Source organism: Megalops cyprinoides, chromosome 8 (assembly GCF_013368585.1).
Source record: "Megalops cyprinoides isolate fMegCyp1 chromosome 8, fMegCyp1.pri, whole genome shotgun sequence".
NCBI classification, from domain to species: Eukaryota; Metazoa; Chordata; class Actinopteri; order Elopiformes; family Megalopidae; genus Megalops; species Megalops cyprinoides.
The window spans coordinates 21,922,192-21,994,280 of NC_050590.1; the positions used below are offsets into that span (position 1 = coordinate 21,922,192).

The window sequence follows — 72,089 nt, forward strand, 5'->3', positions numbered from 1 at the left end:
TTAGTAAGTTTGCTTACCTTTAGAATGGATGCCTTTCACTACAATGCCATGGAATGAATGCTTATATGAATAAGGTATTTTGTTACTATAATGAAATACACCAGGATGTCTTGTCCATCTCTGTCACCCCTCAAATGCCTTCCCAATGCATCTTTGTACCCCCTGAGCCACTGTCCTGAACCTTTCATTCTGGCTGATGTTGCACCAAATCAACCCCACCCCTGTCACCAGCACCACACAATCAACCCCCAAAAAGTACAGCCCAGGAATGCAGTGCTTTTGATCTGAAGCTCCTGACCCATTATAAGAACCACAACATTATCATTCACATTCATGAATTTAGTCTATTCATTTTTCATTTTAGTGTTCTCATTCCTCCTTTACCACACCCAATTCAATTTATATTGAAACCAAATAGCCTGGCACAAACTTTGCTAACAGCAAGCCCACAATGCCACCAAGTGTTCAAACTGGAAACTAAGCTTCAATGAAAGAGGATCTACAGTCTCTTTTTATTGATTCTGAGGACTTTCAGAATTCAACATTCTATTCAAATTCAGTCAACACACCACACCCATGAAACCAGTTTCCATTCTAAAATTATATGCCAAGAATATTATTCTATCAAATTTTCCAACCCCCACTGAGTTCTGGTGTGATGTCAGTAACAGTTTATTACTCCTTTATGTATCAACAACTCTCTTCTGTCTCCCGAATCTGAACAAATGACATTGATCAATGTTTAACTGTCAGTTTCTTCAAAACAGAGACCCTCTCACTGTGTGTGGGAGTGTCATCAGCCCAGTGGCATTCTGCATGAGATTTAAACAAGCTTATACTCAAAATACAAGACTTTAATTAAATGATTTTAGGCTTGTTACTTACCTAGCTTATCCCTATACCTAATGAAACAGCAGCCCTCCTTAGCAGGAGTTATCATGAAGTCTGTAGTTTGTCAAAGTAGATACAGTGCCCACTTTCTCCTTCTCCAGCAAGCTTAAAGCCTATCCTTATCGACAGCTATACTGCTGTCAGCTTGTTGTTAGTATGTAAGTGTTGAATGTTTTTTGCAGCCTTCATCTAAACGGTTGAACGCTGTCTTCAGCCTCTCCACCACCCACGTGTACCCTGTAGCATTTAGTTGCCTGGGCACTCAGTTGAGAATTGAGACTATCTCACCATCCTGTTCTCCGAGCACCAAACTGCCAAAAAATCAAAACAATACTGCCCAGTTGAGTCAACAGGAGCCTCTTGGCCCGCAAAGGCAAATGCTGCCCTTGGTTACGCTGCATCTCTTGTAAACCCCATACCACATACTAGCCTGCATCCCTGACCCAACAACAACAATCAAAGTGCTACCCTGTGTGCTGCTCCTCTTCAACTGCAATAAAAAAAAAATTAATACAATAAAATAATGGAATAACTCAATTTCTTCTAGCCAACTCATCTCATGAGTGTGGGATGTTGACCTCATCCATACAACGAGTCTTGCTGTTGAGATGTGATTACTTTTTAATCAAGGTAATTCTGTTAAAGTCCTTTGTGGCATTTTTAAGTGTTCTGCTTTGCCGGACCTCATAACTATTTAAGGTTTTTTAGAAACTACTAAAACCCTTAAGGTATGGTCACTTTCACAGCAAAAATTCACATTCATTGCTTGATTATATATATTTACTTTAGTTTTATTTTCTAAAAATATGTCTGCTATAATTTAAAACACCTTTCAAAACACTGGCTAAAATGTATTAATAAACAGTAAATAAAACACAAGAAACAGATATCGATCCCTCTTTGAGACCCCGGGTGACTTGAAGTCAAGCTATGCCAAAACTCTAGCCAGTCTGACAAACACAGACTCAAAGACAGAGACAATCAACAATGTAGGGAGTTGTTACAATGGTTTCAAGGATACAGTGTGATATCACAGATATAGAGACAGACTGCCATGGGGGAGCAAAGTAACTCATACCTCCCCCCAACTTTCTCCCCAACCCCCATGCACCCAGACCTTCATTCAATGACTAGGCAATTACTGCACAGGGTTCAATATCAGGTCAAAGTGGTTTAAGGAAGTTAGAGACATGGTGGAAAGGTTGGTAGTAACTGGGTCCAACAGCAGTTAAGGACATTATAATAATCAGACTGGTGGTGATGTTAATATGATAAACGTGTCCAGGGCCTTTAATGTATTTACTGTGTATTTATTATTATTTATATACTTGATGTATTTATACTTTTTAATATTTAATTACTTTGAAACATATTTAATTCCCTACAGTGTCAGCGTATAGGTAACTCAGTTCTAGCTGGGTTGTCCTGGGAGGCCATCACAAAATCCTGGGTGCCGACCTGTCGTTGGAGACAGCCCTGCGAAGCCGTACCCCTCTCCGGATAGTCAATAGCATGTCCTCTTCCCCTGTGGTCGGGGGGTTGTACTTGGGCACTGGGTTCAGTTGGGGGTCGTTTGGCAGTGACGTCAAGGGTATATGTCCCTCTCCCATGGCATGGGCACCGGCCACCAGTTCTCCAATCTGCTCCACGAGGCTGTGGCGGTTAGCAGCCAGAAGCTGATCTTCCTCTGCAGTGATCCTTGGGGCTGCAGGTTGGTAAGCATACATGCTCATGTCCAGACCCATGCCTGGCTCCCATGCTGAGTTGGGTAGGCTCAGCCGCTTGGGGGAGGCCTTAGCACAGCCCACCATGTTGGGCAAGCTGTCATCTGCATACAAAATGCTTTCCTCAATGCCCGCCCGCCCAGGTGAGCCAGGCACCATAGGAGTCTTCACTGGCACCACAGGTGGGCGAATGGGGATGGGACCTGCACTGGACAGACTGCGTCTCACTCCAGTCTTAGTGGAGGGGGTGCGGCGGATTGTTGCCACGCCCCCTCCTCCACCACCACTCTCTCCGCCACCACTAGGCAGCCCAGCCTGTACTCCCATCCCACTAGGAAGCCCCGCAGTACTGGCTGGCCTCTTGCCATCAACCATGCGCCGGTAACTCTGGGCAATGTTGCTCTGGCGTGGGATGGTGGAGGACTTGTCAAAGTCTGTCTGAGCCTCACCTTCTGCATCACCGTTCACAGAGTAGCAGTCATAATCTGATGCTGAGGGACAGAGAAAGGGAATAGGTAGTTACTTATCAAGTGGACTGGATCAGGTGGTACAGGTGCTGAAGTGCAAGTGCTGTGAGATACCTTGCGAGGGAATGGTGTCTTTAGAGCAGGATGGTGTGGTGGGCTGGGTGCTATAGCCACTAGAGCTCTGCAGGGAGTCTCGGCTGTTCCTCTGCTGCTCCATGCTGAGTCTGTGGGTCAGGACCTTGGCCAGGTCACTGGTGGCTGGAGACACTTCCTCATCAGACTAGATCAACGAAAGAGGAAGAAGGAGAGAGAGAAATGCCTCAAAGCCAGATAAGACCACACAAGTAAAAACACTGTCAGTCAGTGAATATGATTTTCTTTACATGCACCACTATATTTAAAAGAGGTAGTGTTAAGCTACTGCAGAGCATGAAATTAAATGTTTTGGGCCCTCCATTTTCAAAAAAGCAATAGGAGACACATTTGGCCTTTTTAAACAGAGTATTTCAAAAGCACTTTTAAATATTTTGCACAGCCAAATCATTTATTGCAAGGCAACTAAGGCAATGTTCAACAAAAAAAAAACAAATAAAGAGGGAGCAAAAATGCACATCTGTTGACATTTACACTATGCACAAATTAATTAACCATAACTCCTGTGTTCTGTGCATAACCTTCTCAACACTGATAGAGCTACTGTGTTGTTTTAAAACTTAATATGATTTTTCAAAATAGCTAATGTCTTTATGAATATCAGATAGGGTGGCTGGGCAGTCATGTGAGCTGGTACTCACTAAAAATCACAGGAGAAAGCTTCCCTATTGTACAGGTCATCAATTACTGTTTAATCAGAATAATATCTGCATTTATTACTCAAAGTGCATCCCTTTGGGTGGTGTGAAGAATTGTAGTGCTATCTATGTAAAATACGTAAATAAATTGTAATCATTCAAATGGTTATTCCATTGCTTTGGTGTCACCAACAGTTTGCTGCAAAACAATTATAATGTGAGGTAAAATGCAGTATGTAAGTACAGCATAAGTACACATTGAGTGGTCACATTGTTCATAGGTTATTTTATTATGTAAGTATAGCTAGACAGCGACTCATCTAGCTGGGCTACTAAAAACCAGTAGCCATGTTTTATTGGCTATGCTATCCATAAACAGCAGCACTGTGCACATGCAGAAAGCATGCATCTTATCTATAAACTAGCTATTTCTCACCTATTGACAGTGTGCTAAATGTTAGCTTGGTTTGTGAATAGATGGGATCAAACAGAATGATAATTTTCAGCAATTATGTAACAGTTAATTTACATTTATGAACTGGGATTTGTTTGGACACAAGAGTGCAAGTCAAATTAACTTCACATGCATGCTACTTCCAGCTGTCAGGGAATTCTCTCATTGCCAACATTACTTCTGAATGGGTTTTAATGCTTAATGAAATCAAACTTTTAATGAGCTCTAATTTGTTAATAAGCATCTGTCGATCGCCCAATTGCTATTGTTTCTTTAATGGACTGTGTTTACTGTGATAAATGCCCCTCTTCATTTAACAGTACTGCAATGTTTTGGGAGCATTTCTATGGTCTAAAAATTTATTTTATTTGATTTTATAATCTCTGTTTTGAATTAAAGAACTTTAAAAAAATGGTATTAAACAATAAACAATTTAAACAGTAAAAAGAGTATACATACTGTTTGAAAAAGTTAATAAGTATTGTTACTCTATAAGTACATCACTGTGCCCCTTCTGCAACTAGGATTAAGAGCTGTAATTTCGCCTCAATTGTAATGTTTCTAAAAGGAATGTGCTGTGGTCATTACCTTGGCAGTGACGGTGGCTGGGATCATCCTGAGCCTCTGAAAATCCTCTGTGTGTATCCCAGCATACCCTTGGAGACAGAGAGGCACCTCTTGTTCTTTCAGTCTCTCTGATGGCTCCTTCCTCCTCTGTGGTGTGCTGACCAGTGACTGATCATTGGGACCTGGTTTGAGCCAGTCCTACAGAGGCAGACAGAGGTACTGCAAGGTAGCAAAATTATGCATCCTAACAAACCAGTGGACTCCTCTACAGTTCTGCAGTTTGAGACATTTTATGTAAACGATGATATACACTGCATTCTTCAGAGGACTCATCATATAAGTATTGCATATTTAAGGTCAGCCAGCTACCTTGCATTGGTCAAATATTTGGTGTGGTAACTACACTAGTTACATCTACAGCCTGCTAAGGTCTTTTTTGGAGATTTAAAAAGTGATGAGGCTGAAAATGAAAAACTATTGCCACATACACAAGTGATTGAGATATTCAGGGGAAAGGTACATTGAACAAATCACAAACAAGACAAAACAAAAAATCAAAACTAAAACTAAATGTGAAAATAAAGAGTGTAAAGAAAACAAATCTTCCAGAATAGAACCTTTGATGTGAAAGAGGCTGTGTTGTCTAGGGGATTAGTTACAGTGTGGGGTCACAAGGAGACTAAAAAGGACTAATGGATCCAATATAAGAGAGACCAGAGAAGAAGAAGTGGTGAAGAATGAACCAAACTGAAAAATGGAGAGACAATGACCACTGGAGGACAGAGAAGGATTCATATAACAGACACACAACATAAGTGACCAGAGGAGGTCAGAGATACTATAGCCCTTTGAATCCATGAATGAGGGTTGGAACTGCAGTAGACACTGTACAGCTGTGAAAGGGAGGTGGTCTTAGCTACATATATGTGCATGTATGTGATGAAACACATTAACAAAAGAAACAGGCTTTTCCAAAAAAAACCCTTCAAGAGGGAATACAAGTGAACTCAAGGGGCTGCCTCTGCCTTACTTATGAAAATATTTGCAAAAGAAAATGAAATGTGTGTGACCCTTAATCCTAACAATATCTAACAGTTAAAATGGTTATACTTGTGAATGTCACCAAACTGTTAGAATACTAGGAAAGGCTGTGTTATTTTGTTGCCTAGTGGAGATGCTACATTACATTACATTACATGACTATACTGTAATTAAGTTCTTATCCAGAGCAACTTACATAGATTACAATTGTTACCTGTTTTCCATTTATACAGCTGGATATTTACAAAGGCAATTCTTGGTTAGACATTGTTCAAGGGTACAGCAGTAGTGCCTCAACTGGGACTCGAACGAGTAACCTTTGGGTTATGAGTCCTCCACCTTACCACAATGCTACAATACTGCCCCTAGGTGGCAATACGGTGGACCTGCAGCCTATGTGTGGTATGTACTTTTGGGTCTATAAATTCTCCAGCAGAGCCCATTTTGCTCAAGCTGGAAGGTGAGCTAGCTACGTTTTACCCAGTGCAGAATTGAACATATTTTGTTCTAATTAATCTGTTTTATATTGAAATAATGATGCATTATAACCTTCCACAACATTGGCACACATTGTGATACAATTTGCCATCACAAGTTTTAAGCAATATTAATAACTTCATGAGAAATAGTTTTGCTATGATCATCTTTGCAATGCTGCCACATTGCGTGATAACACGAACATGCTGTTTTGTGCAAGCTATGCATTGGAGTTATCCTTTTAGGAAAGATATGAATTTTTATTCCATATTGCTCAGCTTAGTGACATTTTTAGAACATCAGTAACTTAATTCTGAGAAAAAAATTTAAATCTATACAATCACACAATAAGTTATATATTTTTGTACCCATAATAGTTAGTCTACAAAATTACATTATCTTGGGATACAAATATAGTAATACATATGTTTGACTCTACATTACATTACATATATTATGCTCTCGTCCAGATTGACTCCCAGAACAAGTGAACAGTCTTTCAATCCAAGTTATGTAAACAACAGTGACAGACCAGGTTAACAACACTCAAGTACAGACCAGCAAGTAAATGCAAAACAACATTCAAGCATCACCATCAGTTAACTTGTGTTAATCTGAAACTAGACAGACTAGGAAACTATAGTAAATTGTTGAGTGTATACACTACCATATAGCACAATGTTACTAAATCACAATATCGACAGATAAGATATTGATAGATAAGACTTTATAGTATCATATTATTATAACAAAAAAAAAAATATATATATATATATATATATATATAGCCATTTTGCTCATGCTAATTCATGAAGATTTGTGTACTGACAGGCACTTGGTTTAAAAATTTAACAAGATATACTGAGCTGTATGTCTTTGTTAGCCTTAGTTTCAGAATAAAAACAGACAGAAAGCAGCCCTTTGTTCTTTGATTCAATTCATCACACCTGCCCATCCTCTGATGTACCCTGTAACTTGTCCATCCCCTGAAGTAAAATACACAGTTTATCTTAAAGGCAAATAACCCACTCCATCCATCCTGTGACCTACCTTCCTAGCATTCAGGGAGAGTAAAATCAATATTGCCAATGAGGACATGCATCCCTGAAAATAACTGAGAGCGAGTGTTACGAGTGTAAGGTGAGTGTGTGTAAATGTGTAGGTAGACACAAAACTAACCGTGCTGGGAGAGTTGCACTCACTAATGGACTGACAGGTTTCTGATGCCTCAGAGGAAGCCGAACTTGATGACTTCTATGTGGGGGTCAGCAGGATGTGAAGAAAAAGATATGTGGATGAAAAGAAGAAGGAGATTAGTGCAACAGAGTGCTAAAACATACCTACAAAACCACGCAATGCACAACTCATTTGTACTTTACAAGTGATCATTTGATATTAATTACCATTATGAATGGATCTGTGTGTAATCTCCACCACTGTGAGCACACTGTATGTACAATGACGTTCCTCTTAATTCTTTCTAAAGCACATGAATTTTGGATATTTGAATGGGTCTCAGTGGTGACGCATACCTGGCTAGTGATGTCAGAGGGCATAGGCGAAGCAGGTTTGGGGAGGAAATTTGCATCCTGTGAGCCTGAATCATGGGAGGAGACCATGGTGAAGCGCTGAGCGCCCCCTGGTGGTGGCTGAGGCAGACTACAGTAGCAACAGGATGAACAAGGTGAGTCAGTCTAAGAGCCACTGGATGACCAAAAGGTATTGCTGTTGGTACTGTTTACACTGCTACAGGGGACAAGGGAAGGAATGAGAGAGAAAGGGTTCAGAGGAGGTGTTGGAAATTTGAAGGGATGGGGATGACAGCAGGGGTAGGGATGGGGTGAAAAGAGGTCAGGGAATGTGAAAGCAAGGAGGAGGGATGAGAAATTTGTAGGGATAGGAGACAGGAGAGTGACTTGGGAATCCCATGAATCAAACAATGAGTGCATGTGAAAGATAGGAACAAGTAAGCGGGGTGGACAGGTGGAGAGTCAGAATGGGATGGAGGTTGGTTAAGATGGATGATGGAGAGAAGAGAAACAAAAAGGAGTGATTACAGTAGCAGGAAGTAGAGGAACATTTCTGGATGGACAGAATACAGAAATTGTTGAAATGTTAAGCCACAATAAAGCATTGGAGGTCTGGAGAGGAAAGTATACTGAACACCTGCCTATTCCTATTCACCTGGGCCATTTTCATCAAACAAAATTATAGCACATATCAACACAGACTGGCGCAAATCTTCATCTGGGAAATGGGAAAACTTGCATATTTCCTGTTCCTTACAGATGGGTTGTTGCAGTTGGTTGTAATACACTTGTCCGGGGCATGATGTATTTTACTATTTCCAATGCAACTGTAACTGTAGATGCATGAAGCAGGTGGCTATCATAGGGAGCAAATGTTTGTGTAGATCCTTCCTGTTTTTCCCAGCGAATTCTCTATTCATATCTACCTCTCTCACCACCTCTCACCTGCACATGCTGCTTTTCCTGGAGCCAGACCCACTGGGGGAGGAAGGGGGGGTCTGGTAGGACCAGCTGTAATCTGAGCCCTTCAGGTCCGTGATTACCTGAGTAACCCATCAGACAGTCTTTACTATTAGCCACTTTTACTCAAACGTGCTGCAGTAGTCATCAAATCACTCCAAATGTCAGGACAGAATTTACATTTACTGACTTCATAATTTGCTTTATTGAAACTTGTCAGAAGACATACAAAATCTAGCCTGGCTCACTGCTGGCACAGCTGAGAAAAGATACCACTGAAAATCTATTATAATATCAAAATCTGGTTTACCTTTTCCCTTCTTATAGTGCATACCACATTTTTCCTCTACTGTTAAGAGGGGTGGTTTTTTTGGAGGTATGGTTGGGCATACCTGCTCACTGGCAGGGGGAAGTTTGTGAGGGTCAGCGGTCAGCACTGTCAGGTCATCAATAATAGCTTGAAGATGTGTGATCTCCCCCAACATAGCAATCTCTCCCTTCTGGAAAAAAAATGTGGCAGGAAGAGTCTTGGAGAAATCCAGCACTTCCACACTTCAACAGAGGCAGTTACTATGCCAGCATAGGCGTGGATTTAGGTATGGATGGTAGGGACGTGTCCCTACCAGAGGTAGAAAACCCCGGCTTGAGAAAGTAAAAGTCCTGCCACGTATTTGTTCCACCCATGCACTACACCAGCTGAATTTAATTAGCACAACTCTTCAGCCAGGTAGAGGAGCTAATTAGTGAAATCACCTTGTTTAATGAATGGCTAGAACAAATACATGGTAGGACTTTTACTTTCTGAAGCCCGGGTTTTCCACCTCTGGTAGGGACATGTCCCTACCATCCCTACCTAAATCTACACCTATATATGCCAGCAATACAGTGTCCACCCATATGTCACCTGGTATATTCATATTGTACTAACACCACCACCGTGGACATTCATGTTTCCTCTTCAGTCCAGCATTTCCATAAAACCAATGCTTTTCCATCAAGTAACTCTCTTCATCATTTCCCAGTCTCCACACTGCTTCATCAGCCACTCCCGTCCCTGCCCACACCATCATTTCCCTTTTGTCAATACCCACCCTCTGGTTTGTCTCCACCTTCTAGTATGTCTCTACCCTTTCTATCATCTTTTCCTTTCTTCCTGCACTGATTATCTTTCTGCCTCACTTTTCTCTGGGCAGTTCTCAATAAGCCCTCTTGCTCTTCTTTCATCTGTTTCCATCTTTCCTATATCACAAATGTTCCCTTTTTAAGCCTCCCATAATCAGCTCTCCTTTCCCCTCCATGGGTGTTCCCATGTCTCATTCTACGTGCTCTTCACATTACAAGAACCCTTTTCTGGTGTGATTCTTTCCATCTTCTTCTGACTCTTTCTCCCACTTAGTCAAACTCCCTATCTGTACTCCCTCTCCTCTCTTACCACAACAGGCTGCAAGAAGCTGATGAAGGTGCAGAAGCGCCCCCTCTCCTCCACCAAAGCCCTGCGAACTGCCTGCTTCTCTGTCTCCTCCATCAGCAAGCACATGTCGGTCACATCCTGCATGGCACTGTCCAGCTGCGGCTGCAAGTCCCCTCTGCCTGCAGGGGAGCCCGGACAGGGTGAAGTGGGGGCAGGGGGGGATAGGGTAGAAGGGTGGGACAACAAAGAGAGCAGCAATTTGGGAAGCCAGTAGGTGTACGAAGGCAGAAGAGAGTCAGGGGCAGGGTGAGTGGAGTAGAGACGTGTGAGGAGGGAGGGGAAAGGAGGAAAAAGAGCCACAAGCATACGTGAGGACACAAGAAAAGGGAGAGATAGTTATACCTTAGTGGTGAAAATGGGCCTGGAAGGACCCCCTTCTTGTTAGTCACCAGTGAGCACCACAAATTTAGAAGTCTGCATTGTTTAGCTCCAACAAAAGAATATAAACAAGGCTATAAACGGTTGACTACAGTGCAGACATACTACTAGAGGTGATTTAAATCCATGAAAAGAGAAAAAAAGGAAGTTCTAAATGAAGTCCATCACTTTTGCAAGCATAATACCAAGGCAACATGAGCAGGAAACAAAGAACCAGGGCATGGTGGGAAACTAAAGGTCAAAAAGGTAAAACAGATGGACTAAGATTAAAGGGCTACTGGACAACAGCAAACACATCTATGCAACTTCATACAGATTGAAAGAAATTCACATAATGGAATTTCTTATTATAAACTATTATTGCTCATATAATGATCCCGTAATTTGCATTTCTCTTCACTTATTTAACATTTATTTTCATTCACTCTGTTAATAAATGACATTGTAATTATCACTTTTATCACAATATACATAGGACTACACTGTATCTATATCCATTGCATAAAAACACTAAGATGCAGATTCTTATTTTACATTCTATACCATACTTACCCAGGAGCTCTGAGAAGCATGAATAGGCCAGAGAGAAAAATTGCATGAGAGAGATATAGAGAGAGTGAAAGAAAAAAAAGTGTTTCCAGCAAGAGGGAGTGAGGAAGGGGTAATGATGAAGGAGAAAACACAAGGAGGAACATAATGTTAGAATTACTATGAAGAAACAATTCCATTTCCTGGTACTAATTCTAACATTAAGAAACACTTCTCGACAGCTAATTTCTTAGTGAAAATGCTTCAAAACCACTTGCAAATCAGCCCTTCAGAATGCAATATGATGTTGCTGGAGGAGTATATTAAAGAATTATATCTTTACTCACTCTACAAATAGAGTTTGAAAGTAATAAACAAAAAGCCAGTAGAATATTATCACTGACACATCCTCAAGACACATAATCTGCTAAATTTAGAAAATTTAGAAAAGCCATGCATGGCTTCTAAATCTCTGAATGGATTAGCACCTCTTTCCCTGAAGGAATTAGTAAAGCTCAGTTCAGAAGGAAGCTGTGAGTCATCAGACCAACTGAAAGACTCTATTATTGGCAGCAACAGCTTCTTCAACCAGGGGTACAATGTTCTGGAATTCCTTACCAGGGAATGGTAAAAGAGCAAAAAACAGCTTTTTTCTGTGAAGTAAATTTTCTGTAAGGTGACTAAAACAAACAAATCTACAACAATTAACAGTTTTTGCAGCAATGACTTTTCATTTAGGTATTTGTTTAGGTAAGCAATTTTCATATTATCTATTTTCATTTGTTTTGTTCAAAATGATATAATGTATATTATTACAAACTATACAACAATGTGTATTACATGCTGTTTCATGAGCAGTTAAGAATAGTGGTCATTAATTTAATTATGAATCTAGGTATGTATTAAGCAAATCTATTTCAGTATTGAATATATTCCATAACCCAGGTTATGAATTTGATTTACTCTTTCTCTTTCTTTCTTTTTACTTTTAAATATCATTCTGTAATGTTGTGGTCCTGTATAATGATGAATAAAATCCACTGAAAGCTGATGCTAGAAATGTTTTAACTAAACACTGTCCATGATAAATTAAACAAACAGTCGTATAGTGAAGAAATACTCATCAAAAGCAGCATTCATTGATCACAACCAAATGTACATGGCAGTATGGTTTTGACCTCATAACCTTTACAGTTTTAACTATATATACAGAATATCCAGTTACCCGAGGGGAACTAGTCAAGAGAAGCATGATTTGGTTGATTACACCTAACTCAAAATCTTACTCCTGAGTGCCAAAAAGAGGTTTGGGGAATATGCATCACAGATGGAGAAAATTGTTTCAGTAATATTACATGACAGCAGCTCTGTTGATCTCACAGCTCTTGAAAAAAACATTTATTGTGCCATGATTCCATTATTCTAATCAAGTCATTCTATTGTTTACCAACAGGAATATGTCAGCAAAAACAGTGAAAACCAATGGCAATAGAATGAATAGTATTCCTCTGTGTTCGCAGATAATTAGCCAGAAGTGATGTAAAGTGATGTAAAGACAGGAATGGACTTACCTTTCCTGGCTTTTTTCTGCAGCTTCAGGGTGTCAGTTGACTTCTTCTTGATTTCGTGCCGAGATCGTTTGTACTCTAGAGAGAGGACAGAGCAGTTTGTCGAGGACAGGGGAGCTCTCAGACATTAAGTTAAGGTTATGGCTTATGTGGGCATGTACCGTCTCTTACCTTTGGCATGGTCCTTGTCAAGCTGGTTGGCCGTCTTCTTCCAGTCCTCAATGCGGTCCTGCAGTGGAGTTACCAAGCTCTCCATTAGAGCACTAGAGACACGAGATAGAGAGAGAGAGAGAAAGAGGGGGGGGGGGGGGTGTATGTTAAGGAACATTTCTACAACCCAGGCTTCCATCAGTAAAACCTGAACATTTAATACAACGGTTCCATAACTGAACTTTCATGTTTCAAAAATTGCAAACTGTATACCCAGCCAAAGATTACATAAGCATTGCCAAAGGTGACAGCCAATCCAAAAAACCACCATCAGATTTAAATGAGAAGACAGTAAAGCACCAGTGTTGAGTATTACAATTCAGGTGAACACATGGTTTACATATGTGCAAAACTACAATAAGTTATCATCCGGGAGCATGGGGCGGGAGAGGGTTCAAATTCTGTTTATTCTGCCTACATCATCAGATGTAGTGAACAACAGTGTTGCTAGATCTCATATGTGTGTGTGAATGTGAGTGTGATTTAATGTTTCTCAAAACTATAATACATTAACTTGGATGAATATTGACTAGTACCCCTATAGGGTGGTGAATGTAATTTACCAGATGGAGCTGAATTTTCACATCTAAATTCCAGATCTCTTATCTCCAATGGGATAAGCAAGCCGCAGTGTCCCTTGAGGTCACTGTTCACACATTGTAATATCCATTCCACAAAAGCAATTAAAGTCAACAACACCCTCCCTACGACCACCACCACCCCAGACTGTTATGCTGGAGATGTGATGTAGATGGAACAACACAGGCCTACAGGATATTAATGAGTGTTCATGTGGCCAGCTTTCCAGTGGAGGTGTAGTGGAGGTATAGGTTAGTGGTTTATAAAGTGTAACAACATTGTTTGGGCTGTGAATTTGGAGAGACTTACTTGGTGAAGTGGCGCAATTTGGTCTCAATGCTCCGGTGTCGCATGCACATTCTAGTCAGTGCTGATCCAATGTCCCTGGTGGCACCTATAAAGACATAGTAGGGAAATGAAATTATTATACTGCAATGTAATTGAGCATGGAGAGCAAGCATAAAACAACACCCACGACCATACTTCCAAGTCTCCAAAGAGTCTTTAAAATATTTGCAAGCAGTTTTGACTTAACACTGTTTCCTGTCCTCACAAACACTCTCTATTGGGGTTTCGTGTAGACATGGCCTTATTATTTAGCGTATTATTTTCAAATATGATAAATAAGCTATTTTCGGTGACTGCTTGTAAAATCTTTTTTAAATCATTTTTAAAAGCCATCACTTAATGGGGAAAAGAAGGGTCATGTCGTCACCGTCATTCACCATCACAAGATTCACCAGAGTTTTGAATCTTCTTCTGCAAATTACACAAACCTTACTCCCTGAAGGGATATCTCTGCCTTTCCTGTCAGTGCCATGTTTTCTAAACACTACTGGGAAATGACTGACAGGTCCAAACTTGCCAAACAGACAATGCCAAGAAAATGCAGTGTGTTCAGTATGCCTGCTGGATGATTTTGGACCAGATCTGTCTGTCTGTCTACCTGTCTGTTTGTCACTGAGGTGTAATCTCAGCTATAATATACACCATATCCAGTAATGCTGTCATATCTCTACCAATACAGAATAATGCATCACCTTGATTCTGCCCAACAAAAGCCTTTCTACTGGCTGGGTGCAACCTGCTGCTCAACAGTCAAGTGACTGTATCTGCTCATAATCTCACATTTCTAAGCAATCACAATCAGGTCTGTCATTCAGTAAGATGGTCATTTTGCCAGTGAATAGTAGGGTTGTCATCAGTCCTCCCCTTCACAACCATGCTGTAAACCACACTTCAATCTGTATCCTCTGTCAAAGCTAATGGTCAATAAAGCCACAGTGTTTACCAAAGAGGAAAATAAGCAGTCTCTCAAAGCTTTCCCTGAGGTCCTGTTGCATAAAGCTTTACCTGTACCTGTATACTGTTATATATGAGAGGGAAAGTGGCATAAGCAATACAGGCATGATCTTTTGCAAATCAGCCATATATACACTGTAGCTAAACCAACAGTGTGGCAGTCCTCCATCTCATGAATGCAGGGAGAGAGACTTCTCCAGCTCATTTAGAATAGCGAGAGTGGGGCTGAAGTCATGTCTGTGTGAACTCTCTGAGTGAACACTGCTGTGAGCTAGAGGAGCAGTCTGAATAGTGGCGGCTGCTGTGTATTCCCAGAGGGTTAACTGAGAAAGGGAATGGCTACACCATCCAGCCAGATTCCCCCTCTCTCTCTGTCGGAGCTTTGTGGCTGCTCAAGCACTCAAAATCAATAATCAACCATCAAATGAGCAGGCGAGCTAGTTACCATGACAACACTGACCCTTGTCCTGCTAGCTGCCATTCTGCAAGGATTCAGACACACAACTTTTTACACCACCAGAAAACCACATTTCTACTGGAAATGTCTTTTTTTTTTTTTAAATATTCTTACACATTCCGGGTAGCAGTCTCAGAAAATGCAAGTCCAGTGAACACACTCTGGTCTCTGAGGAAGGGGAAGTTTGAGAGGTTGATGAAAAGACGGGGATAAAATTAGGTTGGTGATGAAGCTTCACTGAAACTTGGAGAGTCCTGCTCGGTATTCCTGCTGTGAATCAGCCTGAAACAGCCATACATAAATACACACACGCATGGAGGAACACGTGCATATACATGCACACCAGTGGCGTTACCAATTACCAATTTCGTGCTGTAGCTTTCGCAATAGGACACAAATTTCAGACAATCTGCAGTGGTTCGCGAGCATAATCATTTATTCTAATCACGCGATTGGTGTTGATTATTCTGTGAATTATTTGTTTTATTGCTAGTCAAGGAGGATAAAGGGGAACAGGTTGAAAATAATGATAGATTTAAAGGTACTGTTCAGGCTTGCCCCTGTTTCAAGCTCATCCACCACCACTGATGCACACACACATGCATGCTCTCACTTGAAAAATGGCTGACAATGAAAATACTATGCTTTCCAGTATTAAGTAAAACATCTTTGTTCACAATACCCCTTAGTCTCAGACTAGACAGTTTTCTACTAATTTAAGCAGTAATGACCTCTCCTATTTTCTCTGTAGAAATTTAGTATTTACCCCAAGCTGAAAAATGTTGGTTATTTAAGCAAGTCTAATTTTTGTTGACTAAACAAAGGCCCCAGGACAGGAACAGCTCACTGCATGCTATCCCATGAATTTTTGGGGACTTCTCATCATGAACTAGTGACTCCAGACACAAACAAACTGAACCTAAAGTATTTCTGCTCCTAAACATTCCTACACACTCCACAAAGAAGGGCAACAGAATACAAGAAATATTCAAACATACCTTTTTTCAATCCATACTCTCCTGTAGCGTGCTGTTACTTTCCCTCTCAGCCATACTTGTCCATGACTTACCCTTGCCCAAATTTTACATCTTCCAAACGTTCTGTTACCCATCATCAAACTGGGTTCTACCAGAGCAATAGACATGAAGAACCTTGCTCAGGGGTACAACCACAGTGTACCGCCTGGGGTTTGTCATTCCTTCAAACAGTTAGCATGGAAGCAAACCTGGAGATTTGCTCTTATTGTACTCCCAGCAGAACAGTCCATCCACCCAGAGCTAAACACTACACAAAGTGAAATGATGGAGTTCACTAAAGCCCGCTGGGGCTGAGCAGTCCTGACATTCTCTGGACTGAATCAGTATGCCATAGTTACTCTCTCCTAAGGGGGCGGAGGTGCACAACTGTACAGAAGTAGGAAAAGCACAGTGCTGTTTCTAAAAATATGCAACATTACAGACAAAAGTTACAGATAAATAAGAAAGAAAATCCATACCCTCTTTGTTGTTCCCCTCTCCCTGTTCATCTTTCACTTTTAACAGTATAATGGTATGCTCTGCTCTGGCTCTGAAACACTCACAGAACACCTACGTCAAACGCCACTGTGCTCTCAGATATATTGTATCAGAAGCTCTATAAAAAAAATCACCATACTTACAAATAAAGACAAAGACGATTCCCAAGTAATTTTGGCCATATTAAAATTATAGATTAGCAATTCTTTCTGGCAATGAAATATGGTTAATCTGTCCTTCAGAGATGCTTAAGCAAGATATTTATGGAAAGATACCGTATAACCTCCTGAATCTCACTACAACCCACCTCAGCCTAGGGAAGTCATCCCATCATCCCTGCTTGCTGATAGCAGAGTACAAAAGAATCATATGTACCAAGAACAGAGTTTCATTTTTGCTTTCATCATAAGGTGAGAGATTAGTAAATACAACTGTCCTCTATAGAACATAACTAAAGTACATGGGTGCTGAGGCTTTTTTGTGAAGTAACACACAATGTTTCTTGTACTATTGCAAAGTAGAGTCTCTTGCACTATCATCAACAGATAAAGTCTGCATCAACATGTCTGCCCTGCCTCACAGTAAACCTCAGAGTCTGTTAAACCAAACTGCCACACCAAGGAAGTTACACTATCACTAACACAGCGATGGTCAAATGTGCAAAAGGATAAATAATGCTCTGGCTTTACTAAATTGGCAATCATTCCAATTAGTACAGACAGACTGGTAAACAGTAAAATCAGTAGACAGAATGGCAGTGTATACAGACAGGGTGAGTTGTGCCTCTAGAAGTGCTGCGTCAGACATTCCTGAGATCAGCAGGATCCCATTGTGGTCAAGTGCAGCACGTCGGCCTAAGAGGACAGTAACCATAACAGAGCCCCAATGACTAGGACAGTGTCAGCACTTTGACCTCATCTCCTAATTCACCACTCAATTCTGTCATCTCAACTCCCCATTCACCAGTCAGCTGTGTCCACTGTTCCACCATATCTGTCTGTCTTCTCATGAAACTGTTTGAGACAGGGAAGTCTAAAACAAAACCAGGGATATTCACACCTGGACTTAGAAGGCCTCAATCCAGCAGTTTTTCCAGGGATCCATAAACAACAGACAAGTTTATACCTGGGGGCGGTTAAAGTGGTTTAATCAATTGGATAATTTGTTGAATCACACAGCTAACTGTATAACAGCAGTGAAAGCCTTCAGCCCTCCAGGACCAGGGATGAATACCTCCACACTGCACCATCTCTCCCTCTCTCCATCTACAACCCTCCACACCACACCCTCTGTCCTCATCTACACCCCTCCACACCACACCCTCTATCTTCATAGGCACCACTCTACACTGCACTCTCTCTTTCCCCATCTACACAATACACACACTGCTGGTATCAATATGCCACCCCTAAAACACTCTCTCTGGATAAATGTGCACTTAAATTGCATGTGACAACAGACACATACACACAAACTGACAAAAACCACTGCAACTCCTCTGACATGTCTGAGAAATCACATGACTAATCCGGGTAAACTAACTGCATGCATGTATAATTCAGTTCAGAACAGAGGATCTCTATGTCTGGTCAGTAAACATACACAAAAATCTGTGCAGCAGTCATAGTGGAAAGGCAATTAAGTCCTTGCAGCACTACAGAACCTTTTAAATTATCTGTGCAGCATCCAGGCAATTGTCATTTTGAGAGTACCTGATCTGCTTACCTCAGTCAAAGCCCACCAGTACCTTCACTGTGGACTTTCAGGAGGTCACAACACATTCTGGGAAACGCTGCTGCAAAGAGCAGCCATTTCAGCTGGGCCTAGCTCCTTTCTCATGGCTGTGGGAAAGCTCCTTATCCACAGTGCAGTAATTGTTTCATCAGACCTGCAAAGATCCTTCTACCCTTTCATGTTCAGCACTTAAAATGCAGCAGGCCAATAGCATTGCACCAGCATTGAAAGGGCCTTTCAGTGCTCTCCACACTTAGAGCTGCTCGGGAAACGAAATTTGTACCCTACTCCACTCCCCCAGCACCACAAAGACTCCTCTGCAGGCAGGAATGGGGTAGGAAGTGGGGGAAGAAGGGATTGCCAATACAGCCTGCTCCTCCACAATAGTCCCTGTCTCTCTCTGTACAGCCATCACAAATCACACAGATCCTGCAATTAACCATGCATACTCTGGCAAGAATGATTTCCATTAAGCTCAGCTGTGACTTCATCCCTAGAACTAGAGAGACCATGACAGCGTGCCTCAAAAAGTCTTAACACAAATGAATGGTGAGTTAGTGTGAAAAGGGGAGTCAAGAATAAAAATGTAGGCATTATGAAAAACAGAAGAAGAGAGAAAAATGAAACGCAAAAGAGGAAAAAGGTGTGAGAGAAGGAGTAAGAGGGTGGCAATGCCAGATAGGTGTGGCTGGGCAGAGATCACACTCCCCTGCACACCCAAGAGTAGAAATGCCATCACAGAGTTAATGAAATGTGTGAAATAAAAACTCCAGCAGTGCCAGCAGCAGAAGCAGCAGGGTGATGAAGGGAGAAAGCACGGCTGATTGCCTGTGCTAAATACCAGGGATTACCTTCCTTTGATCTGGGCTGTCTAATTGCTGGACTGTTCGACTCCTGCCCAGCCAGAACAAGTCCAGGCCCTCGTACTGCAATGAGGGCAAGTCAGTCAGAAGTAACGTTAATATTGCAGACAGGGAGCTGGGCTGGGTAGGGGGACAGACAGAGAGAGGCCTGGTGACAGGGGGCACAGGATTTGGAGACCAGGGGACATGATGATGCTATCATATTTGCATAGATCTAGAAGGCATTTCCTCTGTGTCAGTACAAACCCATGGTCACCCCAACCTACATGTGAGTCCGTTATCACTGTGCTACCTCATCAGCTCTGACAGTTTCTGCCATAAGTGATGTGCCATCCTGTCTAACAGGAGGGGTTGAGGCCACAGTCCCAGTCCCATTTACAGTCCTATACTTGCAGATGACAGACTCTGGGGTGCATCCACTGTTGGAACAAGCCAGGTTTTACCCCAGCATTTCCCCTTCCTCAGAGTCAGACCTAGGCCATGAGAATTCCAAGATCCATGGCCACACAAACAGGACTCCTTTCTGTCCCATCACCTCCCTCTAGATTTTCCCAATCTGGCTCTCTTTTCTCTCACTCTGTCCAACTTTTTTAAAGAATTCTTTCTGAACTTTTGTTTGGGGAATAAATGATAAAAAAGCATTATTTTCTTGAATTAAGCAGCAATCATAATTGTGTGCTAGACTGACCCAAGCCCCCTCCCCCCCCCTCCCCCCATAGTGTTTGGCATGCCTCACTGTAGACACTTCCCAGTATCAGTACTCTTTTTGCACCCTGGCCTGCCAGCACAAGGGTCCCACTATATATTTGGGAAACAAAACAAACTGGTCTTTGCCTCTAGGCCAAGTTCCTTGTTAATGAGCTGAAAGATTGCTACAAGCCAACCAATCAGGATAAGCTCATTCCCTCCAAGCAACTCCACATTTCATGGAAATGCTTCAATGAGGACACATGGAGGCGACGGAGCCAGTGGCAGCCCCAAGAAGGGGTACAGCAGGAGTACTCAGGGCAAGACTGTCTGCAGGTTTTAAATGCCACTAAGCACTCAATCCTTGCTTTAAAAGTCTGAAGTTTAGGTGGGATGTGGTACTTACAGTACTTTTGGTAAAAAGTCTTCATGGTTAGCATATTTAATGGTTTAGAGCTTCTCTCATTTGGTATATATGGCTACTACAATACTACAGAAATTTGTTATTTGTAACTGCTTTGAGACTAATGTGGAATTGAACTTAATGATTTCCTTAACTACACAAGTGTAACAATTCAATCACCGCTACATGGTACTAACCATTGTGTAAATACATGAATGCAGTAACACTGTGTAACACCGCCTATTGCATCTTGCTTCTTTGATGCATATTTAACTATCATGCAGTGTAATCACGCTTTTATGTAAATCTGTTGGATTATCATGCTAAACACTGGAACCAAAATGATTCTATAGTACAAAATTGCTGATTTTAGTTTAATGTTTTCTAAAGCCACATTTCCTCACATATCAATCAAATTTATTGTTATATTTATGATCTCTACTCTTCTGTTCATGCAAAGAGACACTCTGATGAAGTCATGCCTATCGGTATAGTATAGTCTTTAAGACTGCATCAATAGGACAGTCATTTTGAGGAGTCATTTTGAGAAGGGCATTTTAATAAACTACTGTGCGGTACAACAATGCACAGATTGTTAATAAAATGGCCAAAGTACTTTTCTCTTTTCTATCTGTGGAATGAATGAGGCTTTCATACAAAGAACAGACTTTCAACAATGTGAAAGCAATCCATAGCCATTCTGAGGGAATCTGTAGCATTCATCCAACTAATGCTTCTGCCTGTATTTAATTATGCTGCTCTAAATTGGTACCATTACGCATGGGTTTTGGTAAATTACATTTTCCAGGGAAAGTATGCCATAAAATCATTAGTAAACCTCAAACTGCTTGTAAACCTATAGGTTCATTGGGAGTATGTGGGTTACATAAAATAATAATTTGCCATTCTGGCTAAGATGAATGTTGCCTAGAGCATCTTGCTTCCCTGAACTTATAAGCAAATGGCTACTCAAAGATTCTAGAAGCCCACTTCATTTCATTCTATTTCATTCATGAAATGTGACTAGTTATTTGTTTAAAAAACTTCTACTTTCCTCCACGATGCTGTTGGAATGAAATGTAGTGACTACAATCGTACCTCTAGCACTGGTCGCCATGTCGGCCACCTTCTGAAAGGCATCTAGGAAAGCCACAGCTGCCAGTACTGTTAACCTGTAGACATAGAGGGAGTGAGGGTGAGGTAGTGACACAGGCATAAATAAAACTTGACTGCACACCTGACCCAAGCACCCAAAGACAAACTGAAGCACTCGTTCTAGCAGGCAGCTATTAATGAATTCAATGCTGTCTTGTCTTTGAATGGCTTACTTATGCAGCTGAACTTTGTCAGTAAAAATTCAGCTATACAAGACTAAACAATGAGTAGTTAAAATAATGTCAGATTATTTTATGATTACTTCATACTGAGACATTTTCTGTCAGGAAGAGTATGTGAATGTGCTGGCTAATCCACATATGCTCACACTAGAACCTTCCACACACCTGTGCCTCAACAGTAGTAAATCAGAAGGTGTTTGGATAAAGGGGCCTGGAGGAATCTTGCCTTGATCTGGGCTGGACTCACCTGAGCTGGGAGTGCAGCTTGGTGGCCTTTGCACTGAAATCCTCCCACACTGGGTATGAGTACTAGAATGGGACAGAAAGGGGGCAGGTAAGCCAATAAACAGGTAAACATGTGTGTCCTTACACAGCTAGCCCAGCTAGTCCCATGTAAGCAACACACACTTGTCTTTGCATGCATGCAGTCTACCTGCAGCAGATCACTGGAATAGAGGTCTTGACACCTGTCAACATATCTGTTCTCATAGCATGCCTGTGTGTCCACCTGAGTATAAGGGTATAGTGCTTCTCTGCAACACATGAAAGCTTGGTCTCAGCCTCAGATGGAATACATAATAGCGGCATCTCATTCTACATAGAAGAGGATGTCTGCAGAGTAGAGGGCAAGGGTCAGGCTATCCCTAGGGATGCATCAAAGGTGACATGCAGCAGCTGCATTGTTCTGGACCCCTACATGTTGATTCCAGTATTGTAAAACTAAAAATAAAAATAAAAAGCAGATTAATTTTTTATAATAACTGTAAATATTAATGTTTTTTAGTACAGCTATGGTCATTCAGAGAGAGCAGGTTTCTCCGATATTTTGCTGAAAATGACAAAAGTTTGACTTGGATTCCTCCACCTTCTCTAAAATCATCTGGCTGCAAGGTGGCTGTTACAAAAGTTGATAAACTTTTCTTATAAGAAAAGGCATGTGCAAATCCTCGTTCTGGACCAGGACACCCTAAAACATGTAGCTTAATGCCATTTTGAAGGGAAGCACTTAGGCCATGAGAGCAAGTGCATGTTTTGTCTGCAACAAGAGAACAAGCAGTTTGCTGATGTAAATAGTGATAATGTGGCAGCCAACAGTTTGATAATATGCAGGTATGCAAATATCTTGTATGTCATTGTCCCTCAGAACACATCTTGTCTGATATATTCTAACATTCTAATATACACTCCATTCTGTTACATTTTTGTTGGGCAGCGAGCACCTGGAGCATCAGCACCTGTCAGCAGCATCACACAGATAGGCCACAGACACTGATAAACTTTTCTGATATTGTGTTTCCACTTGGTGCTGTGTGTGAGCTTTCACTTTCATTGATTTAAATGCACTGACTGCGTTAGTGGAGTATGCCTACTGACAAAAAAACAAGAACAAGCATTATAATGATAACAATATTACAAGTCCATTAATTGCCACATTCTCAATCTAGAACATCATCTTCGCGACAGCACCAGCCGAAACACAAGTGAGCGAAAGCCGATATTTTTCATTGAAAAATAAAACCGCTGAAAGACTGAGATATATTGTGGATTACATTGCATGACTCATATAAACGCATTGCTATGTCATAAATACTATACACACTGCCTTATGAACGCTGTGGTGATATAGCTCGCTAAATGAACTGGTAACTAAGGAAGAGGGAGTGCTCGGTGTCCGTTGTTACAGCTAAAAAAAAAAAACTTCTTCGATGAGGATTCTGATGGAATCATTCATTCCATTTCTGGAAATCACTAAGGAGATCAGTCGCATGTGAATTCGATAATGCTACACAGTAAAGGTTAAATAGGGGTCACATGTCTTGAGACATTGACAAACTGCATTTTTAGACATCGCTGCTGTTGCTACTCTTGTACCTACATCGGTAAAATTGGTTGCAAGGTGCAAATCGTTATACAGTACCTTCATGTCATTGACAATGGCCTGGAAAAGCCCACCCAGCGCTCCGCACTCTTTTTCCACAGTCTCCATGTTAACAAATCCAACCCTCATGAAATATTCAGAGAATATAATTTAAAGGTCCCCCCGAGAACGCTTTCCACAACAGAATCCTTCGTTTCTGCTTCCTCCAGTATCTTGTCCCGGATTCAGAAAGCAAATACTTCAGGGAAAACGTCAAGATGAACCGAAGGCAGTGGTCCCTCGCGTTGGATGTTTCGCTTGTGTGCCTTTTTCAAATAAACAGATGATGGTGAGAGAAGAGTGGTATCGTTGCCCCTTCCCAGCTCCCGGTCTACTCCCTTAGATAGGAGACTATTCACGCAAATGCCTCTGCAGTTGGTGTTGTCATCCTCGAATAGCGATGTAAAATCTAGTTTAATTGACAAACGGTATTTTTTAAAGGCCGGTCAAAATGTGAAATATTAACTGGGATATGCAATGATTAGAGCGCCCACTGTCATATTTAGGCTGTGTGGTAAATGGACAGTAATCAGATCCATGGGAATCGAAGCGGGGCAGTCAGTGCTCCAGTCACATGGAGTCGGAGGGGAGGGACATTAAACAGACGCGCGCGCACACACATCCTGCGCTGACAAATTTCTGTGAGAAAGAAGGGAGCAGTGTTAGATGCTAATTGCTACATTACAGCCTCACAATGAGATGGGAATGAAAAGGAGAAAAAACGAAGCTCGCGTGATGTTCTCGGGCAAGCAAAAGGAAGACGTAGTGTGCCCATATTTGTATTAGTGTGTGATCGGCATTGTTGAGAGGGTGCATTCTGTCAAGACACGGTTGCCAACTCCCAGGCATTCGTCATGCTTTGAAGCCCTTTCTCACGGTCTTCATCTCTCTCTAAGACCATTAACTTAAGAACATTACTACAGCCACTCAAAACCCATTTGCTTGTGGTAGTTTAGGCCTAGTTGTGATATGAGATTATCTGATCATTCTGGCTATTTGTGCAGATCTAATGATCTTTACTGCATCTGGAAGGCCATGAAGTAGACATGGATGATTACATAAACCATCCATATGATATACAGATCAGTGGGTCTGCTCTTGAGCAGGCTGAGTTTGCGAGGAAGCAATGAATTACGGACTTGTTCTGATGCCACCAATTCTGTTCATGTCACAAGTTGGCACCACAGCTACATCCATGGAAAAAACAGCATAAACCAGCAGGATATTCAGATGTCCCACCACACTATTATTAAACTTATAGCCAATGCAAGTAAGATATAAATCTCCTCATTTCATAGAACAACAAAAATGAATTTTCATGTCCATTTAGGATCCCAAAGTGGCTCAGTCAGCAAACGCACTCTACATAGCAATCTATGACCATAAATTAGCAGTGATGAGACATGATTGTCTTCATGCCTAAGGGCAGGTAGGATTACATTTGCCCAGGATAGTCAGGTCACCACTACATTATTGCTTCCTATCAAATGTTAAAAGTTGTTAAGTTGTCATCAGTTCGTTTCTTAGTGCCTTGGGAGAAAAGTCCTTGAGTCATGTAATGTCTGCTACATGGTTCGAGCAGTAGTTACAGCTTCATAGAAGTAATTTTCATAGGTCGGTGGGTAAGAGGAATGAGCAAGAGTCAAGAGTAGTGTGATTTTGTTTCTATGTACATTTTTTCCCCTTGGGATCTATCGTATAGGATCTCTATGACAACAGTAGGTCTGGCTGAATGTGACCTCAAGATTCCCCTAGAGCACCATCTTTTTTTCCCAGGAAACATGTTAGTGTTCTTTTCTCTATCACACACAATTGCAGAACTCTTGCTACATTTCCAAAGCTCATAACTATAACTGGGTGAACCTGGGAGGATAATGCAAAGTATAGGGTAGCATCTGGCCTCACAGAGTTGTGTTTGTCATAGGCTGGCTTCTTGTTTTTAGCAGAATAAATGTAGCTATACAATATGATATAGTGTAGATAATACTCCTCTCCAACTGGCTATCAGGGTCAAGACTCAGTGTGTTCTCTGAAGTGAAGTAAAACAGTAATTCTCAGGCCTGGGAACAATGTAAAGCTGCTTTGTGACAACCTGTGTTGTAAAACGTGCTATACAAATAAAATTGAATTGAACTGAATTTAATTAATTCCCAGAATCTTCTTAGTCAGTTCAGCTATTCAAGGTGACTTAAGCCTGCCACAGGACATGGCCACACATCTTTGTTTTTGGGTATAAATGCATGAAAACAACCAGTGGGACATTTTTTGCCCTAGAAAGAACCTTGCAGACAGTGCTGCTTCCCTTGCAATAATTCCAGAATTTCTCTTTTAACCTCAGGCAGTCAGGTACAGTCTGTCTTAGTAGGGAAACTATGCCTTCCTGACCTTGACACAATGCAAAGGATAATGTGTTTTATGGAAGCAAGGTGTTAAATGCTGTCAATTTCTGAAACAATAATCACACCAGGGCATATGCCATTGGTGTTATGTAAAAAAAAAAAAAAACTTATATTAAACCTGAATGAGAGCAGAGGATCAGAGAAGCTGAATGTACAGTTGGTGAGCTCTCTAAATGTACAATTGGTTGCTATATTGGAACTTAATATTTAAACATAGTTTCACACCACATAATATCCCTATTTGGAATAACAGGTATATCTTGTCTTAGAGATATTCTTTCTTCTATAAAGATTAGATGGTTAAAGTTGTTTGGTAAGTCGTACATTTGATGGATGAATCAAGGAATGTTGTGTACTATGGTGTTTCAGCAAAAATATGGAATTGTTTGCATATGGCTAAAGGGATGTTGAGGTATTCTACATTTGTACCAAGAACTATAAAACATATGCTTAACACTTTGGATTTCTTGGATATAAAATGTAATAACAAAATCCTCAGATTGGCAATCATGAAAAAATGTTTCCCATTACCAGTCAAAACAAGGAGCATAACACAGGAATTCACAGGAAGCTCTGTTTACATTAGAACATTTAACTTTTCCTTTAATTCTTAAAATGGAGGTACATTTCTAAGCTTTAATCCATGTATACCCTCATAAAATTTTAAGAGCCAGATTTAACATAAAATCTAATTGTACATTTTGTGTTAATGATGTTGAAACAGAAGAGCATTTGTTTTTCTCATGTGCATCAGTTGATCTATTTTGGGATGATGTACGTACATATGTTGTTAACAGCGAAAAAGAAGTGATTCCAAAATTCCAATATGGTAACATAAAATTATATTATATATTAAGGATATGAAAGGATAGGGAAAATGTACAATTGGTGATTCGAGGAAGATCTGTGTAAAAGCGGGGAAATATGAATTATACTTGAATGTGTGTGTATTGTTGTTATTGATGTTTAAGAGTATTCAAATAATTTTTATAGTGGCTAGAACAGCGTTTCCCAAACCTCTCCCAGAGGACCACTTGTCCTGCTTGTTTTAGAGCGCTATCTGCTCCAACTCAGCTGATTTAAATGATCAGTTTGTTATTAAGCAGCTTCAGGAGTTCATAACGAGTTGTTCATTTGAATCAGCTGTGTTGGAGCAGGAAGAGATCTAAAACATGCAGGACAAGTGGTCCTCCAGGAGAAACGCTGGTCAAGAACATAGTTCACTTCGATTGCGTCATTGGTAGGAGACGACTGCGGAGCTGCCACAGGCGTACTGCGCAGCCGCATGAACTCGTGATGTCATTTCCTACTCAGGTCAGCGGTGACAGTCGCATGCCGCTGGTATGTTGCTCTGACCAGCAGCTGTAACGTGACAACGTATAAAAACATGGACACCATCAAGCTGCTGTCACAGCGTGTTTACACGTGGGTAAGTTGTACAGCGTCATTTATAACATATATATTATAGCTGGTACATGAGTCATGTCTCCGAAGGAGGTTCATTTCACCTGTTTAGCTAGCATAGCTAGTCAAGGCAAAGACATTTTTTCACGAAATAAACTTTAACGTTAAATGGCTAACTAGTTAGCTTGTTTACTAACCAGCCACGCGCCCATAGCGACAGTGTTGTGCGGACAACTTGTCAACTTGCCAGCTAACATTAATATGACTGAGTCAGTAAGTCGCTAACTTGCAAAATGACTATGCAAAACATTAGATACCTTATAACTTTGGTAATTAGCTATCCTGCTATCTCTGTCATAACAAGAAGACAAACGTGTAATCTCTTGATTAAGTTACGGCGCCTTTGCCATTCCAGATAGTAATTAAATTACCAACGTCACTGAAAAGTCTGGGAATTCACATGAAAAGTAGCTCGGTAGCTAGCTGGCGTTAGTTACGGGCATGGATATAGATAACTATCTCGGTACTGCTGTATGATTTAATTCATAGCAGGCGACGCGGGACCATTGATCTTGTACTCATCTGGATGAGCTGATAATAGACACCGATAATTACACTGATAATTACACGTTCCATGTTAGTTTAGCTGTGGCGTCAATGAACAATGCAGTTAAAGTAGATCCACCTGTCATTCCGTGAATTGGTGAGGTAATTTGCCCCCTTGTAATGCTTTTTATACATTAATCACAGTCAATATCATATTAATCATGATTACCGTTGTATTAACCACAGTTATTGACATATTATTTGATATTATTGATATATCACCCATTTACTCCATCTCTACTATGCATGTGGAGGCCTGGAAGTGTATAAGGGAACCAGACGATCCAATATGGTAGCCTTAACTAACAATACATATACATAATATTATACTTTGGATGCATGTGAACTAAAAAAAGGGTTCCAAAGTGCACAGGAGACTGCAGGAATGTATGCAGCGGCAAGACATCTTGAAGTAGAATCAAGAGGGAGTAGAGAAGAAAACAGCTCCACATGTGTACCATAAGTTAGAAAGTAAGGCCTGCTTTTGGGGAGGAAAATGGGAGTTAGACACTGTCCGGACACTGCCCAGAAGATGGACCTGGAGTGTAAGACAAAAATAATTGGGTTCTGTGAGGAGGGGGCTGCAATCTTTGGGCCTCTTTGTTCAGTGCTATAAAAAATGCTTTATTTTTGTGATACTCTCTGATGCTGCCTAGTGTACATCTGTGAGACTATCTCCTGCAGATCTGCAATAAAGAAGTCTTTGGTCTTTGTCATCACTATTTAGTGTTGTGTTCAGTCTGCCTAATTAAAAGAACCCAATGTGTTTTATTATTAGTGTAATTGGCATTGATTTAGAGGTGGCATAGGAGAAGGGGGAAGAGACAAATTTTCTCCTACAGGATATAAACTTTGATCCACAAGATACACACTTACTCAATTTTGTTTCTTTGGTTAATTGCAAGATGTGACCACCTCTTATACTTCCTCTCTAATCTAAATTTTGCTGATCTCACTTGTAAATTGCTTTGGATAAAAGCAACTGCCAAATGAATGTAAATGGAATTAATCACCCAAACAATATATTACATATTTAGAGAATGGTAGCCATGACGTAACGTTAACATTTAGCATACTAGCATGTCCAGACTGGTGTTCACACTGCATTCTTGATTCATCATAAACAAGTATCAGGTTTGGAGAACAGTGTATAAAACCTTTAGCCGTTAAATATTTTAAGTAGTAGTTCTTCAGAAAATGTTTTATAAAGCTGTGTAAGTTCAAAAATGTGTATTTTGCTAAATGATAATAAATTAGTTTTAATGAAGCATCCAGTACTGTATGTAAAGTGTGTTAAATTTATTCAGTTGACAGCACATAATTCTCAGGGTGCTATGCATGTTACAACATTTTACAACAAAGGAATAACATTGTATGGAAATTGTCTTAGGTTAAATTGTTCGAAAACATGTAGTTGAAGCTGGTCTGTGTTCACATTGTCCCTGATAGCTTGATTATCACAGTGTAGGCCTTAACCATTGACGGCTTGATTGCAGAGGGTATGGTCATTTCTACTGGTCTTCAGGGAGCAAACAGTTATGGGCAGCTCGGGCAAGGGAATTGTGAAGATTTGTTGGAGCCCCAGAGTGTGGACAATACACTTCCAATAGGAGATGTGCGCAGTCTTGTGGGAGGCGGCGGACATTCTGTGCTCCTAACAGGTAAGAAAGGAAGAAAGGACATTTATGATTGTCTGATGCGAAAGTACCAGTGTTATAATTGACTGACAAGCCTAGTTCCATGATGCACAATTATTCCAACAATTTGAATAAAATGGTAAAAGCAATATATTGGGCAAAATTAGGGTGCATGTACTGTCAGCATAAATAAAAGTGGAGGATTTTGTACAGTCACAAAAGTCAAAAATGAACTCATTTGTTTGAATATTCGATCAGAACTTGCTACACTATGCAGTTAACAACTGTCCTTTAACAAGAGTACCTGTGTATGAGAACACCTCAAAAGAGATCATCCTCATGTATTTAGGTGGCATGAGAAGGAAGACATTATTGAATAACGACATGCTGTATTCTACCTTACTGTAGGGTGTAGCTTGTTTGACTGACCTCAGTCAGGACCTGCCTATATTCCTTTTACACTAAAGCCTCTTTTGGGATGCTTCCATGTGTGCTTTTATAATGCATGGAAAAATGTACAATATTAAGTAACTTCTGAGGTGTATGCAGATCATGGATAGTTAGGCTTCTTTTTCATTTGGGATGTGGCATACTTCTGAAGGATTCGCAACGTTCTAAGGAGCAGGGCTTTTTGCATCATACTGTTCAGAACATTTAATTGATATTTGTTTTGTATTTCTACTCCATTTTTATTTATTTACTTAGGTACTTACTTACTTTGGGGGTGTCGGGAGTTGATGTGACAATACTGAGGTGACTGCCAGTGTGGGAAAATATGCGTTATCATTACATACATATGTGCATTTGCAGAGGCAGGAGAGCTTTTTGTGTGTGGTCAGAATCACAAAGGACAGCTGGGACTTGGCCATGCCATAGATGTCACAAGCTTTCACCTCTGTGCTTTGCCAGTCCAGAAGGCCGTGCATCAGGTTTCCTGTGGCTGGGATTTCACACTCATTTTGACAGGTATGAGCAAATATTCCCTCCATTGATCCACTAGCTCCCTGACCCCTCACAACATGTAACCTTGACCATGCACAGCACAGTTTTGGCTGTCCTGTTTGTTGACCGCTTTCTGTCTGTGACGACATCCTTGGTCGGCAGCCATAGCACCCTGCACCCCTCTCCTGTCCGATGGGTGAAGCTAAACAGTGGTGGCCATGCTTTGTAGTTGGTTGGGAGACCTCATGGGAAAATCAGGTTGCTGCTGAATGTGGTGTTGGTGGGCCAGTTCAGGCAGTCTTTCCTCTGGACCTTACCTGTTGGAAACTATGTAGTTGGGATGATATGAAAACCAAAGTCCTGACTCTCTGTGGTTATTGAAGATCCCATGGCACTTATCACAAAGAGTATGGGGTTCCCTAGTATGCTGGCTAAACTCCCAATAAGGTGTAACAAACATAAAAGAGGTACACATCTTAATGAGTTCTCATTGTGCTCCTCACTGTAATCCACTCTAATTACCAGCTGAGTTAAAAGCAATTTGCCCTTAGCTCCATAGGAAACAGTTCTCACTAAATAAGTGTCAGATAGTAATGTCACAGCTGAAACTGTACCGCTACCTCCTACGCTTGCAGGTTTACTGAGGGCTCAAAAGCTTTCAGCTTTCTACTTTCAGCTCTACTACACAGGCTCATTCAGTCCGACCATCCAATAATCTCCCCAGGTTAATTGTCTAAATATTTTCCTCCCCAATTTGTCATTTTAAGTGAGAATTGCTTCTGAGTTGACCTTACTCAATAAAATAAAGGTTAAATAAATAAAATAAAAATAGGCACATTTAGTACAAGCATCATTTATCAGACTTTGCTTGCTGCAGCAAATCCCACTGGTACTCAGTTATTGGTGTAAATGAAGTGAATAATTAACCACACTAAATGAATGGGGCTTACAGATCCTCCCTCCCCTACATCTGCTTTGAGAGACTGTTTTCTGTATGTTAGTCCTTGATTAAATTCGCATCTGGTCCATTCGATCCTGCAGTGATTTGATGTATAATTCTCCCACTAGAAATGGTACATTTTTGAGAATCCAAATGATAGAGATTTTTCTGTTTTAGGTATTTGACATGTTAGACAGACAGTAGATAGCTGCTGAAAACAAAACAGCTGTATAATCACATACCAAATGAATTCATTTAGGGAAAGGATTAACATAATTTTTTTCTGTGTGTGATACATTGGGAGGCCTTGTGTGATGATGGACCAGGAGCGAATACAGACTTAAGCAGCTAGAAAAAACCAGATATAGAAGTAAGCCTCCTGAAAGAGATTCCAATTCTTCTTATTGTTCATCCAAATGTAATCATAGCATTTTGTTCAGGTAAAGTCAGAAAAGTTTTCTCTGTCTAAATGCAGACGATGGCCAGGTGCTGTCATGTGGATCAAATGCCTATGGACAGCTGGGTCTCCCACACATAGCAGGACATGCTGCAGAGCCCCTGCACATCCAGGTGGGAATAGCAATGGATCTGGACAGTGGGAATGCCACCATGCATGCGCGTCTCTGTCATTGGGATTATTGGCATTTAGCAGACGCTCTTATCCAGAGCTACTTACACAGGTTACAAGTATTTACAATGTTATCCATTTATACAGCTGGATATTTACTGAGGCAATTGTGGGTTAAGTACCTAAGTACCTTGCCCAAGGGTACAGCAGCAGTGTCCCAGCGGGGATCAACCCGGCAACCTTTTGGTTACGAGTCCTGCTCCTTAACCACTATGTTACACTGCTGCCCATTACTAAGTATTTACAGTTGTTATAGCTACTGTGTTTGGTGTGACCAATGAATGGTTTTATTGGGTTTTTTTTGTTTTTTTGTTTTTTTTTTTCTTGCTGTAATATTGCATTGTCAGGACTATACCTGTGTGGCCATACTTGTAAAGCAAATTTTAATAGTGTGTATCTATCTCAGACATTTGTGTCTGTCAGTTAACTGTTTTGTTAGTAACTCTTCAGTCTGGTGCTCCCCAGACTCTTACAGAGCCAGTAATAAGTGTAGCAGCTGGGCTTCGGCACTCACTAGCTGTCACTGGTAAGTTCTTTGCTGCTCTTTTTCTCTTTCTGTCTGTTTCTATCTGTTTCATTCTATCTGTCTTGAACACATACACATATATATAGTTTCTCTGTCTCTTTCTGTTTGTCTGTCTCCCTTTCCTTTTTCAGTGTAGCTCCACTCAGCCCACATTCTCTGTCCTTCTGTTGTCCAGGCTCAGGGCATGTGTACCAGTGGGGAACAGGTCTGTCCAGCCAGGCCAAGCGGGCATTGAGTCCCCATCCTGTCCCAGCACACCTTGTTTCAATGGAGCCCTGTCCAGTACCAGGTGAGCGCCACCCCTCTCTGTGGACCGGCCTAACTTAACTCAGCAAAGTAATTTGGAAAAATAGTGTGTTTGTATCATCATGGAAAATAGCCTTTGAAAATCTATTGGGAATGTAATGTAATGGGGAATGTGTAAATGTAATGGGGAGATGGTGGGATTCAGTCATTTAACCCTTTTGCACGTACGGTCACACCGGTGTGATTAGAACACTAGATCTGAAAAATTCTAGCTAACATTAGCTTTGAGGAAACAGTGATTTAACGTTACAAAGTATAGCAAATGCACCAGGAGAAGCTTAATAACGCTAGTGAAAGCATAACGAACTGTGTAACGTAACATGCATGCTACATAGCATAAAATAGGTCACGTACAAAAGGGTTAACACTCATGTGGATTTCCTGAATTATGGCTTCAGTTATGTTGGTTGCATCAAATGCTTTCCTATGTAAGCCATTATTTATTTAATCCATTCCAAACAGATTTCATTTTTGGGCACTGAAAATCACTTTGCAGGAGTTTGTCACCTTGAAAAGAGTACAGTTCTCCTCAATCAGTGTAGACAGTAGAACAGTCATATCTGATGTCTTTTGTTGAATTGCTCCAGTAAGTAATATCAGTTTGTATTTCAGATTATTTTGGGGGTGAAAATTTCAGTTGGGTTTTAGGCCTTTATCATCATCACTGTCATATATTTGCATATGGATGCCATTATCCAAAAGGTGGTACAGGGCTACATCTTGTTTAGCCAGTTATATGTATATGCAGCCACTGGAGTGCTCTCAGTAAAGTATGTAACACAGATTTTGTAAGCCATTTTAGAATGTGCTAGCCCGATTTAATTTTTTTCCTTGTGAACTATATTTTGAAAAAATAAAGACAGTGTTTAGTAAATTGTGATTTGGTAACTAAGAGCAGGGTTTGCAAAACAAATCCAGATCTGAAAATGGCAGATCTGTGTAAATCCTAATGATTGCAGTTATTGGGCAGCTCTGATTTAGGAGATATCATATTGCTTTATGTACAGCCATACCTCTGCTTCTGACCCCCTGCAGGGCTGGACCATGTGACACCATGCAAGGTTGCAGCAGGTGCTAGCCATTGTGTATGTCTTACTGGTGAGTCACACCTCAGCTATAACTGTAGTTCTGTTACAGATCAGGAAGTACTACTGCATGGCTCAGATCATTTGATCATCAGATGAAATGGTTGTTAAGGCTGGCAAATTATTTTGCACTAGGCCTAGAGTCATAGAAAACCATAATTTGTACTGCACATTCAGACAGGGAAAGTTGTTGTATGTAGCATTGTTCCCCAGGTGGCGATATGGCAACATGAGTGCTGTGTTTGTTAATCAGCAGCGGGAGATTTGTTCGTGTGGGGAAGCAACAAACAGGGTCAGCTGGGCAACACAGGGACCTTCATTCCCCAGCCAATGCTTTTGGACTGCACTGTGATGGGGGGAGAAACTGTCACAGAGATATGGAGTGGCTGGACACATCTGGTGGCAAAAACAGGTAATGCATGCTTGGTTTACTACACTTGGTTTAAGTGTCATTATGGATGGATGTATATGATATCCCCTTTTCAAGGCTTCCTTCCTTACCAAAAACTGCTGTAGCTTAAAATTCTGCATATCTTTTTGGAGTATTTAATATTTCACATAGCAAAATAGTACAACACTTAAATCTTTCTCAAGTGCAGAAGCTTGAGATCAAGTGGAGTATCTTCAAATAGAGTATAAAAAAACATAACTAAACCCTTCCAAGAGGGAATGTGACATTTTTGAAAGCTGTCATTTCTTAATCCCTTAATATTACATTATAAGATGTCCAACTTGGATTTTGAACTTCTGAGTAAACAAGTTCTTCGCATTCTGTTGTTGGTATTTTTAAGCCGTAAATGGATGCTGAGATGATTCAAACCCCTTATAAAGGTGCCCAGTTCCGAACATAAGCTTGTTTTCATTCCAAGGAATTAATTGAAATTTCAGACATGGTTGACAATCACATTTTAGAGGGAATGTGACATTTTTGAAAGCTGAGATTTCTTAATCTGTTAATATTACAATTTATATTATGTAAAATTTTAATACCTTATGCAAGGAGACAGTAAGTCAAAGACGTAGACAGATTTTGCATGTACATAATTTTTGCCTACCATATGCCTTTATTTAGGATGATATATGTAGTGTATTCATATACCGTGCAGTTTTATTTTTTTATTAACCCACCTGTACGGCACATTTAACTGCAGCAATTTGAGTACTGTGGGTATAAGAGCAGTGTCCAGTTTGGATTTTGAACTTCTGACTTTCAGCCCAAAACTGAGTGCACAAGCTGTCCGCATGCTGTTGATGAAAGGCATAGATGGATGACTCAAACCATTATAACCAGAGAGTGAAAAATGTAATAAAATTGTGTAAAATATCACATCACTTATAACATGGCTTGCCAGGTGATAATTTCATATATATGGTGCTAGATAGGTATTAATTCTTGAATTAATTTTGTGTTTCTCTTACACACTTTGATAGATAGCTAACATTTCTAATGAGACATAGAGGTTAGCTAGCTAGTTGCACTTAGCTATGTGGATAGACTGAAATGTGTATGCATGTCATAGCTGCTATCCTTTTGTTATCTGACACCTGGCCAGCAAACAGGAGGCTATAGCTAACTACCTAGGTACAGAGGTGGACTGGTAATCTGGCATACCGGGCATTTTCCTGGTGGGCCAACGCACCTTGGACACACCTTAGGGCCAAAAATTAAATTATAATTTCATTTGTAACTTTTAATTAAAAAAAAGAAATTGGCCTATGACCAGCCCATAAAGCAGGGACAGCGGCCCATTGGTTCATTTTCTATACTGACGCTGGGCCGGCCCAATCGCATCTCTTTCTAGGCCCCACCCCTCCCCCTCTGTCCTCTCTGTTTCTTGTGTCAGATGCCATGGCTCAGAGCCAAAAATCTGTGGATGAATGAGGGCGTCAAAATGGATAAACAAAAGTGCAAGGGGGATGTGGAGAAGTTGCGGGCCAAAAAAATTAAACATCTAGAGGCGGATGCTGCCAAATGTGCAAAAATAACAGACATGATTGCTGCAGGGGCTGCAGTAGCTTCAACATCTACAGTACCCAACATTGTGCAGAAACAGGTGGAACTTGGAGGAGAGGTGGCTGGCCATGGCCACTGCCAGGCAGAGGAGCCGGCGTGTGACAGGGAAGCCGAGGAGGGACAGAGTGAGCAGGATAGGGACGAGGGACAGAGTGAGCAGGAGCAGAAGGAGAGTAGTTGAAGCGGTAAGCATTGAGTAGCTTCATGATTAACAGGGACTCGCAGGGAGGGAGTAGGGAGGTAGTGTGTGTGCCATGCCATGATGACGGTGATGATGATTAATTCAATTAATGTCGATGATAATAAGATAAGATAACATAATCGTAACGCTATCATAAAGTGAGACCGTCACCTACTGCTGGTGGTCATTCAGTCAATCAATGTCAAAAAGTGCAGCAAAAGCTATTTGACATTGTTTTTGTAGCTAGCATAGTTCTCTAATGCAGTCGCAACTTCGGCTGACTATTTTAGGGATACACCGATTGTGAAAGTCTGGGCCAATACCCATACCGATGTTCAAAATAACAATTTGGCCGATAGCCGATGCCAATACTGACGTTTTTTTTGTTCGTTATTGTTGTTATTTATTCCCCCTTTTGTGTGAGGGAAACTAGCTAGTTAGCTAACTAACATTGACTTGCTAGATAGCTAGCTAACAAACTGTACTTAAGATCAGAAGTCAATACCTTGGCTTGCAGTATGAATGTTAAAATTAACTGTTCATAACAGACATGATGAAGCTGTATTGGTTTGATAGCTAGGAGTGAGTGAAAGCTAGATTAGCTAGCTAGCTACTTGCACATTCAACTGAAAAGTACAAAGACCACCATACAAAGACAAACCTACCTAGCTAGCTAGCTACAATACAAAAAAAAACAATAAACGTAACTAGCTAGTTACTATCACATTCCGCTGACAAATACAGATATCACCTTGTAAACAAACATATCTAGCTAGCTACAATAAAAACAATGTAGAAAACTAGATACCTTCCTAGCTAATTTGGCTTTCACGCACTTTGCTCAGCAGTCATATTACTACGAGCTACCTAGCTATCAAACTAATAAAGCTTCATTATGTCTCTTCTGACGAAATTGTTAATTTTACCACGGACACTGCAAGCAACCTGTTCTGACAACTTTAGTACTGTTAGCTAGCTAGCTACCAAATTAACATTATAGTTAGCTAGCTAGGTAGTGTGTAGTGAGTATTTTAGCTAGCTAGTTAGCTAAGTGCCTTAAAACCAGCTACTGTTTTGTTTTATTACTTCAAAAGGTAGATGCAGACACACGTCAAACCTTTGGTCCACTTTGCCATAGATGCTGACTGAAGAGTTACCCTGCTCCCACCCTGAGCGTGACGTAAGAGTAAAATGGCCACCTTGTGAATAAGGCTAATTATAGTACCACCTATTGGATCTTCTCCAAATCTGCAGCTGGGTAGGCTTAGGGTTGCCAACTTCCTGAAGTGGAAATAAGGAACGCGGGGGGGTGTTGGACTGAGGAGCGCCGACTACTGTGGACCTATAACAAATATAACGGGTCTTACACCCGCATTACCCTTCAGTAGTAGACTTACTGTATCTAAAGATACAACATAAAAATGCCTACATACTTAGTTGTGAGAAGGCCTATCCATACCATACAGAATCACTCAAGGAACCTGCAGTGGCTTCAACCATTTACCAGACATGTATCTATAGGCCCATGTATTAAGACAAGCAAACACACAAACCTGAATTTGATCAGTTTTGTATTTTTGAGCGATAGGAATATGTGTGTAACAACAGATTATCATTAAAGAATTTTATCTGGGCTGTGCAAAACAACAGTTTAACATTATTTTCTCATTCTTTAGAATAAAAGAGAACTTTTAAATATATTTAAATATCACGTAACAATTTTTTTTTCAGTAGTGCAAATAACATTTTTTAATATATTCATCTTCACATTGGCATGTACTCATTCAAGAATTTTCTTTTAATAGTGCAAAGCATCAATTTTACATATTCTTTTGAATAAAACACCTGGTATTATGAAAGAATTTCAATCATTAGTGCAAAAACATTTTAGATTTCAGATGAAATATAACTCACATGACTCAGGACCAATGAGAAGTGCATTCTCTGTTTGGATAGTGGAACATAATCCCTAATTCTAAAGTTAACTAGCTAACATTTTGTCAGCATCGCATTGGCTAAGCCCACATTGCTGTGAGTGACCTAGGACCATATCGTATCATCATAATATTATTAAAATGATTAGGCTAAGAGTTCCCTTGATAAAGATGCGCAAAAAGGCTGTATAATATAAAGGGCTGCAGCGGTATGGAAATTTCCTTTCTGTAGTATTGGAAGAATGCCACCTTGCGGTTTGCAGTAATACCGCAACCAAACCCCCCTGTGTAATTATTCATTCATTTGATGTTACTTGTCCCTTAACCCTTTCCTGCATACGGTCTCACCCGTTTAGCGCGTATGCTAAAACCTGTGCAATAAGAACACTAGATTGGAAAAATTCTAGCTAATTTTAGCTTGGAGGAAACAGTGAATTAACATTAAAAAAAAATAATAATATATATATATATATATATATATATACACATAAATATAAAAAGGACTTGTGTACTGTGGACGTGATCCTTTTCAAAACTGATAGAAAAAAGTGAGTTTTTGAAATGGGTACGTGTAGGCCACAGACTAAGCCAAAAGGTACATGAGGATGGCAACACTCTCAGATAAGGGAAAAAAAGCGGATATGACGGTAATGGTGACGACCTCAATACCGCGGTACACCTCCTAATACCACGGTATGGTGATGATGCAGTTATTGTTATAGCCCTAATAATATACAACACCTGTAGCTCTACTGTGCTAAAATGTATGCCTGCTTATGTATTAGCCTACAAGAAGAAAACATTTTCATTTCCAACAACAGGCAACAAAGTTGTCCTGTGTTAATTTTCAGCCAGGTATGGTGGTAACTATAAGGGTATATATGGTATGGATTACTGTTATTACTATCTGTGGGGTAGCTTTCCACCTACAGTAAGTTCAAATTGTTTGGTGCTGCTGTCGATTGAGCATGCACCTTCACGTGATAGGCGCATGAACTGTAGGCCTAGGTCAAACTCCCCAAACAAACAAGCACACCATTGATTTAATTTCCCTATCACATACAACGATGTAACTATTACTCCGCTCTGAACATTAATATGAAACAAAAGGTGGTCTATTAACTGTGTAAACCTTATGCAATATTCATCAATATGTGGATACTTGAAATCTGTATGAACTGAATAGATAGTATCAAATGAAATAAGATGGAACAGCTCCATGCATTAATTGAATAAACAACTATTTGCTCATTACCTGTATAGTATTGTTTAAATTATTTAAATAGCTTGTTGCATATCTTTGTCAGGGAATTCTGGACCTGAATGTATGATCGTGTTAAAGGTACACTGAGTAACTTTTTTGATCACCAGGGAGTCAGTCAAGAGCAAGTGAGTACACTGATCCACTTGCACTGGTACACTTATCCATGGCACTTACTACTCAGCTTTGTAGTGGTTTGGGGGAATAGCAGTAAGTACGCATATTTAAGGGGACCGCAAGGATGGTGTACTGGTGGGTGGTGTCCCACTGATTGTGGTGGGCCGTTTGGGCCAAAAATACCAGGGCCAATTTTTTGTCCCAGTCCAGCCCTGTCTAGGTAGTTGCTTCAGCTGGCAAACTTAGATTTTAAGCCTGTGAAATTCAACTACAAAGGTAGCTTCATGATTCGTTTTTAGCTAGCTAGGTAGCTAGTTTGAAATGGCTTTATGAGGAAAATGATTGTACTCAGCTAGCCCAACAAAAAGAGTTGTCAACACACCAGCTAGGTAACAATGACAGTAAAATCGACTGATAGATTAAAAAAAACTTTATGTCTAGTATTCTGTCAGGACTATAAGGATGATGTCACCACAGAGAGAGATGTTCATGGTTGCCTCTTCCAGACAGTGGGAGGGTATTCTCATGGGGCCGGAGCAATTATGGACAGCTGGGAAGACCAGTGCTTGGAAGTCAGAGTTCAAGGCTTGAGTCAGGTAACCCCACAGCAGAGGACTCCATCCTTCTGGCGTGTATCCCTGTGGAGGTGAAGACCCTTTCTGGGGTGACGCAGGTAAGAAAATTAGCATTAACTTGCAATCAGAACTGTGCATTGACTGTCAGAGAAGTGGTTCCCATTCTTCATTATGTTGTTCAAAAGGCAATAGTACTTTATGAAGGTTATTGTAATTCATACTTTATGCTGCATATCATAACTCTTTATGTCTAGTTTGAATAAGATGATATTAAAAACTTTAAAACTACTTTTTTGGGATTTGAGCAGTGCTGGTGCAGAGGTGGGAGAGGCACATGATGGAATAGGATAAGTCTTTTATGTTACCAGGGTCTGACCCTGCCTCACATGCACAACCCCTTCATTCACAGGGTAAGCATGTGCTGGAAATGTCTGCGACTTAGGCAGTTGTAGCCGTGACAGGTCCTTGTGGTCATGCTAGCTGGTCACACTTCTGCCTGTTCATTAGACTCCTTGCTGAATATGTTCAGAATCGTTATGTGTTGCTTCTAGGTGTCTGTATATTCAAGTCCACATTTTGGTCACAGTGTGTGTCTCTGTGTGTCTGTGTATGTCAGCTGAGAACTGTGATGAGTAGTTCTGTAAAACATAGGCCACACCTCTACTGTGGATAGCAAGTCTTTTTTACCCTTAAAGGGTATCACACTATATCCACCACAACTATCGATTGCTGTATGGACCGAGGAATGTTCTAATCACAGTTTGCCCTGCATTAGCTCATAAATTTAATTGGTTGTGCCAGCCTAGGTCAGGGGTCATGGGCTGAGGTGTTTCTTCTACACAGTTGGAGAGCTGTTTATATTTACCAAATTAAACTGGCGTATTATGAACAAAGTCAACAGGAGCAGAAGTATTATCACAAGTAGCATTTCCATTTTAGTACATTTTAGTCACAACTCCTATTGAGTTACCACTCGACAAGTTTCATATGTCTGTGCGTTGCTCTAATCATATATCAGTTGTAGACAAAGGCAGATGTGATGACCAGTAATTCTTAGACATTTCCCAGAGTATTGGACTTTGTGATTCTGCTTTATTCTGTTGTATAACACAGGTGTTCCTCAGTCAGGTCCACCAGCCCTTCTTTTTTCCTTCCTTACACTCATCTTTCCAAATGTTTGTCTGTATTTCACAAAATAAAGGCAGAGACTAATGCAGAGTCATATTTGTGGGGATATATTTAACTACAGCACCGTTTTGTGTTGTGCTTCTACTCACTTCCCTGAACAAAAATTCCAATTCTACCCTTAACCCCCAACATGGTATTAGTACCCTATGTGTCCTTGCCATCATTGGCTCAGGGATGCCTGAAGAGCTTTACCTCGAGGATGCATGAAGAAGAGTGACGTCTGGTGATAGAATAGAACAGAGCCCTAAAATGGACAATGTGTCTGGCAAGCTACAGATAAAATCCTCTTTACAATATACATGAAATGTACAGAGTACCTTTTCTTCTGTTCAGATGAAATGGGAAATTGAGTATTCAATTTAAATTCTTATAGTCAGGTTACATGTGTAAAGTGTATGGCTTGCTGTTGCTCTTGCTGTTGCATTGTGTTAATTCTGCATGAAATACCTTGCATAGCTGTCAAAACTAGACCAATTAACAATGACCTAGTTTTATTCATAAACATGCTAAAGATGTGTTGTTGGGAAATTGTGATCAAAATAGAGCAAGGAAATTCTTTTCGGTACATGAATTGACTCAGTACCATGCAGTGACTTAAACTTAGATTGCAAACATGGCATTTTCTGCATCTGTGCTTAGCATTCATTGGTACGCATTACAGGGAAGTTGTGGTAATGGCACATTGTACTTAAGGCTGCTTCACCTCACAGACATTTAGAGTACTGCTAACCCTCTGAACCAAACAACATAGTCTTAGACTCCATTATTATATTGTGTTAATATATTACGGCCTGTTGTTGCTTTAGTAATTGTAAATTAAAACCCAGATCAATTTTATTTCTTTTAATTCCAGATTGCTTGTGGATCAGAACATAACCTGGCCATCGTTGGTAAGGACCTTTATTTGAATCTTTCCTATAAATTATCATCCACACTTCTGTCTGCAAACTGCAGAAGCCACTGTGTGGCTTGAAGTGAAACAAGTGTGAGTGTAGTAATGGGAAGCCTCATGTTGCCTGCTTATTTCTGAATGCTCCACAACAAGGCTTCATAAGGCTCACCCGAGGATAATAGAATCATGAAATAATATTGCTATGAATGGGAAAGTAACCTATTTAACCCACTATTTTTAAAATTGTTATGGTCTGTTTTTTTTTTCTTTTCTTCTCTCCTCAAAGCGATATTCTGTGTTGGTATGGAGACAGGAGTTTCTGCATTAGACAGTTAGCATTACAACTTTTTGCCTTTTCATCAGCCAAAGATTAGGCAAATTAAATAGTTTGGCTCAATTATTTTTTGTACATTACAGTGTTGAATATGGTTTCTAGCTGTCTGAACCTCAAATGGCATGATCTTCTGTAGGAGGTTCATATAAAATGTGATAATGACAGCTAATTGTTTAGCTATATATGGTCATAGCAAATAAACATTACCATGTCCCATGACTTTGTGTGGTTGCCTTAGAGTTATTTGTCAGGTTAAAAATTGGACAGTGGCAACAGAGTTGTGATCTAGGTTTTATGGACCAAAGGGTTAGTATGAGAGCACAGGTTGTACAGGTGATATTCCAATGCAGGACCATTCCCACAGTACAGTACAGTAAAGTAGTATTTTACCATTTTTAAGTCATAAACTGTGACCTCATGGGACATCTCCTGTAGTAATGTCTAAACCCTGGAATTGTCAGCTATGACTCACTCCTTCAGGAGTGTTTAAGGGGGTCTTCCTCCCTATGGATGCCATCTTTGATAGAACCATAACCTAAAACTTACACAAATTGAGAACAGGCCTCAGCATCTCAATTTTAATTTATGACTGTCTTAAGGAAGAAACTAAAAAGTCTTCATTCACTCATGCTTGTGATGTTATTGTGGACACCCACTGGAAGCCCAGTGTTGTCAGTGATTTGTAATTCTGGGTGTGGTGTATAACCATTGGTGGTGATGTCACTGAACGAGCTCTGCAGCATTGCAACACTCCTCAGGACCTCCTCAGGTCTGTACACCAAGTTTATCTGACCTCAGCATGTCCTGTCTCCACTCTCAGGGGGTTGTCTACTGTCGTGGGGCTGGAACGAACATGGGATGTGCGGAGATGGCTCCACAACAGATATCACACAACCTCAACCAATCCCGGCCCTCCGGGATGCCAGGCCACTCCTAATTGGTTGTGGGGCAGGACACTCTATGGCACTTTGCCTTGTGAGTGGAAACCAGGCAAAACACCCTCAAGAAAGCACTACCAGTCCAGAGAAGAGAACATTTCCTACAAAAGATTAGACCCCTGGCCAGTGCAGCATGAAGCTCTGGATTTCCCCAGGCAGTAATTGGACCGAGCAGCGACCTTGACTTAAAGAAAAGACCCTGCCAAAAATTTCATGAACAATACTTCCACTTACATTGTCTAAGGTTCAAGTCTACTATAAGAGTTATTGCTTGTGGAATGAACTGAGGTCCTACATTTTGTGCTTGATGTTTTCGTGGTTACCTCTGCTGTATTTGACAATAAGAAGAGCAAGTGCATTTATGTAAATATTTACTATTTATTTCTGACATTTCTGAGTCATTTTGGCAAAATTTATATGCAGGCAATATACATCTGAATTGTAAATGTCCAGTTAATACTTTGAACAAGCTGTTCATATGCAACAAAAAATGTAACATTCTTAAAATTGCACTTTACCAGGAGATTGTTAGAGAGAAAGTAGACTGCAAATCTGCATAGTTCACTTGTTGAACTTTGGCATCAGTGTATCTATTTTCCTGACCCCAGAAGTTACCAAATGGTTGTGTCCACAAGCATTTTTTGAACGTAAAAATTTTCTTGTCCACATGAAATGTTTGGGATCTCAACAGATGCAAATGAATAGATGGAATTACACCAACAAAGGCATTTGTGAATATAGCTGTGAAATTAATATACAGCAAAGTCCTCCAGGAACTGAGATTGATTCCATGCATTTGCATGAACAAACTAAAAGATCAGTTTAAATTGCAGATAAAGTCACTGCAGTAACTACTAATAATAGCTGTTTCCATGTTTCCCCATTGGTATTTATCTGACATTTATTTTCATTTTCATATTCATTTTCATCATCTGTGTGAAATCTCAATATGAAAAACATTTTACATGTCCCAGAGGAGTCAAGGGTGACAGAGTTGATTTTTAGGCAGTTGCACTCAGAGCACAAGTAATCAAAGTGAACACGGTATTTGGGGATTCAATAATTGGTGCAACCAAACCCTCTGTAATTTGCCTGTCAACCTAAAACAAGTGTTGTTGATGCACTGTTAGATGTGCTCCATAAAGTATAAGAAAAGCTATAGTATGAGGAAGCTGGTGAATACTTCTCACAAAACAAAACTAGAGGAACAAACAAAACAAATTTCTTTTAAAATGCAAGCAAAGAAATCCAGCCTTTGACACAGGTACCACAAGCTGCTCAAAAAATTGTTTCTAGCAACAGCCACACACCTTTATTTAATGCACCTCTAATTAGGCTGCTGTGACACATTAACAAATGGCTGGCTTCATATGCACATCAGACAATTACATTGACAACAGGCAAACAGTTAACAACTAACAGGTTCAATTGATGAAATATGAACAACTGTTGGTAGGTTTGAATTGCATGAAAGAAACACTTAACATTTTAACAATCCGCTAACTAACAACAAAAATTCAATTTCTAAGGGACAGGTGAAGGCTGTCCTTCACATATAGAAATCTGTTTGCAAAAAAAGTTTATACGCTCGTAGGAGGTGGTTTTTCAGACGATTCGACAAAGCAGTATTTCGCAAAATTGAAATGGAAACACGTTTTTCGCATTTAAGTCACATGAAATTAATTAGGTATTTTGTGTGCCTCATAATTGTACTGTGTGCACGTATAGAACTGAAATTATTATTATATGTAATTATACTAAACCTTATAATTTCCCGAATAACATTATTTTAAAATTATTTACCATTATTTTACATTGATGTTTTTACATTAATGTTTTTATACCAAACATAAACACTATTACACATGTGTATTGAACGTTTTATATATATTGAACGTTGTAAATTAGCGTTTCGCTACACTAAACACAGTGCATCTGGTCCTCGTGCATAAATGTATGTTACAATTCTAACATTAAGTCAGTGCATGGAGCACCTGTGGCTGATCATCCCAATATTCTGCCTTGTATTAATTGACAAAAAAAAAGAAAGAAAAAAGAAATCAGCTCTCAGATGGGAGCTAGCTCCCATTGTTCACGTAAAGGAGCCGGCTCATACAGCCGACTCGTTCGCGACCGACACATCACTATGATGTACTGCCTCATCAGTTTTAAGCATATGGCCTGACGCACCCCATATACACATCTGTGAACAGTGGTTTTACTCACACTAAAAGTCTCAGCTACTACCCTGTACTCTGCACAGGTAGCCAGTTTATAAAGAGCGATGGCTATACGCTTCTCAGTTGGAACTGGCTCCCTCGGGCATGACAGGCCTACTGCAGGGGGGTCATTCTGAAGTTTTGGATCCACAGGACCTCTGTAAAATCATTGCGGACAATGACCTCCCGTACGTGGCCGCTGCCAGATACAAGGGGTTTGCCTTTTATTGCGTGCATCACATGCCCTTGTCGCCTTCGATTAAACACTACCACAGCTATTGCGGTGGATGCAATTGAAATCACCGTGCATTACTTATCACCGTGCCACACTTATTAAAGAAGCCCATCTTTAATCGCATAACATCACTCAATGGAAACACAGACCATTTGCAATTGTGTTTTGTCGACTTGTTTTAAAAATTGCTTCTATTTTGCACATAACTGCAATGGAAACCCACCTTGAGGCTCTTTTCTGTGCTGTTCTGTGTCATCCCTTTGTTCTACCACATTCCTGCTTTCTTTGATGGTAATAACTCAACTTAGTTATTAATAAGCTGTTGAATATCTCAGCTTCAACTCTATACCTGCCTGTCTTCCACCATTATGAGACTGATATCAGGATATATATGAAGTATACGGGAACACACCTTGCTTGTACAAGAGGATGCACTCTGGTGGACAGTCACAAACAGCTGTGAACAGTATTTGAAGCTGTGGAAGACATATACACCTGTGCGTGAGATTGCAAGACCTGCAACAGGAACTGCAGAGGATGAGTGCCTGGCAGTGGTGGTTTGGAATTTCCATAAAATAGGTATCTATGAGGGCAGCGGACAAGCTATTGTGTCGGGTGCACCTCCCCCCACGCTGTGATTAAAGAGGATGTCACATTTCTTGAGCACAGGCTCTACATGACACTGATTCATCACCTTGTTGTATGGCTGCTTGATAATTCCTTGTTGGAAACAGTGGAGACATTTTTGAAGGTCCTGATAACTGTGGAAATATCATTGTTAGGGCTTCCCGCATCGAAAGGCTTAAACCTTGATTTGTTGCCCTGGAATAATCTAGGTTCCAGATTTATTCTGGTTTATTTATTAGATTGTGCTCTGTGAGAGTGGAGTCCAGCAGCATAAAATACTCTGGTATTACCCTCTCTTGGGTAGATATTGCCCTGCCTTAGTCAAGTGTCTGATTTACATATGGATAGCCTGTACTGGCTGCATTTTTTTTTTCCACAATTTCTCTTCACACATTGGAGCCTCCTTTCTGCCACCTGCACAGGGCTGACACATACATGTAAGACATGAAACCTGACAGTGTATAAGAGCATGCTGCATTAAATCATTGTCATGGTAAGGCGATAATTTGCACACTGGACCTGACAGCTTGCCATGCTTAACACTGCTGGAGAAGCAGTCTGAGAGAGATCTCTGGAGTACACCAAATTCCTGTGCAGCATGTCGAATCTTCCTGCATTTATCACATACGTCTGTTGCCCTCAATGTGTCCTCCTCAGCCCACAGGTTGCACAGCCCTTGATATGACATTGTCAAACAAAGGATGGAGATAAAGGGCAATGATCGAGGAAGAGGGTGGTGATATCGTTGAAGAGAAGCAGTGATGTGTTTTAGAAAAGAATTCAGTAAAATTGGTCTGCTGGCTAATGTGTTAGCTCTAACCTCTGCTTTTGATTGGAATTTGTATTCATGCTGCGTTGTGCCTGTAAGAATTGAAGAGTCGCGTGTCCTATGTAGTTTGGAAGCCTGTATGGTCTTATTGCCATTCGAGCAATTGCAACAAGAAAGTTTTACAATGATCAGCAAAGCGTCACAGAAAAACAGTCTCTTTGGGTTCGCGGAGTAATTGAACCCTGGTTGATACATTGAGGCACTTTATATACCTTCTCTGAGTTCTTTGTCCTCAGAGGCGGGAAACAGAAATGTGTATTCCAGCTACATTCTTGTGTCTGGCATTCTGACAATCACCTCTGTTACCTGCTTCCTGCTGGTCTGCAGGGGGTCTGACCCTCAGCCCTCAACTAGAGCCCTAGCCAGGTAACAGTCTATGGCAGCATTTGTGTCTGTATGTCTGTGTAAGTGTGTTGAACATAAGAAGAAGAACATAAGAACATATGATGACGAGAACAGGCCATTCGGCCCAACTAAGCTCGCCATTTCTTTTAAAGAGTATTATTAAAGAGTAACCAAAACTGCATCAAGTCTAGACTTGAACACAGCAAGGGTCTCTGCCTCAACTACATGACCTGGCAACCTATTCCATGTATTGATAACTCTTTGTGTAAAATAATATTTCCTTACATCAGTGCGGAACTTACTCTTAACTAGTTTCCATTTATGTCCTCTTGTTTTACAGACTGAACTCACCCTAAAGAATCTATTATAGTTAACCTTATTGATTCCTTTTATAAATTTAAATACCTCAATTAAATCACCCCTAAGTCTCCTCTCGCTTAATCTAAATAGGTTAAGTAACTTGAGTCTTTCCTCATAGCATTTATATTTCATGCCAGGAACTAATTTAGTTGCCCTTCTTTGAACCTTTTCTAAAGCTTCAGTATCTTTTTTATAGTGCGGTGCCCAGAACTGCACACAGTATTCCAGGTGCGGTCTGACTAAGGCATTGTATAATTTCAATATAACCTCTTTAGATTTATACTCAATACTTTTGGCTATATATCCCAGCATCCTGTTGGCCTTTTTTACTGCTACAGCACACTGCCTAGATCCTGTTAAGCTTGGGTCAGCCATTACTCCCAAGTCCTTTTCAAATTGAGCACATTCTAGTTTTTTTACACCCATGAAGTAGTCTTGTTTAAGGTTCTTTTTTCCTACATGCAAGATTTTACATTTATCTAAATTGAAAGTCATCTGCCAGGTATCTGCCCACTTTTGGATGCTGTTTAGGTCTTCCTGTATTACCTTAGTTGATTCTATACTGTTGGCTAGACCCCTTATCTCATCTGCAAATTTTACTATTTTACTTCTAACCTCTGCATCAAGATCATTTATGTATATAAGAAATAGCAAAGGCCCCAACACCGATCCCTGCGGGACTCCACTTCGTACAGGACCCTGCTCTGATACAATTCCCACAGTTACAGTCTGCTTTCTATTAGACAGCCAACTTCGAACCCACTCGGTGATGGCTCCTGTAATTCCCGCAGATGTCATTTTCAATATGAGTCTCTCGTGCGGAACTTTGTCAAATGCCTTTTGAAAGTCCAAATAGATAATATCATAAGCCTGGTTTGAGTCCAGACATGCTGTAGCTTCCTCAAAGAAGTCCAGGAGGTTTGTTAAGCATGACCTCCCTCTGCGAAAACCGTGTTGGCTATCATTTAGAACACCATTTTATCCCTAATGATGGATTCCAGTATTTTGCATGCGATACAAGTTAAGCTGACAGGCCTATAATTTCCTGGTTCAGTCCGGTCTCCTTTCTTGTAGATAGGTACTACACTGCCATGTTTCCAGTCATGTGGTATTTCTCCAGTTTTAAGGGATTGCTTAAAAATAACTGTCAGTGGCTTGTAAACCACCTCTGCTAGTTCTCTGAGAACTCTTGGATATATTCCATCAGGGCCTGCTGCCTTATTTGTTTTAAGTTTTTGAAGTTTATCTAGTACTTCTGCATCATTTAAATCAATTTCCTCTATAAGTCTCTGAGAACTGACTGCACCTGAAGGCATATGCAAAAACACTTCACTAGTGAAACTCTCTACAAAGTAACTGTTTAGTGTATCAGCAATAGCTTTATGTTTAGTGTATCAGCAATAGCTTTATAGAGTGTTGGCACCTCTATGTCTGCGGGATAGAGGAAGGGACCTTGTGTAGGGTCTCTCAAACCTTATATGCCATGATGCCTAGGGAAATTGTGTTATATCTTCTGTTATACAAATGAATCAATTCCAAGCTATTGTAACTTGTAAATTCATAAATTTATTGACATATGGCAAGCACTTACTGTCTAGCAGGACTCTAAACATCTCAAGATGAGGGAGTTGGTACATTGTACCAATTGGCCTTACTACAGGAGACTCATTTTATATCTTCTTATTTTAATAGAATGCAGAATAGGAGAAAAAATATTGCATGTTAATGTGGGTCTAATAAGTCTAAAGGTGCTTTAATTCTGGCAAATAGGAAATCTGGATATTGATGTTGTACATAGAGGAAATTATAAAGAAGGTCACTTTGTTTTTGGCAGTTGTATTATTGATGATACTAAACTTAGCTTTTCCTCAGTATATGCCCTAAATACATTTGACCCTCATTTCCTGCAAAAAGTATCTAAGAAATCAAGTGCATTTGTAGACATACTATATGAGTGTGATTGAGGGGACTTTAAAGTTGTTGTTAATCCAACTTAATCCAAGGACAGACCTACTCCTGATGTTCTGTTCCAAATCAATGCTAAAACACTGATGAATTTTATGAAGAATATTAATGTTCAGGATGCTTGGCACATAAGAAACCCCAACAGCAGAGCACTTATTTGTCTGGTAGACACCAAACATTCTCATGTCCATTATGTATTTATTAATGCTCTCCAACAGAGATCTTGATTTTGGACCATGCCTCCATACTTTATACTTTTTCCTCTCAATTTCAAGGACCTTGTGCTAACAGGTGGAGGTTTGACACATGTTTGTTAAAATGAATATTTTCTGAAACAACTGGCCTTGACTTTTTCTAGTTAACTTTCACTTCCACTGACAATCCCCAGATATGGTGGGAGGATACCAAATGTTTTATACGTGGTAATTGTACATCTTTTGTCTCCCATTTAAACTCCTCCTGTAATGGACAGAAATGATTAAGTTGTAAAACGAACAGAAAATAACCCTTGTAGAAGGCAGGCAGAAAAGTCTGATACATTTGAAGAGCAAATTTAAGGAATGTTCTCTCTCCAGAGCTGAGTTCTTGATTCAGAGGAGAAAACAAAAATATTATTAAAGTGCAGATATCTGGTTTGGGAACTTAATAATCAGTGGCTAGTATGTATTAGCACAATTATAGAGACAAATTTGAAGCTGCAGGTAAATCACGGTAGAAAAGAAAATTCCCCGGTCTGGACAATCTAGCCCTAGAGCTGCTATTAGCAGTATGGGATCTGTTGGATCCATTGATATTTAACCCTTGCGTGCCTATGGTCACACCAGTGTGACAAATAGGTATGATTAGAACACTAGATTGGAAAATTCTACCTAATGTTAGCTTTGTGGAAACAGTGATTTAACGTTACAAAGTATAGCAAATGTGGCAGTGAACTACAAGAAGCTTAATAACACTGATGAAAACATAACGAACCATGCACCGTAGCACGCACGCTACATAGCATAAAATAAGTCACATACGAAAGGGTTAACTCCATTAATTACCCAAAATACCCCCAATCACTGTTGATTAAAAAAGGGAAGAATCCCCCATAATGTACCAGTTACAGACCAGTTTCATTGATACATTCCAATCTTAAACTTTATGTGAAAGCTCTTGTAACCAGATGAGAACCCTTCATCAGTTCTCATTGTTCCAGCAATTACGGTAAAGTGTCGATTCCGTCATCATTACTCCATAGCTGGCCGGAAGTAATACCCAGCGTGAATGGCTGAAAACCTGTGTTAGTTTTATATTCTGTAATTTGATCAACAGCTTTCTATCCATACAGAATAGCTTCTCCGAAGAGATCCTGAAAGAGGGCATGGAGTGACCAATGCACAATGTTGGGAACAACGTCAAACTGCAATGCATTTCAGACACAGATAGCCTCCATCATGGAGGTATTGGCGCATGCAGCCATGGCAGAAATCTGCCAAGTTGTAGACGATGGCTACCCCGTTCTGCACTTGGAATTGCCTCAGTACCAGAAGGAGAACAAATCTTTAAAGAGAAAAATACAGATGATGGCAAGCCAGGACCAGACACAGTGCTTGGGAGGTCAGTGGATTGGAGAACCTCCTCAAAGCAGATCCGGATAAAGACAGGGTCAAGACACTCCCACATGGAGGATCTGAATACAGAACTGGAAGACTGAGCGGTCTGGACGCTGAGCCTATAATGTATGAAAGTCCAGATCAGCTAGGGACTTACTTCACACAGGGTAAGTGCAAATACAGAAACTGAGGATCCATGTTGCTCTTACGACACAGATATGGACACAGAGAGCCTGTCAGAGTTCACTCAGAGCTGCAGTTGGCTCCAGCAGCAGAAGAAGGTTTTTGAAGCAGTCTGCCCTCGTTCAGTTCTTTTGACTGGAAGCCTGAGATAATAGTGGTTGATTATACCGCCATCAAACTGGAAGGCGAAATACCCTCTGTATGGGACAAAGGGACCGGCAAGGTGACAGGACACATGCAGCAAAGGCAATATGAAGAAAACAGAGAGGAAGAAGGAGTTCAGTCAGAAGGTGTGACCAGCATTTGTCTTCCCCGTGCTGAAATGTCAGTCAGAGACAACCTGACGGTGTCAAGATGTGTCATGTCAGAGGGTGAGAAAGCTCATCACAGGCTTGACATGAGTGAGAAACGGTTGTTTTACACATATTTTGAGAAGAGTTATAGCCATCCAAGAGACAGCAAAATGCACCATAGTATGGACGCGGGTGAGAGGCAGTTCAGCTGTACTCGGTGTGGAGAGCAGTTTGCTCATTCGACTAATCTTAAAAGGCATCAGAGGGTGCGAGAAGCGTTTCTCTCATTAGTACCAACTTAAAATGCACCAGAGGGTCCACACTGGAGTAAAACCATTCAATTGTACACATTGTGGATAGCGATTTATACAGCCAGGTCATAAAAAGACACTTGTGTGTTCACACACAGGGTTGGGAGGGTTGCTTTTAATATGTATTCCACTAAAGATTACAGACTTAAGTTTCATGTGTAACATATTCTGTTAGATTACTCAAGGTCAGTAACATAATCTAAATACTTTGGATTACTTTCTGAACACTGCGTTTTTAATATTTTAATAATCTTTTTCAAAAAAATTTCTCTCTTACTGAAATACAGAAGCCATGGATGGAATCTAATCCAGTGCAGCCAAACTATGTAAGATAGCTAGCTAGCAATTGATATTACCTTAAATAATGAAAAAGAGAACTTACTTCAAGATGCTTCTTTAGGTTAGAGGTCGACTCTTTTGAAGCGGATAGCAGTTTGGTTGCTGACAAACACAGCTTGCATTGTACTGTTATGATGTGAACTTTGCCAAATTTGAAAGTAAAATGGTCCTGGTATTTCCATGACATAAACGCATTGTGCCGGTTGCTTTCTGTCTCACTCTCCATTCTGCTGTCTTGTGAGTCAGGCAGGCTGCGAGCTTTTTTCTTTTTTTCATGAGGGGCGTATGGGGTGTAGCCTATCATTAGATAGATTTTCCAACTGAATAAATGTTAAATGAAAAAAATTTATGAAATTAAATGAAAAAAGTCCAATGTAATCCCTTCAGTAATCTAAATATTTTTAAAATGTAACTGTAATTTGATTACCATCAATTTAAATGGTAACTGTAACAGAATACAGTTACTCATATTTTGTATTTTAAATACATGTTTTTTTTTGAAGAGATGCTTCTCTCAGAAGTGAAGTAAAGGTTGTGTTCAGCATTGCAGTAACCAATTATTTTACATGTTACATGCAGTATATTTATTACACAAAAAGTGATTCTAAAGATGTTATAAAATGAATATAAAATTACATAGATGAATAGATGTCATTTTAAACAGCTATGGGAAGATCTGTAGGTGTTGGTAAAAGACGTAAGCTTATTTTTTTTTGTTGAATCTTCATAATCATGATTAATACAATTCTTTGAATATACTTTTAGCTTCAGTGTGTCACTGTTTCAAAGAAAAACCTAAACATGTTTACTGTGTGTACTTGAAATTCTTTTGTGTACTGAAGAACAAGAATAATTGATAAAGAAAAAAATATGTGCAATCAAACCTATACAACTAATCCAAAAGGCAGTTGCATGACTTGTCTACAATCTAAATGTAGTCAAGTTACTCCCCTCCTCATTTCACTGGCTTCTTGTTATTTTGAACAGTCATGTGATTTACCTCAATTCTACAGTTATGAGGAGGTAGGACTCTCCTCTGGTTACCAAGCAATATCTCTACAATAAAAATAGAGTAGGATTGTTGCATTTAACCCAGGATGAAAAAAAAAAAATCAAAAAATATTTGAGAAACCCATTTAAAAAGTTATATAGCTATATCATATTTCTCAGTAGCCATGAAGTTACTGCTCAGTGTGGAAAATTTAATCAACAGTTTTGTGGTTTTGGTGCCCATAAAGTCCTTTATGCAAACTCAGAGGTTCTCAGAGGGGTTGAAATATTTTGTCAGACTTCAATCATCACATGCCATAGCCTGTGATAATACACAACACACAACGCAACACATACACAGACACGTGTGTGTGTGTGTGTGTGTGTGTGTGTGTGTGTGCACATCACACTCGCACACCACAGACATGGAGGACTACTGCACTTCTCATCCAAAACATTCTGTGGGATTCCATCTGTCTGTGTTTGCAGTCACCCTCCAGAGTCTGGCCATGCCATGTCATCACGCTGCAGCACTTCACACAAGAGGCCTACGATAATTAAAATCGATCATTCATATTGCTGGAAGTGAGCTGACTGAGGTCAGCAATAATGCTTGGAGGAAGTTGGAGGAAGATGTCACAAGCTGGAGATAGAGGCATGTGCTCTGGATAACTGCTTGGGGTGTTAAGAGTTGAGAAAAACTGTTACAATGTTGAATGTTTTCTCAACAGTTTGAAGAGAAAAAAAATCTGTTATAATGAGGAAAGTTAATTTTCATCTTTTCAGGATTTTCAGGGTTAGAGAGGTTCCATTACTCTCATCATGATTCCAGTAAATCACACATCATTGTTTTTGTTTTTTATGGATTCTTCAAGGAATTGGCTCATTTGAAAAGTTAATTGGACACATTCTGCTAAAGTTACTGCCTCATACTTGCCTTTCCGGTACCACCTGTAAAATATATCTGTCACTGTGCTACTCTTAGCTAAGGCAGTTGAGCCTGCATATGCATAATCAAGTTCTGATGACCTGAATTTACTCCTTTTCCTTTACATTTTACAGTTGCATTTCCTTTATCACTTGTCTGGTGCAAATGAAGGGTTTGTTATGTAGAAATCAGTGCTTGAAGACAGCATGGCATAGTAGCCACTGTAAAATTGATCTCCTTGTCTCAATAGCTTTTCTGTATAGACCATTGGGAGAACAGATTGCAGCCCTATTTGCATCCATCAGTTGCAACTAACATAATATATCTGCTTGTTAAGATGTAACGTATCAACCTCCCAATAATACTGTTTCCGGGTCCAAGCCTCTACTGTGTGTCCCTTGTCGTTTGAATAGATCTGAGTCCAAAAAAACTATTCAATTGTCATTCTACTGCTTTTCTTGCGATGAAAGAGAGAAGAGGAAATGGCTGCAGTTGAGAAGGTAAGTTACAATTCTTAAATGAATGAAGAAAAAGTTTGGCTCCAATGGGTGCAAACATTAGCTAGCTAACCAAGATGACGATGTCTCGCTGACATAGCCTTTTATATGCACACAAATGGTATTAGAAACCCACTCTTATAACACAAGTTGTAATGCTGCATTCACATCCTACCAGAATAATCACAGAAAAGAGCTGACAACTTGGAGCCACTTGGAAGTACTGAATAACACCCACACTTCCCTGTCCTTTGGAACAAACTGTCAGACCCTTGACGTAAAATTTTATTTTACAAACACACAATACATCCACAACACACAAGTCAGATAGCTTTCAACAAAGCATATTATTAGGTTTTCTTATATGGGAAAGGAAACTGATGCACTTAGGAAGGCCTAAAGTTGAAATGAAACATTCTTGTCTCAGAGTCCTTCAAGGCGTTCCCAAAGTTGCTCATTATATGAATAAATAAAGGCACTATTTTTCCTTACAGAAAGTACATCCAGTAACTTTCCCTTCTGTTGTGCAGTTCACACAGAAACAATATTTCACACTACAGAATCTGCAGAAATGATTGTTTATTCCCCAGAAAGTGTTAGGAACGCTTTCACTCTAAAATCTTCCCAAGAGTCCCCTAAACAGGCAGCGCTTCACCCCATGACAAAATGACCTTTTAGGACAGAGGGCTAATTCACAATTTGGGCCAAATTCATTATTCTTGCATTCAAAGGTTTTTGTTTATATAGTGTGCATACAATCAAATCGATGAACTTTTAGGATTTCATCAATTTATTCTTACTTGTAATTTGTTCCTACATACAAACAAATTTCGTGCCTGCTCCAGACCACTCATGCTACATACGCAAGCACGCAATTTTGAGCAAGACATTTTTACCATTCCAATAATACTGTACAAGTATCAAATTTATATGTGAATAAAATTACCATTTGCTGTTGAAATACTCAAAAATGCAACTGTTTGGAAAAACAAGGTATGCAGAAATTAATTCCAAAATGTTTGCATTTTGCATTGTACACACACTATATGCACACAAACATTTGTGAGAATAGTGAATCTGGCCCGATGTATCCATGTTAAGCAAAGAAGCATATACATTTCAATGAAATATGTCATCCAATTAAATATCATGCACCATTGTGTGGGGGTGGGGGGAGTGCTCTGTTGTGGTGTGTATTAAGTTGTTTTTGTGTTTTTTTTCTTTTGTTGCAATAGTTTCATTGGGTTTTTTTCTTTTTTTGGTTGCGTGCTTTTGTGTTTGATCGGGATTTGGGACTCTGGCAGGGTGGAACATAGCTGGAGCAGAGAGCCCAGGGAGGAGGAAGGTTGTTGACCTCAGACCCGCAGTGGAGAAGCTGCTGCCTGGCTGGTCAACTGCAGTAAACAGCAGGAGCATCCGCCCTGCATTTCACAAGGAATGTGTTGCATTCAGTCCTGCACAATATGTGTGTGCATGTGAGTGCTCCCTGTGGCAGCCTGTGACCCCCACCTGGTCAGGCCCTGATGCTGGACCAGCTCACCCTGGCCATAGGGAGATGCCAACTGCAGCTTGTGTGGGGAATTTGCAGTGCTTGCTTACCTGCCAGAGTGTGAGGATGGGAGGGGATCACAGTGTGCTGTGGGTTGGAGTGTGTGCACTTACCTGTGGGGGGGTGCTATCCTTTGGGAGGCAGGGGGCAAGGTTCCACCGGGGCTTACAGAAGAGAAGAGTGAGAAGAGCAGTTGGGTGTCCGGGTCTGTTAACCCGAGACATACATATGTGCACAAGGTGCATGTAGCGAAGGGCAAGAGCAGTCACCCCACCCGGACTCGAACCCGGGTCTACGGGGTACCAAATATGCGACTTTGACCGCGACGCCAAAGAGCCGCAAGGCCATCGAAGGCGTGCCCTGTGTGTGAGCCATATGAGGGACCCCCAGGTTCAGTTGACCCCGGTGTGTGAGGGACCCCAGAGATGGGTGAAGCACTGGTGAGTGGGGCAGCCTGGGATGGGAGAAGTACAGCAAGAGAATGCGTGAGGGATGCCATGGTTCGTGAAGCGCATGGGCGCGCTTCCCGAAGGGGAGGGCAGTGTGACAGAGTGCCGTCACCACGGTTGAGTATGCGCTCTGACTGCCATACCAACGAGCCTGGCTCTTTAGCGTGGTGGTCAAAGTCGCATGGTTGGTACCCTGTAGGCCGGGTGGGGTGACTGCTCTCGCCCATCGCTACAAATGCATTTTGCCTTCGGGAAGCGCGCCCATGCGCTTCACGCACCATGGCGTCCCTCACGCATTCTCTTGCTGTACTTCTCCCATCCCAGGCTGCCCCACTCACCAGTGCTTCACCCATCTCTGGGGTCCCTCACAGTGCATTAAGACCTCTCTTGAAGAATTTGCTTTTTGCTGTCCTGTACTATAACTAGCAACCACATGTGACAACATCCACACTACTGGACAAGGGAGTAGCTTTGTCCAGCCAGCCTGTAGATATGTGGCGAAACTGGCTGACACTTCTCACATAAATGAGCAGAAAAGAAGAGAAAACATTCAAAAAATCCAACAATTTATTTATTTAACCCAAAGAAACCAGCCTACACAAACAGTAGGAACGAAATGAACCTCTCCCTTGCTCTCCATCCACACCTGCCTTCAATCAGTCTTCAATTAGGCAGGTGTGGCTTGTTAGCCAATAGGCTGGTTTCAGGCACACAGGCAATTACACAGACAAACAGTTACACAATTAACAGGCTTTGGACGCGATTGGTAAAATGAGTGGGGTGGACAGTATAAACGGTATAGAAAGTACACCGGTATGAATTTGTCCTATGGTATGGATTTTGACTATACCGTGCTGACCGGTAGAGCCCTCACAAATCTAGGTGTAACTTCATCGAAAAGACACGATACTAAGCTTTATCTACATAAACAAATCTTTGCTGACCTGACAGTGATTAATCTTTTCGGAAGCATTAAAATATTGTTGTCCGGGACACCGAGAGCACCCATTCTCTCTCACTCACACACACAAAGCAGTAGCCTAACCTCACAAAATGTAGCCTACATACAACAACGTGACAAAACCCCTATGTCCCACTATAATGGCCACCCATTAAAAGTCTATCTGCATGTTATTTTATTTTAATAATAATGTTTTATTCTCTTTCCATTACTCTTGAATTATGCTATGCATTGTGTGAGCTATCAGTTGATTATATTGTATAATGAAGACAGATAGGACGTCCTCACAAGCCAAGTGCTAGGGATGAGGGGAAGTTAGTGTCTGCGTGCAGGTGAACACGGCGTTCAGGCTATCTAATTGCAAACTGTCACGATTCTTAGCTGCTGGAATAAACTTTCCTTGTGGATTATTCCGGGTCAGAAATGTGGGTGGTTGCAAAAAGAGTGCTTTCCTCTCGTTCGTCGTAGTGGTGAGATTGCAGGTTGCTCCTTTTTGAACCGTGGCTTCTTGCTTCTTCTTTGTCACAAACTTTGACTTTGATTGCAATCTTGATTAAGTTTATTCCTATTTTTGAACTATTTCTATTGCTTGCTGGACATTAAGACTCTCATAATTTGGGGTTTTGGGGGTATTTTGTCATGTTTATAAATGTATATTTTGGTGTTAATCTAACGTCGGCTTGTGTGTAGGCTAAAGTTGACTGGTTAGGCGTAGGTTAAAGTTGTGCCGAGATCCAATTGACGGAAATCTGTCATAGCGACTGAGAACTTTAATCCCTGAGTCCGTTTTTTTCATTTTGTGCAGCTTGATTTTATTTAGCCTATTTCGTGAAAAAAGTGTTTTTCAGAGATGTAAGTTACTTGAGGAAAGGTTTTGTATTTTTTCTATTTATTATTGCAGTTTTGCACAATAAATGTTCTTAAAATACCTCTGTACTATGTGAAATATGTCCTTATAATACAGTTCAGAGTACAGTAGGCCTAATAGCTGCCATGCAGTTGCCATACCAGTGCTCTACCCCTTCAGAAGCATTTATAATGAAATTTTAAGAAAACGGCATATACCGTGATATATACCGTTACCATCTGTGCTTCATGTTATACCGTGATATAAATTTTAGGCCATACCGCCCAGCCCTAAATGAGATCTGTTATTGGCCAGTTTGAAATGTATAGATGACAAAGAGTCCTGGCACATTTAACAAATGGCTAACGCAAACAATTAACATTCAGTTTCTAGGAGGAGGTGAAGGCTTTCCTTCACAAAAACAACCTGAGTTCTTAGTCCAGGCTGATGTTTCTACTGGAGCTGACACATCAATGTACTCCCCTTGTCCAGCTAGGGGTTTGCTTTCAGATCTCTACCTGATATTTTATATGAACAGTGTGTAGCTCAAGAGCATCTCTGGTGGGGGTAATTCTTCTTGACCTCTCTTTCCTCTCAAGAACAGCTGGAGCCTAGCATGGTCAACGTGTCTATATGAATGACCAGCAATTGTTGATACCTACTCTGAACTGCCTCAAATGAGTTCAATATCAGCCTCTTCATGGTCTGACATCCTCCCTACAAATGGATCTTGCAAAGGTAGGATTACACAACCACCCTGTCACTAGCTGATATCAGTGGGTATCAATCATTACTAGTCATCTGTAGAGGCACTCAAGAACAACCCCAAGAGTGTGAATGATATCCAAGAAGCTGGTCCAGAAACACCCATACTGTTTTAAGGGTATTTGTCACGATGGAAAGCTAAAACCTATTGAGTGTAACCCCTCTTGCTTGGTTTATCAACGAAGCAGCAGACACACAGTCACTTGAGCTCAAATGCATTTACTGGGTTCTGGGCAATGTTATACAACACAATACACCGATTGCCAGTTGACATAGCATCTCCAGCTCAGCATTTTCTCTGAACGCATAGTGGGACTGATTACTGAGTCCATATTCTAACTACAGTACATGAGCAAAAGTAGAAATAACATGGTTTTGATTCTATCACATTTTATAAATGCATTTGAGTGTTTGGCTGACAGAAACACACACACATACATCCAATACACACTCTTAACACACACACCCACTGGTTCTATTTTGTAATAATGTCTATTTTGAAAATGTTAATGTTAAATTTATAGTTAAGGCAATCTTGGTAATGTCACAGCATGAAAAAGTTGTGATCGTATTGTTTTGTTTACATCCCGTTTTATCAATGCAAATGAGTTCTACATTTTAAAAAGTGTAAACATATTCGTCAGACTTGTCTGTAGGCAGTCTCACTATGAGTGCAAAAAAATGTGGAGCTGGAGATGTTATATAAATTGTGGTACAATCTCCTCATAAGTAATAATAAATGTGAGTCAATGACATCATTCAAATTGCTGGGTATTGCATATGAACAGGCCACCAGGCACCGAACTCAATCAAACAACTTTTTCTCAAAATGTTAGGTGTTTTGGTAATCAGCATGTGACCCTCAAAATAAAATATCACCTTTTAAAAATAGAGAAAACAACAGAAAAAACACAGAACAAAGACATGTTTTAAAAGCACAAAATGCACAGAAGTAAGTCAACGAAGTGTTGCATAAGTAATCATGATTATTCAGAGTATCTGTATTAATGCTCTATCTAATACCATTATCTGTATATTTGCTTACTCGCTGGCAGTAAACATATACACCTTGATGCTTCGAATGGAAAGTCTATTCAATATGGATTTTACACAGTAAACCTTTCCTTGCTTGGATGTGAATTTCTAAACATATTTTATTGTTGCATTACACCAAAATGGCCACTGGATGGAGCTCATTATTAATTTCACCTCCACGGTTCTGGAAAATTCTGTAGGAAATCAAACAGAGACTGTGTATAACACTTACTTTCACTGGATTTACAATTAGCAGCACTGGAAGTATTTGCAAATACAACCTCAATGCATCTCTGGCCTGCAAGGCAAAGAAAGAACAGATTCCAAACCGTAGCAACACTCCACCATCATATATGATGCAATTCCACATGTCCCCCGTCTCCCACCCTTTTAGAATGATCCGTGGGACAACAGCCAGGCCTCCTCAAACTGAAACCTTATCATCATCTTCAGAGGGAGGGAGGTATTTAACAGTGACAGGCCTACAGTCAGTCTGTCATAACCCCATCATGGCATATGAAACATAACATCTCTTCAAACAGAGAACTCTCAAAAATTGCATTCAATTGGTCATTGATCTCCAAAAGGTGGATGTTAGCTATAAAAATCCAAAAGAAGAATCTCCCCTTTTCAGATTTTTTTTCATTTACCAATGCTTACGTTGTTGGTCGAGTTTTACACTTGCTAGGCTATCCTCTGGCAATACTGTTAAAGTGCTTCATAAACATGGTCACTTAGAGTCCCATTCTTATTTGAGATGTGCATGATTAAATCCCATTCTTCAATCTCTTGCGACTAAGCAAAATCAGACATGGGCTGCTTGAACTCCCATGTGGGACATGCATGTTTTGGATGCAGTTTGCCCAAATGAGGGCTTTGTGATTAAACTGAGGGTGTCTCCGAAGATTATTTTCAGAGGCTCATGCATTAAGGCTTGACAATTACATAACTTTTCCTCCACAATCTACTTTATGCAAAAAGGTAATCATTGAGATGCCACTCATGCCACCGATTAATGTAAATGATTAGTGTAGTGTTTTTCTGTAAGAAAAAGCGCTGTGTGTCCACGCTGTCCACTTTTGTGTTTCAGCAGTAAGTAAATATGTCCTTAAGACTGTAAATTCTGTGGGAAATCAAACAGAAACTGTGTATAACACTTACTTTCACTGGATTTACAATTAGCACTCTGGCCTGCAAGGCAAAGAAAGAACACATTCCAAACTGTAGCAACACTCCACCTTCATATATGATGCAATTCCACATGCCCCCATCCCCCACCCTTTTTAGAATGATCCGTGGGACAACAGCCAGGCCTCCTCAAACTGAAACCATATCTTTGTCTAAATGTTGGGAGGCATTTAAATCTGACATTATTCCCCAGGCTTGTAATGGCTTATGTATACGAGCAGGCCTATAGCGAGTTCCCCCTGCATTTAAATCAGTGTGATTATTTTGCCTACCTTAATGCACCTAATGGTCACACATACATTAACGCACACACCTGCATAATATTCCCTGTCATACGGTGTTCTGTAAGAACAAGTCACTATGTGTCCAAGACCATCCGCTTTTATGTTCCAGCGGTAAGTGAATCGTGGTTAAGATTGGAGCTTTCCTGTGAAAACAAATAACAAGCTAACAAATACAAAAGTAAACAGTTGTATTATAAAGTCTTGTACTGTGCAGTTGTCATGTGCAAGGGGAGTTTGGCAAAATGAGTCAGTTGGCTGTTTGACAACAATGCTTGAAATCTTTAAAATGGTAGCTATATCTCCAGACAGGACACGGCAGCCTACTGTGACATAGCTGACAGGGGTAGAAGAGTGAAAAAGTGTCACGGATACTCACAGATACCCCCTTTCCACCAACGCGAACTAGGTGGTAGTTCTGGGCTGGCGCTAGTGCCGGTTGGAGTTGGTTCAACTTGCGAACCTTCTAAGAACAGTTTTGCTTTTCCACAGGTTAGACAGCCACCAAGGAGCCACGACATTACGTCACTGTATACATCTGTATACGTCTCCGCTTTCCCGCTAGCCCCAAGCACAACAACAACAATGGCGGATTACATTGTGTCTTTACAAGAGGCTAGCTAGCTGTTAGTCAGCTAAAATTACCCAATCAAGCATAGCTACTAATTTCTCACATCAATGTTACGAATGTCAAACGTAACATTAACATTGATGTGAGAAATTAGCAGCTATGCTTATTTGGGTAATATTAGCTGACCGCCAGCTAGCTAGGCAGCAATGTTACGTTCGTAACATTGATGTGAGGAATTAGTAGCTCACTAAAAAGCTAAGAAATACATAGCTGACTGACAACACGGCGAAACATACCGAAGCTCTGGTTTTCTTCTTTGTTTTAGGCAGACTAGATACGACAGTAGCTCTGGATTTTTTAAAAAATGGCGGTCACAAAGTTTTAGTTGGTCTTGTTGGTCACGATAATCTCGCCCCAAGCCCCTGACGTAAGTGGTTCTTGGTTCTAGACCAGCAAAGTGTTGGTGCCGCTCTCGAACCAGTTTTCCTGGCCAAGAGCCAGTTCTTTGGCTGTCGAAATGCAAAGAACTGGCACGAGATTAGTCACCAGCTCCGAACCGGCCCTCAAACTGCCTTGGTGGAAAGGAGGCAAGAGAGTATCCTTTGCTCTTGACTGGACTTTTCTCTGATGACCTGGAATCCACATATCCACACTGCAATCCCAGTTATACTGAAAACAACCAGCATTCTTGGTCCTTACCACACAGTCCTTCCTAGTTGGGGCTTGGAGCTTGGGGCTTGGGGCCCCAAGCCCCCCCCCCCATGGTGTGAGGAGAACAATCTCACCCTCAACACAGACAAGACCAAGGAAATGATCGTGGACATGAGAAAGGAGAAGAAAACTCATCAGCCACTGATCATCCATAGGCTTGAGGTGGAAATTCAAATTCCTGGGCGTCTACATATGTGATGACCTCACTTAACACTTAACACCACCCAGCTGGTCAAAAAGGCACAACAGTGGCTGAATTTCCTGAGGAGGCTGAGAAAATTTGGCATGTCAGTACAGATCCTCAGCAACTTCTACAGCTGCATCATTGAAAGCATCTTGACCAGCTGCATCACGGTGTGGTATGGGAGTACCACTGAAATGGACCGTAAGCGGCAGTGTAGCATAGTGGTTAAGGAGCAGGACTTGTAACCGAAAAGGTTGCTGGTTCGATCCCCGCTGGGACACTGCTGCTGTACCCTTAGGCAAGGTACTTAACCCACAATTGCCTCAGTAAATATCCAGCTGTATAAATGGATAACATTGTAAAGAACTGTAACCTATGTAAGTCGCTTTGGATAAAAGCGTCTGCTAAATGAATAAATGTAAATGTAAATGTAAATGTAAGCGTCTGCAGAGAGTGGTAAAGACTGCTGAAAGGATTGTTAAGACACCGCTACCCTCTCTGCATGACATCTATCATCAAGGAGTCCACAAAAGAGCCTGCTCCATTGTCAGGGACTACACCCACCCCCAGTGCGAACTGTTCACACTTATATCCTCTGGCAAGAGGTACAGAAGTGTGAAATGCAGAACATCCAGACTAAGGAACAGCTTCTATCCAACAGCCATCAGACTCTTGAATGGGTCAAATACACAAATACACACCTCCCCAGCCCAGCCCATGCGTACATTCACACATACACACCCACACCGCAACCAACTATGCAATGGAATGGAACTGACATTGCATCAACATTGCACATCCTACACTGATGTCCTTTTTGCACATTTAATGTATATATCCTTTATTTTTTTTTCTTACACTCTCGGACCTTTTTTATATATTTTCTTTCTTAAATTCTTGTGTTTTCTTACCTAATTGTACCTCTTACTCTTAACGGCATTCATAAGTGGAAGGCAAAGGAAGAATTTCATTGTACAGGGAACTAGTTTCTTTACTGTGCATATGCCAATAAACTTTGAACTAATAAACTTTGAATTGTTCAGGCCACATACGACCTTTTGTTTATCAGCGTACCAGCGCTTCAAGCAGTTTCTCAGTGGGACAATAAAATTTCCCTACATTCAGTTCTAAATTGACTGTCATATAAATTGAGCAGTATTTTCAAATATTGTAATACATGTGGTTTGTATGTATATACAACCTTGTATATCGACATTTTGAATTTGAACCATGTATGCAGAAGTACTGAAAAGGCTTGTCTTGGCTCCGGAAGAGCTTTATTTTCTCTGAAGAACCTGCTCACCCTTCATACTTAAAGTATGTAGTATACTGTCAATACTATTTACGTCACTTACTTCTGTGTATGCGTTTTCCATACTACACGTACAAGATAACGTTGAGTTAAGGGTAAAAAAGACACCTACTGGTCAGAGGGCGTTATTTCAGTCTACATATAGCCTTTATAGTCGCCATTTTCTCGCAGTCCAATTTGTGTGTTTGGGGAAAATGGCGGATGGGAAAGTTGTCTCCGCTCCAATGCTGCATTTTAACATTATGTTTGGATTTAAAATGATACCAAAATGTCTGTAGCAACGTGTAGAACACTGAACAGAGCAACTTCCAATAAATCACGTTATCCCTTTAACTGCCTGCTCAACCAAATGGCTGAGCAGATTTTGAGTCACTATATTTTATTGAGAGGAGTACCTAACTTAACTCAACCTGATTGAGCCATCTCTCCCACTTGGTTGAGGTATGTTATGACAAAAAAATCCACTAGATGGCACTGCGTCAATCAACAGCACACCTCATCACTCTTCTAACCCAGAAATAAAAAAAAGTCACTCCTGGCATGTGGACTGTTCTTGGTGAAATTTTGAAAGGTAAGCATATTTTTTGACATATTTCACTGTAAGAGCCCTTTCTATACAAAATTATGTTACTTGATGCAATCAGAATGGACTATCTGCTATGAAATACAAATTTGAAGTATGTGTTGTTTTGCCACCTTCGGATATATATATATATTTTAAGTAAATATAATGAGTACATAGAATTAATGTGTGGAAATCATAATTATCACAGGTAATTACATTTTAAATAAATGACAAATGCTGGTATACTAACATTACTACTATTGTAAGAGATTGTGATTATTTGTTTGTTTGTTGGTTTGTTTTACAATTACTAGATGGATGCTAAAACATTCTATGGTGCAAGAACGCGCACTTTTCTGGCCCTTGTACCAGAAAACTCCCAAGACTCCGATGCTGATCTGAGTGATGTTGATGACCCAATAGAGGATCCTGATTATCACCCCACCCAAGAAGAGATTACTGGTGACAGTTCTGTTGAATCCCTGGATGAAGATGATGCTCCCTCAACAAGCACATCCTCTACAAAGCTGCCATGTAAGAAAAGAAGAAAAGGAAAACACACTCTAAAAACAGTTTCCTTGGAGGTGCCAGAGGATACCCCTGACCTAAGTTCCCCCTCAGGGTGAAACAATGGCACAAGGAGAATCTGGAAGCATGAAGACATTGAGGAATTCCAGGTTCCAGAATCAAGATTTGAACCCCCTGTGGCTGTACAGTCACCCTTCCAATTCTTCAAAATGCTCTTCACTGATGAGATGATAGAGCATATTGCCCTGTACAAGACCCCAGCCAAGTCAAGGAGGTGGTACATTCCCCTCTTTGGATATATCCTTGACCTGTGCATCACAAATTCCTGGCTGGTCTACAAGAGGGACAGTGGCCTTCTGAATGAGAAACCAATGTCACTCAAAAGGTTCCGCCTGGCAGTTGCCCATAGCTTGAACCAAGTCAATAAGCCAGCATCCAAAGTTGGCCGACAATGATCCAGCACTCCACCACCACAGAAGAAACGCTACACCCCAAGATCCTCACTCCCAAAACCACAACCAGATGTGTGATATGACAGCTTGGGACATTGGCCACTTCACTGTGACAAGCGGAGGCGATGCAACTACTGTCCAAAGGGTGTGTCAAGATGGAAATGTCAAAAATGCAACGTTTTCCTGTGTTTGAACGTAAACCAAGAATGCTTTGCAGCATACCTCCAGAAATAAGGGGAGGTTCTCATGTTCAGGAAGCATTTGTGCTGTTGCACCATTACACATGTAAGGTGTGTTGAGAAATAAAAACGTCAAAATGCGATGTTTTGAAGTGTTTTACAATGTTCTCTAGTGTTTTCTATTGTTTCTAATGCTTTCTTTGCAAACCAGCAATGCTGTGTAGTTTAAGAAATGTTCATTTATCTCCACAAAAAAAAAAAAAAAAAAAATGTCCTGTTGCACCACCACACAAATGAGGTGTTTTGAAAAATAAAAGCCAAAAATGCCATTATATCACTGTGTTTTGCTATATTTTACGTTTTTGAATGCAAAAAAGAATGTAATGTTTTTGGTTTTGTTTATTTCATTTATTTATGTATTATTTATTTTTGTTTATTGTAAAAAAAAAACAAACAAACGAGAAAACATATAATTTCCTTTGTTAAAATGAAAACCTGGAATGTTTTATGGCATACTACCAGAAATAAAGTAGATTCAATGCACAAAAAACATACTTTATGTTGATTATTTATTTATACATTAGTATTATAGATGACATTTTCTGTAGTATGTGTATTAATTTCGGTACTTTTACCATAAAGTGACATATCAACCATTTAGAGGCTGATATTTAAAAAACTGTGGGGTGTGTTGAAAAAAAAAATATTGAGTGTGGTTATTACTGACTTAGAAGAAATAACTACTAATTTTCTTGGTGGGGTAGTTAAAGGGTTAAACGAATGTTTTGATTAAGTGAGTGAACACTTATACTTATGGACTTAATGGTCATACGTTCACCTCGCCCCCCAAGTAATGTCTCCTTTCCGCATTTATGTTACAGCGGTAAGTGAATCGGTTCTTAAGATCACAGGTTTTCTTTGAAAACGATACCTAGATACTAAGTACAAAATACATACGTTTTTTAAAAATACATTGTACTTTGGAATTCTTATTTGAAAATACTTTAAACCTAGTATAGAGTGGGGTTTTTCCTTTTCCACGTAATAAAGCATAGCTATCTCATGCTGACCCTTTATTATTATTTCAGCCATGTATACAGATGTATTGAAAAGGCTCGTGTCTGTTCTAGATCGCCTTTATTTTCTTTGATAATCTGATCAGCTTTCATAATTAGCACATACAGTATAAAGTAAATAATGTTTAATATCACTTCTATCATCGTTGTAAGTTTTCTATATCATATATGCAACATAAATTACAGGTAGCCTACAAGTATATGAAGACACCGAACAGTCAGGGATCTGTCTTTCAGTATTGACATAACCTTCAACGTCGCCATTTTCTCACAGCCCCAGTATCTGTCGAGAGAAAATGGTGGACAGAAAAGTCTTAAAATGTAGTTGTTATTTGTGACCGAAAGCATCTACAACAACCTATGTAATACAGGCGATGTAGTCGAGTACTACATCACCTCCGTGTTGAAGCTAGTTACTTCACCTGCTGCTAGAATTCTAGCACCATTGTTACGTGCATAGCAGGTTAGACATGTTAGCTGATTGGTTTCACAAATTTCTTTTGTAGCTGACCTGGACATACTAGCCAATGTAATCTGACCAACGATGTAGGCTACTGTTTTGTATTAACTACCGAGGTATGATAACGGATTTTATACGAGAATATTTTGTCATCATTTTGTTATTCACGTAGCTGTCACACTTTATAAAAACGTAGGCTAGTGCTCATACGCATTGATAAGATGGCATAAAACCCAACAGCACACCATCACAACTTTTTATTCATGTCCTGAAACTGGACCATGGACTCCGCAAGCAGCCCTCATATGTGCTGGGAGAAAATGCGGAGCTGGACGTGCTATGTGCATTACAGTGGTTTATTTACACCGATAGACGGTGTATTATAGTATACTACCCTGGTATACGGCTGCATTCTATATATTATTTACTTACTCATTTATTATATATTTCATATATATAGACTCTTGTCCCGCTTTATGAAAAATACAGAGCTCATATGCACCGGTAAGATATGGGACAGAACCAAAATTAGACGATCACAACTTTTTGTTCATGTACTGGCATTAGAGTATGAACTCTGCAGCCAGACTCATTACGTGTTAATAGAAAACGCCGAGCTGGAGAATCTATGTAAACTGATCGGCATTGTATTGCGCCCGGCACCAACGACACGCATTTGATCTGGGCTGTCTCCTCTTAATCCACCTCTTCGCCGAACCCTGTGAAAAATGCCGCACAAAGAGATCCTAGCTCACAACGAAGGTTGGACATGGACACGTGATCGTTAAGTGGGCAGAGTTTAGACGTCACAGCTTTTAAGCAACGCCCTAAAGCACCAGCTGACTTAAACAATAGAGCGATCATTACCCTCCCTTTCCTCCATAAGCCCACCCATCATCTCCGCAAACCGATTAGCGTCCGTGTGACTCTTGGAAGCCGCTGATTCTTAAACATGGAATTAAAAATACATGGATGAAATGGATATCTGTGTTTTGAATACCGATTTCCATGTAGCTTACTTAATTGATATTTGTCATTCTCTTAAGCGATCTAGAAAAAACATAGTCGAATATACAATATTTTTATGTAGCCCCACAGTGTGACTTGATCAATCTCACCTTTTAAAAACAGAGAAAACACCACAGGAAAAACAAAACAGAACAAAGATATATTTTAAAGGCACAGATCGCACAGAAGTAAGTCAAGGAAGTGTTGCATATGTAATAACGATTAGTCAGAGGTTTAATTATCTGTATTAATGCTCTGTCTAATACCATTATCTGTATAATTGCAAAGTCGCTGGCAGTATACTTGTACACTCTGGCGCTTCCAATGGAAAGTCTATTCAATATGGATTTTACACAGTAAACTCTTCCTTGCCTGGATGTGAATTTCTAAACATATTTTATCGTCGCATTACACCAGAATGGCCACTGGATGGAGCTCGTCATTAATTTCACCTCCACGGTTCTGGAAAATTCTGAAGGAAATCGAACAGACTGTGTATAACACTTGCTTTCACTGGATTTACAATTAGCAACACTGAAAGTATTTGCAAATACAACCTCAATGCACCTCTGGCCTGCAAGGCAAAGAAAGAACACATTCCAAACTGTAGCAACACTCCACCATCATATATGATGCAATTCCACATGTCCCCCATCTCCCACCCTTTTAGAATGATCTGTTGGACAACAGCCAGGCCTCCTCAAACTGAAACCATATCTTTGTCTAAATGTTGGGAGGCATTTAAATCTGACATTATTCCCCAGGCTTGTAATGGCTTATGTATACGAGCAGGCCTATAGCGAGTTCCCCCTGCATTTAAATCAGTGTGATTATTTTGCCTACCTTAATGCACCTAATGGTCACACATACATTAACGCACACACCTGCATAATATCCCCTGTCATACGGTGTTCTGTAAGAACAAGTCACTATGTGTCCAAGACCATCCGCTTTTATGTTCCAGCGGTAAGTGAATCGTGGTTAAGATTGGAGCTTTTCTGTGAAAACAGAAAGAATAACAAGCTAACAAATACAAAAGTAACCAGTTGTATTGTAAAGTCTTGTGCTGTGCAGTTGTCATGTGCAAGGGGAGTTTGGCAAAATGAGTCAGTTGGCTGTTTGACAACAATGCTTGAAATCTTTAAAATGGTAGCTATATCTCCAGACAGGACATGGCAGCCTGCTGTGACATAGCTGACAGGGGTAGAAGAGTGAAAAAGTGTCTCCGACCACTTTGCCAGCTAACCTCATAGCTCTGGGGAAGCAAATATTCTGAAAAGAAAAATATTCTCTGTGGCACTGGCAAAAGCTGTGGCAATTTAACACAGCTCACAGTGGGTGAGGCACGTACGGCCTTGTTCAGTCGGTGCAGGGGACTCTCAGAGAGTATCCTTTGCTCTTGACTATACTTTTCTCTGATGACCTGGAAGCCACATATCCACACTGCAATCCCAGTTATACTGAAAACAACCAGCATTCTTGGTCCTTGCCACACAGTCCTTCCTAGTAGGGGATTTTTTTCCCCAAAAAAACAGTTGGAAAGTAAGGGCCACTTTGCAAGCTAGCTAACTAGGTAATGGAAACTGAATTGTTCAGGCCACATACAACCTCATGTCCATCAGTGTACAAGTGCTTTAAGCACTTTCTCTGTAGGACAATAAAATTTCCCCACATTTGGTTCTAAATTGACTGTCATATAAATTGAGCAGTATTTTCAAATATTGTAATACATGTGGCTCGTATGTATATACAACCTTCTATATAAACATTTTGAATTTGAACCATGTATGCAGAAGTACTGAAAAGGCTCGTCTTGACTCCGGAAGAGCTTTATTTTCTCTGAAGAACCTGCTCACCCTTCATACTTAAAGTATGTAGTATAGTGTCAATACTATTTACGTTACTTACTTCTGCGTATGCGTTTTCCATACTACACGTAGCCTACAAGATAAAATTGAGTTAAGGGTAAAAAAAAAGACACCTACTGGTCAGAGGGCGTTATTTCAGTCTAAGTATAGCTTTTATAGTCGCCATTTTCTCGCAGTCTGATTTGTGTGTTTGGGGAAAATGGCGGATGGGAAAGTTGTGTCCGCTCCAATTCTGCATTTTGGCATTATGTTTGGATTTAAAATGCCTGCAGCAACGTGTAGAACACTGAACAGTGTAGTAACTTCCAATAAATCACGTTATACAAGTGTTTTGATTAAGCGAGTGAACGTTTCAGTTCGCTGCTAGCTTGGCTATAATACTTCGTATAGCTAGCGCATCATGGGTATTTAACGTGTTACCAGATTATCCTTTGTTACGCACATGGCATGATAGACATGTCAGACGCTTCGTTCTACGCCCTTCTTTTGTAGCGGAGCTGGACATACTAGCCAATGTAATCTGACCAACGATGTAGGCTATTGTTTTGTATTATACTACCCAGGTATGATAACGGATTTTATACGAGAATATTTTGTCATCATTTCGTTATTCACGTAGCTGTCACA

At 40.4% G+C, this 72,089-nt stretch overlaps 2 protein-coding genes across 6 annotated transcripts; one reads left to right on the forward strand and one right to left on the reverse strand.

Annotated features, from left to right (window-relative positions):
- Positions 1 to 1,615: 1,615 nt before the first annotated feature.
- Positions 1,616 to 24,416, reverse strand: LOC118781986 (protein MTSS 2-like). 2 transcript variants are annotated; one of them, XM_036535169.1, is made up of 15 exons: positions 23,851 to 24,416; positions 22,180 to 22,241; positions 21,694 to 21,767; positions 13,945 to 14,029; positions 13,018 to 13,109; positions 12,850 to 12,924; positions 11,303 to 11,311; positions 10,334 to 10,491; positions 9,294 to 9,401; positions 8,887 to 8,984; positions 7,945 to 8,071; positions 7,592 to 7,666; positions 4,916 to 5,092; positions 3,197 to 3,362; positions 1,616 to 3,106 (listed from the first exon to the last, which is right to left on the reverse strand). In XM_036535169.1, the coding sequence occupies exons 1-15, from the start codon at positions 23,938 to 23,940 to the stop codon at positions 2,328 to 2,330; spliced, it is 2,175 nt and encodes a 724-aa protein (XP_036391062.1). In that variant the 5' UTR covers positions 23,941 to 24,416; the 3' UTR covers positions 1,616 to 2,327. The 2 variants fall into 2 exon arrangements, with proteins under 2 accessions (XP_036391062.1, XP_036391064.1); XM_036535171.1 differs by lacking the exons at positions 21,694 to 21,767; positions 22,180 to 22,241; positions 23,851 to 24,416 and adding an exon at positions 18,634 to 18,685.
- A 3,160-nt stretch (positions 24,417 to 27,576) lies between these two features.
- sergef (secretion regulating guanine nucleotide exchange factor) lies at positions 27,577 to 45,280 on the forward strand. Of its 4 annotated transcripts, none has more exons than XM_036535488.1 (11): positions 27,577 to 27,678; positions 29,785 to 29,920; positions 30,707 to 30,862; positions 32,254 to 32,348; positions 32,872 to 32,932; positions 33,108 to 33,221; positions 34,274 to 34,336; positions 34,577 to 34,735; positions 40,337 to 40,503; positions 42,447 to 42,483; positions 43,640 to 45,280. In XM_036535488.1, exons 1-11 carry the CDS (start codon positions 27,637 to 27,639, stop codon positions 43,870 to 43,872), a joined length of 1,263 nt encoding a protein of 420 aa, XP_036391381.1. In that variant the 5' UTR covers positions 27,577 to 27,636; the 3' UTR covers positions 43,873 to 45,280. The 4 variants fall into 4 exon arrangements, with proteins under 4 accessions (XP_036391381.1, XP_036391382.1, XP_036391384.1 ...); XM_036535489.1 differs by having other exon boundaries at positions 34,580 to 34,735; XM_036535491.1 differs by having other exon boundaries at positions 30,806 to 30,862.
- The last annotated feature ends 26,809 nt before the right edge of the window (positions 45,281 to 72,089 follow it).

Excerpts from the sequence above, each read along its gene's own strand:
- LOC118781986 (XM_036535169.1), bottom strand. The coding sequence starts at position 23,940 with ATGAGGGTTGGATTTGTTAACATGGAGACTGTGGAAAAAGAGTGCGGA. Across the intron at positions 7,667-7,944 it reads CCTCTGACATCACTAGCCAG|AAGTCATCAAGTTCGGCTTC; the intron begins GTATGCGTCACC and ends ACCCCCACATAG. Across the intron at positions 3,107-3,196 it reads AGACACCATTCCCTCGCAAG|CATCAGATTATGACTGCTAC; the intron begins GTATCTCACAGC and ends TCTGTCCCTCAG.
- sergef (XM_036535488.1), top strand. The coding sequence starts at position 27,637 with ATGGACACCATCAAGCTGCTGTCACAGCGTGTTTACACGTGG. Across the intron at positions 27,679-29,784 it reads CACAGCGTGTTTACACGTGG|GGAGCAAACAGTTATGGGCA; the intron begins GTAAGTTGTACA and ends ACTGGTCTTCAG. Across the intron at positions 32,349-32,871 it reads CAGAGCCCCTGCACATCCAG|ACTCTTACAGAGCCAGTAAT; the intron begins GTGGGAATAGCA and ends GGTGCTCCCCAG.